A 72,089-nucleotide genomic window follows, 5' to 3' on the forward strand; every position below is an offset into this window, starting at 1 on the left:
ATTTCCCTCAGAGATGTACATTCCTCGTACTAGCTTCATAAAAGGGAACAAGCTTTTGAAAATATATGTTTTCTGGATGCTTCTATCTGATATCAGTACTGGATCGCAGAACTTGGTGCTGATTTTTGGATCTTATATTCAAGTTGACTGTTCCCTTGATATATGTTTAATACCCTGTGCATATCTTGATTTAGTCATTAGTCTATGTGGCTCAGTCACTGGTGGCTGGAAAAAGCAAGATATGGAGGAAAAAACCTCAGCTGGGTAGTTCTGCCTGGATACTCTTCAGTGATCTGTAAAATCCTAGTTACCCTTTATTCTTGAAGGGCTAACAGAGTGGGAAATTAAGGACTCAGTTTTCATTCTGGAGTTCTTCGTCCTGATTGGCCTGAGTTGTTACTTTCTTGAGTTGAGAATGTTGGCCTTGAAGGCTGAAAATGTATTCGTCCTTTTAATTTATGTAAGTTTTTTTTTGTACTCAGTTCTGTAAGAAACAAATAATTTTGGTTTTCTACTGTTCACTGAGAATATTATGCCCACCAAGGCAAGATTGTGCAGAGAAAAATAAAAGAGCTTCAGAAAAAAAAGGAAAGATAAAAGAAAACATCAAAACAAACACACCAAAAGACACAAGTTATTCAGCTAAAACAAAATAAAATAATAAAAATGCAATCAGTTCTGTGTGTTCCAGCTACTTCTATGAGTGGTGCCTGTACCAGAGTGTGGTTTATGAATCCAGTGTCACTCCATTGGAGAACACTGATTTTTGCCCTCTTCGTCAATTATCAAATGCAGATCTCTTCTTGATTACTGCTGGGACTGGGTGCCAATAGTATCTTCTACACAATGGTATTCTGTATAGCTTGAATTTATGCAGTGCTTGTGTATACTGTCACACGGTATGTAAATTTATACATGCATCCTTCCTGTGGCATCTAGAAAGATCTGTTTTCTTGAAGTCTTTCACTACCTCTGCTCTTAGAATCTGTTTGCTTCTGATTGTATACCGGTATCCGGTATGAAGGGTTTCATTTTGGCATCACAAGATTTCCAGGTCTCTCACACTCTTCACATTATCAGTTGTAAATTTCTGTTAATTCTCATCTATTGCCCAAAGTAGCTTCTCTGATGAGAATTGAGCAATGTACTGATATATGGGTATAGCAATATGTGATTTAGAGTCATTTTATTGTTTCATTCCTTTAGAAACATATTATTAGTAGGTTATACCTGAGAGTCCATGACCTGTCTCTCAGGTTCTTGGTCACATTCTCAGTGTCAGGTGTGGGTTCTGCCTCATCAAGTGGGCTTTTAGTTTAATTTTTAAGAGAATTTGGTTATTCACAGATAATATCTGCTACTGTTACACCAGCAGATCTTACGGGAATGGTATTGTAGGTCACAGGATTTACAGGTGGCTGTTGATGATGGCCTTTCTTTTTGAGCAGCTTACATAGTGCATTCTAACACCATGAATGCTAGTCATCGGGGATGAATCTTCTGGTTACCCACAAGCTCAAATGACAGATATTAAAAAAGGAGACCAGGGGCTGGGGATTTAGCTCAGTGGTAGAGCGCTTACCTAGGAAGCGCAAGGCCCTGGGTTCGGTCCCCAGCTCTGAAAAAAAGAACCCCCCCCCCAAAAAAAGGAGACCAAAACTCTATCTCACAACTGACAACTTTCCCAGTTTTATTGGGAGTGGGTGAGATAGCGTCAGCATAGAGCAGTGTTCTCAACCTGTTGGTCACAACCCATTTGAGTCGAATGACCCTTTCACAGGGGTTCACCTAAAACCATGAGACATGGTGGATATTTGCATTCTACTTCATAGCAGTAGCAAAATTAGGTATGCAATAGCAATGAGAATGATTTATGGTTAGGGGTCACTGTCCTATGAGGAACTGAATTGAAGAGTGTATCAGGAAGTGTGAGGAATATTGAACACAGCTGTCATAAAGGAAGCAAAAAGATGGAGAGGCTGGTGCCTGGTAGACACTAGTTCATCCTAAAAAGTGTTCCAAAGAACACAAGGTACAGAAGAGCCACGTGGTTGTCGAGACATGCTGGGGTATTGACGTATGCATTCATTTAGGGAACAAAATGGGTCCTGTGAGCAAATCAACTTCCATAATAATTCATGAGCCTGGCATACGCTTCCTTCGATCTTATCTTCCTTATATAAAACTTTCTAAAATACTGGGATTTTAAATACAGTATCTTCTAGAATAAAAATCTCAAGCATGAGAAATAACAATTATTTGGGAGTGGTTGTATGTATTTCTTCATTAAAAAATGTTTGAAAGGACCAATAAACTATAGGTACATTGCCTTCAGTAATGACTAACACAATTTGATAATAACATTACTTCTCACATCCAACTTAAAAACAAATATAGAGCACCAGGAAATCTTACACTCACATCAGACTCCCTTGAAGCAGAAAAACATAACTGCTTTCTTACATGTTGTCAATATGTTGTTACATCATATGAGATTTGGTCATAGGAAATTTGACTACATGACTTTCATTTCAGTAAATCGTAAGACAGTGTATTTGTGTTGAATATAATGAATAGAGAATTTTGCCAAAAGATGTGACTTTTAAGAAGAAATTCTAACATCACAGTAAATTGTGGAGTATATGGTTGACTACACAACAATTAAAACGTTAATATTTTAAAAATTGCTGGGTAATATGTAAAATAATTAATACAAAATACCAGTTGTCATTACTTAGACTTTGATACTGAATTATCAAGGCTTATTAATTACAAATGTTTGATATTTCTTTAAAGGTAAGACTATTAATATTTCAAAAGTGTTACAATGAATAATATATTGAATGATGTTTCATTAATAATGTTTAATAACCTTTCCAAAACATCTGTGCATCAAATAAAAGCCATCAGGTAGATTTCTCTATATTGTTAGTTAAAATTTCAAAATAAATTAGTGTTAGTCTCATAAGTCCTACATATGCATATTTAAAAGTTAATAAAATAAAATAAAACATGTATACTATTACTAAAAGTAGGAAATTATTAAATGCATGCATAAACACAAGCATTTTCTACAATGAAATTAAATGCTGTGATTTATTTCTCATTATTTAATACAATCTATAAAGTAGCATATTCATATTTGTACATTTATTATAATTTTGAAAGTATAAAATCTATATTTAGCAGCACTTAGAGCTACTGTGTTTAATCAGAACATAATATCATAAAGCACCTAAAGAGTTTGCAATGTAAAAGATTAGAATTTATGAATGAATTTTTATATTATATTAAACTATTGCTTCAACAAATTTACACACACAGTTTATATATGGGCTTAAGTGTATGCAAGTTCATTTTTCAGAAATTGTGTAGTCATTAACTCCTGAATGGATATGCTAGCACTTGATCATGTGACAATCCTTGCTCTACCATGCATGAGTAGTTTCTATCTGTCTGTCTGTCTGTCTGTTTCTTTGTATGTGTGTGTGTGTGTGTGTGTGTTTGTTTGTTTGTTTTCCTTTTGCTTTGAAATAGCCCTTCAATCTATTTTCCACAGTAGCCTGCAAATCACTACTTAGTCAAATCTTGCCTTATCCAAATCTTGCCTTTTAATCTCTATCCTCCTTTTGCCTCCGTATCCTAAACTTCAGAATTAAAAAAATTGTCTTTTACTTTTCCCTCTTGCTAAATGAGAAAACATGTCAACATTGAATTATAAGCTATTTGGACAAAGGGTGACAAAAACAGGCATGATGTTGGGAGAGAATTAATGTGTGCAAATGAAAACCACGGCAAGCCAAAGGCTGCACCACAAGGGAATTATTAAAAGTAAATGTGAGCAGATGCAGAAACCCACAGCCAAACACTAGGCAGAGCCTGGGGAGCCTCCTGGAATAGGGGGAGTGAGGATAGTAGAAGCCAGTGGAATCGAGAACAGCAGAGGATCAAGCACATCAGGAGAACATGATCCACAGAATCAACTAAAAAGGACTCATAAAGGCTCCCAGAGGCAGGAGCAGCAACACAGTTTGTGCCAGTCTGCACATCTGTTATGTTTGTTTAACTTGGGGTTTTCATGAGACCCCTAACAATGAGAGTGGGGTATCTTTGACTCTTGGGAGTCTTTATCTCCTATGTGTTGAACTGACCATTTTTGATTTGAGAGTTTGTGCCCAATCTTATTTCATTGTGTTATGCAATGCTGCATTGACATCTCTAGGAGGCCTGCTCTTTTCTGAAGGAAAATGGAAGAGGAGTAAATCTGTAGGAGGGAGGAAGTGTGGAGGAACTGGAGGACTTGGGGGAGGGAAAACAGCAGTTAGGATGTATTATATGAGAGAAGAATAAAGAATAAGAAAAAATGGAGAAAATGTAAATGAGTTTAACAATATCCTATGTGTAGACTTAAGAAATAAATTTACGAAGCTCTAAATAAAAGAAAAAGCATACTCTCCACAAACAATACATTTCTAATATTTCTAACATAATTGGTGAGAACATGGTATAGGTAACTTACTAAAATAAAGTATAAATACTTAGAGGTAAAATATTTTACAACATTTTTAAGTACAGCAAACATTAAAATACAGGAAATGTCTGGATAAATATAACAAATTTCATTTTTCTCAGGGATAGAAACACTGAAAAGTAGATTTCAGTCATTCTATAGTTTATTTCAATGTCCATAGAAGTTTGATTTATTTTAACCATTTTATTTGTTTACATTTCAAATGATATCCCGCTTCCCAGCTACCCTATCCCATCATCCTTCTTCCCCTTCCCCTTTGCCTCTATGAGGCTGCTCCTCCACCCATCCACCGACTCCCACCTCACCTCTCTATCATCCCCTACGCTGGGGCGTCAAGTTACCCTTCCCTTCCAATGATGTCAGATATGCCGTTCTCTGCCAAATGCATATCTGGAGTCCTGGATCCCTTCATCTATACTCTTTGGTTGGTGGTTTTGTCCCTGGGAGCTCTGGGTGGTCCACTTAGTTGATATTGTTCTTCTTGTCCGATCTAGGAATCCATCCTGCGTGTAGACACCAAACTCCCACACTATTGCTGATGTCAAGAAGTGCATGCTGACAAGAACCTGATATAGCTGTCGCCTGAAAGACTCTGCCAGCACCTGACCAAAACAGATGCAGATACTTACAGTGAACCATCGGACTGAGTCTGGAGACCCCAATGGAAGAGCTATGGGAAGAAGTTGGATTTTTTTATAATGTATTAATTGGGGTGAAAACGTAATAGTTGCAAAAATATTAAACTAACATAAATAAATGAATTATCATAATAAAGGGAAAAAGAAAAGGAAATAAAAGAAATTACTGAAGATGATCTTTATTGTTCACTTGATGTATTTTGGCATCATCCAAGAGACATATTTCAGAGTGTGCTTTTGAATGTGTGACCTGAGATAACTTATGTAAGGAAAAGCCCACTATGATTATGAAACAATCTTCTAGACTGACAAAATTGAACAACACAGATTAAAGGAAAACTGATCTGATCACAGATGTTTATGTATCTTTGCTTCCTGTCATATAAATTTCAAAGCAATTCTTCAAAGATATTGAAAAGAAATCCTAAAATTCATATGTATGGAAATAGATCCAGGGTTACAAAAACAATCTTAACCTACTAACAACTCTGTACACTGTGTTACTATTCTGGACTTAAAGTCATAGAGCAAGTACTTAGTAGTAAAAATTGTATGCTATTGACACAAATACCGATTTGTAAATGAAACAGAATTGAAGCAGCCAATGTAAATCCAGCTTTGCACAAACACCTGCTTTATAATCAAAATGTCAAATATACACACTGGAGAGAAGATATCTTAAAAATTGATGCTGCGAAATCAAAAATGCATTTGGAGAAGAATAAATGTAATCTTTTTTCTCAGTCTTCAATTAAATATATTCTAAGGGTATAAAAAATCTCAATGTTAGACCTTAAACTCTTAATCCTCTAGAAGGTTAGGGAAAATTCTTTGAGATCTGCACTGTGGTACTCTTTGAATAGACCTCCAGTTGCCCAAGAAATAGAGCCAACAGTTAACAAGTTGGTCTTCCTTCCTTCCTTCCTTCCTTCCTTCCTTCCTTCCTTCCTTCCTCCCTTCCTTCCTTCCTCTTTCCTCCCTCCATCTCTTCTTCTCTTACTTTCTTTATTTGAACGGAAACACACAGACAGTTAAATAGTTATACCACCTACCAAAAGTTTTATAACAAGTCTTCAAATGTGCATCTGGAAGAATCTGATTTTATAATTGGAATCAATAACATTTTTTTCTTTTTTTTTTCTTTTTTTCGGAGCTGGGGACCGAACCCAGGGCCTTGCGCTTGCTAGGCAAGCGCTCTACTGCTGAGCTAAATCCTCAACCCCGGAATCAATAACATTTATGTGGTATATTTAGTGTAAAATAAAAACTGTCTTCTTTACCATCAGGACGAGGTACTTAGTTTAACAACTTGCAAGAACTGTCTAATCAATTTTGTGAAAATAAATATAAACACAAATGAAAGAAAATAGGAACAAGAATACTAAATATTTTAGTCACAGCCATTATCTGATAAAATTTATATCATTCAACGAATCTCCTCTATGTTAACAGAGGGAATGATTATTACAAAAAATATATTATGTGAGTGTAGGAAGAGAATCACAATGAAACTCATTCCTCTGCATTTTATTTTAAACTAATAAAAGTTTACAAATTCCTATATGTTAAAAAGTATAAAGATAATTGAAATGGAATCCAGGAAGCAGTGTTAAATTTTTGGTGTAATGGTGCAAGTCATAATATTTAAATACTTTGTCCCTCACTCTTTTGCATGTAGCAAATGACTCATTTCTACACTGATATATGTACACATGCCAGCATGAATGGATGAATGAATGAATGAATGAATGAATGAATGAACTTATCAGTGGAATGGTAGAATACTAGTTTCCACTTTTGATTGGTCTTTTTGTTTTTATTACAAGTGAGATCTTCACAGAAACTGAAATGGATTCTTTTGTTGTTGTTCATAATAAAAGAACTGAAATGTGAGTTACATATGATAATTTGGCAAATGAATAAACCTTATATTTTGCCTAGAAGAGAACAGATAAAATACCTAAGTAGTCATAACAAATAGTAACATTATATTGGATGTCATTCTTTATTTTTTGAGCATTCAGGAAACAGCGATTGAGGCTGTGGTTGTGGGAATGAAAGTTAATTTTCTTTTAAGAGTTCAGGGAAAAGAGAGTGAATTCCTTCCAAAAGCTTATGCGTAATGCCATCAATTGAGACTATGATACAATGTTAGTAAACTTTCAAAACTTAGAGAAGTATTTCTGTGTAACCGTTTAACTTATTGTCATCTGAGCATCTATACAGAATTTCAGGACAGATGCAACAAAAAGTATTACATAAAGAATTGATTAACTTCACTTAGGTGCTCGGAAGATTACAAACTATTCCAGCAGCTGCTCTAATTCCTTAATCCAATGTAAGCAGATTCCAGTGAATCTTTGTTGACCTCCTACTGTCTTCAAATTTACTAGAATTCTTTTATCTCCACATACACAGACAGATATTCACACATACACATCTATACATTCATGCTTCATGTAGAAAAATAAAAGCTAGCTATAGGCAAATAATTATTATAACAAAAATGTCTGTGTCCTGATTGTATGATTTAGTATATGATCTTCCACCTTTATACATTTATCCTATAAATAGCTGCATTATGATTTGTCATTGGAAAAACACATTGCCAATAACCATAGAATAGTTTCCTTTCAAGGATAATATTATATTCACCTGAAACCTCTCTTCAGATTAATTCAAGTTTTTTTTTCCCCGTGTGTGTCAAAGCTTTACAAGGGAAAAATTTCAGAAATTACATATATAGACATAAGCAATTTGAGGGGTATAAAGATACTAAGATTTTTCTTGATCTTTTTCCTTCTTAAAATATTTACATGTTGACCTCCAGTTAAACTAGCACCATTTGCTGAAAATGCTATCCTTTTTCCATTGGATGGTTTTGGCTCCTTTAGAGCCTGCCCAACATGTGGCCCATACATATACAGCCACCCAATTAGACAAGATGGATGAAGCAAAGAAGTGCAGACCGACAGGAGCCGGATGTAGATCGCTCCTGAGAGACACAGCCAGAATACAGCAAATACAGAGGCGAATGCCAGCATCAAACCACTGAACTGAGAATAGGACCCCCGTTGAAGGAATCAGAGAAAGAACTGGAAGAGCTTGAAGGGGCTCGAGACCCCAAAAGTACAACAATGCCAAGCAACCAGAGCTTCCAGGGACTAAGCCACTACCTAAAGACTATTCATGGACTGACCCTGGACTCTGACCTCATAGGTAGCAATGAATATCCTAGTAAGAGCACCAGTGGAAGGGGAAGCCCTGGGTCCTGCTAAGACTGAACCCCCAGTGAACTAGAGTGGTGGGGGGAGGGCGGCAATGGCGGGAGGGTTGGGAGGGGAACACCCATAAGGAAGGGGAGGGGGGAGGGGGATGTTTGCCCGGAAACCGGGAAAGGGAATAACACTCGAAATGTATATAAGAAATACTCAAGTTAATAAAAAAAATATTTACAACCTCAGTATGAGGGCTAATACTTCTTGTACTGTTTCGTGGGTTGCTGCTTCTTTGTGAAGAAGAAATAAGAAATGGGAGGGAAGCATGGGAAGTAGAGGGAGTGAACCTGGGGTTGTCATGTTGTATGTGAGGGAAAAATAGCATTTTCTCAATTCTCTGACGAAAGAAATCTACCATCTCAGAAGATGGAAAGATCTGAATGTTTATGGATTGGCAGGATTAATATAATAAAAATGACCATCTTGCCTAAAGCAATATACAGATTCAATGCAATCTCCGTCAAATTTCCAACTCAATTCGTCAAAGAGTTAGGAGGGGAAATTTGCAAATTCATCTGGAATAACAAAAACAAACAAAAAAAATACCCACCAAAAAACAGGATAGTGAAAACTATCCTCAACAATTAATGTCTGGGGGAATCACCATCTCTGACCTCAAGCAGTACTCCAGACCAATCGTGATAACATAAAAAACAAAAACTGTATGGTATTGGGACAGAGACAAGCAGATGGATCAGTGGAATGGAATTGAAGGCCCAGAAATGAGCCCACACACCTATCACTTGATTATTGACAAAGGAGCTAAAACCATCCAATTGAAAAAAGATAGCATTTTCAACAAATGGTGCTAGTTCAACTGGAGGTCAGCATGTGGAAGAATGCAAATTGATCCATTCTTATTGCCCTGTACAAAGCTTAAGTGCAAGTTTATCAAGCACCTCCATATAAAACCAGATACACTCAAACTAATAGAAGAAAAAGTGTGGAGTAGACTTGAACACATGGGCACAGGGGAAATTTTCCTGAACAGAACATCAATGTCTTATGCTCTAAGATCAAGAATAGACAAATGGGGTTGAGGATTTAGCTCAGTGGTAGAGAGCCTGCCTAGCAACCACATGGCCCTGGGTTCAGTCCCCAGCTCCGAAAAAAAAAAAAGAAAAAGAAAAAGAAAAAAAAGAATAGAATAGACAAAAGGGACCTCATAAAATAGCAAAGTTTCTGTAAGGCAAGGAACACTGTCAATAGGACAAAATGGCAAGTGACAGATTGGGAAAAGATCTTTACCAGCCCTACATCTGCTAGATGACTAACATCCAAAATATTGTTGGTGAGATTGCAAGCTGGTACAACCACTGTGGAAATCAGTCTGGTGGTTCCTTAGAAAATTGGACATTGCACTCAATATCTGAGGACCCATCTCTACCATTCCTGGGCATACCCAAAGATGCTACAACATATAACAAGGACACGTGCTCCACTATGTTCATAGCAGCCTTATTTATAGTAGCCAGAAGCTGAAAAGAACCGGGATGCCCTTCAACAGAGGAATGGATACAAAAAATGTGTTACATTTTACACAATGGAGGACTACTCAGCTACTAAAAACAATGACTTCATGAAATTCATAGGCAAATGGATGGAACTAGAAAATATCATCCTGAGTGAGGTAACCAGTCACAAGAGAACACCCCTGCTTTGCACTCACTGATAAGTTGATATTAGCTTAAAAGTTCGAATTACCCAAGATGCAATCCATAGATCACATGAAACTCCAGAAGGATGATTAAAGTGCAGATGCTTCAATTCTTACAAGGGGGAGCAAACATTTTCATAGGAGGAGATATGGAGTCAAAGTTGGGAGCAGCGACTGCAAGAATGGCCATGACCCACCTGGGGATCCAGCCCATATACTTAGAGCCACCAAACCCAGACAATATTGCTGATGCCAAGAAGTGCATGTTAACAGGAGCCTGATACAGCTGTTTTCTGAGAGTTTCTGCCAGAGCCTGACAAATACAGGTGGATGCTTGCAGCCAAATGTTGTTCCTTCCGATGGAGGAAGTGGAGAAATAACTGAGGTAGCTGAGGGGGTTTGTAACCCACTAGAAAAAAACAGCATCAACTGACCAGATATCCCAGAGCTCTCAGGGACTAAACTGTCAACCAAAGAGTACACATGGAGCCACCCAGGTCTCTAGCTGCATACATATCAGAGGTTGGTTTTGTCAGGCATCAATGAGAGGATAGGCCCTTGGTCCTGTGAAGGCCCAGGATAGGGGAATGCCAGGGCGGGTAGTCAGAAGGGAATATGTGGGTGGGTGGGGGAGCACCCTCATCGAAACAGGGGTTAGGGGGATGGGATAGGGTTTTTCTGGAGGGGAAACTGGGAAGGGGATAATATTTGAAATGTAGATAAAAAATATCCAATTGAAAATGAAAAATATAATTTTCAATAAAATTAAAATTAAATTGCCTTAATATTTTCATACATGATTACGCCATTTGTTATTTCATTATTCTTTTCTATAATCTCCCCCATCCTCTTCTTCACTTTTTCTCAAACGCATCTTTAAACTTGCATACACACACACACACACACACACACACACCCCTTATTGAGTCTTTTTATTGCTGTTATTTTGTACATGTCTTTAAGATTGGCCAGTTGGTATTGATGAACCCAATGTCAGACTGGTCAATATAGAAAAATGAGTGTCAGACTGGTCAATATAGAAAAATGAATGTCCTTTGCCCTACATACTGTAGCTCTTCCACTAGGATTGAGACCTTGAGAAATTCTCATATTCATCGTTTTACTACTGGTAGTGTGATTATCAAGATATTGTTCCAGTAACCATACTGTTAAAAATGTCATTAAAGTTTATATGTCCTGTCTAGAAGATTGTATTAGCATCTGGAATCGTGGTCCACTGGCTCTTAAAGTCTTTGGACCCTTTTCTGTGTTGTACCTTGAGAATCATATATGGTATCGTAGAAGTTTTATTTGTGACTAGGTACACCTCAGACACTTATTCTTTGTATGTTACTCACTAGGGATCTCTGTAATTCTTTACATCTGCAACAAAATCCACTCTTTCGATCAATATTGGAAGCCCATATGTCAGTGTGAATATCAAAAGGCACTGCAAATATATCTATACATTTTATTACTTCAAGAAACAGCTGTAGGTTCTATTTCAGTTTATATAACTTCTGCTGGCAAGCATAAATGGCCTGCTCTATAGTACCAAGCATATGAATTCCTCTGTACTGTATAGGCTTTAAGTTTAAATTAGACATCTATTAATTAACTCTTAGATAAAAATCCTTCTTTTATACCAGTTTAGATATATTGCTGTGGAAAGGCTTTGTTTGTTTATTTGTTTGTTTGTTTGTTTGTTTGTTTGTTTTTGAGACCACGTTTCTCTGTGTAGCCCTGGCTGTCTTGGTTTCCCTCTGTAGATGTGGCTTGCTTAGAGCTCACAGAAAAATACCTGCCTCTGCCTGCAGTGTGCTGGCTTGTGCCACTACTGCTCTGTCTGCTGTTTTATATATTTTTCAAATTATATATTGAAAGAACACCATATGTTTATCAAGAAAATAACAAAATGTTGTATATAGTAAAAAGAGGGATGTTTCTGGGGCTGATATAAGAACTATTAAAAAATTAGTGTTTAAATAACAAAAGCAAAATTTTCTCTCACAGTTCTGGAGACCAAAATTTCAAAATAACTTTTGCTGAGTTACTGCTGGAGGACTATGGGTTAGCCTCATTCTGGAGATGCCAGAGGAAAATCCCTTCCCTGGTTTTCCCACCTTTGTGAGACCTCCCTGCTTTTGCTCATATTTTTAAACTGGGTACCTGTACCAATTGCTCTTATCCCTTGCCAACTTGCATTACACTGTCTTATACTGTGAGGCTTCCAGACACTGATAGATGCAGATGCAGATGCAGATGCAGATACAGATACAGATGCAGATGCAGATACAGATACAGATACATATTGGGCTCCCAGGAAAATCCTACCTCCATCCCTCCAAGTTCTATGTCTGAACTATGTGTACTCAGCAGAATCTTATCTTCAAATTTGGAGAGAAGGTGCTGGCTTGATGGCTCAAAAGTTGAGAGTGCTGGCTGCTCTTCCAGATGTCCTGAGGTCAATTTCTAGCAATCATTGTGGCTCGCAGCCATTGATATTGAAATATGGTGCCCTCTTTGGCACCATATTTGCAGCTATAACACTGTATACCAAATCAATCAATCAATCAATCAATCAATCAATCAATCTGTTTTTAAAATTGAGAAGACCAGAGGTTATAGCAATATCCTTCATACTTTGGGGAGTCTCTTTTACTGACTAATAGTTCTAAACACGGCATTGGGATCTTTGTGGGACTGATATCCTATATGTTATTTCTACTGTATCTATGATCTATCTATTTATCATCATCACCTATTTCTATTGTCTATGACAAAAATAATTCCATGTTTGTCTACTTATGAAAAGTATTAGGTTCATTTTAATTATTTCATTCAAACAAATACCATTTCCTTTAATCTCTGATTCGAAAAGCCTTTTGTGCTAATTGACATTCATTTAGAAGTTATCCTAGCTACTTTTCCCCCTTTGACATGGTTTAAATAGCACTTTGTTTTACAGTCTGCAATACAATACGCTGACAAGGAATCTTTAAAGTATTGAAATATTCATGTTTTGATCCAATGGAACCATTCCCTAGTGCCTTCTCAGTTTTGCAAGAACAAAAAAAGAAGTAGGTTTGTAGGTATCAGCAATATTGGGAGCTTTCAAAATAAACTTTGTAAGTGGACTATTGGAGAACATCCTGAGCTTGCAAACTTACCACTGAAACTAAACCAAGTTGGCAAAGACTCAGACTTGGAGAACACACAGGGAAAAAATTCTATCCACGCTATTTCCTTTCAATGGCCCGTGACATAATTGTGACATTACACATTTATTTTTGTTGGAATAAATATATTTGTCTCTTAGCTATACTTTTTCTTTCATCCAGCATTTAAAAAGAGTGGCAATAAGGCATTCTTCTAAAAACGAAAGCCTGGATATTAAAGTATATTTTTATTATGTATCCTGTATCATTATTGTATATAATAGTAATAATAATGTAAATAGTATTCTGTAGTACCTCAAATTAGTCAATACTTCAAGTAAAATTAATTCTTAATAATTGGTAAAATATCCATTTTGGTTGTCTTTCAATTCTACTACTTTCACTCTCAATTCAAATCCAATTTATTCTAATGGTGAAGCAGATCACAATTCTGTCCTAAGCATCCCTCACCAAGTTACCACCTGATTTCAAACTTGGTAAAGAGTGACCATTGCTTCCGTTTGCCATGTGTATTTTTCTGCCTCACTTCATAAAGCATTTTTTTCTGTGTGATGGTATCCAGTGAAGCTTTTGAAATAGATATTTGATTCACCCTTCATTTACACAAAACTCCTCAACAGCTCACCACTGCAACTGCAGTTAATGGAAAGTGTGTGCTTTTCCTGGCCTATAAGACATCTGGATTTTCTGTTTCCTATAATGCATACATTATTCCTGACTTTTCTCTTTATTCACTAGACTTAATGCCTTCTGCGCCATCATTGGATGTTTCACGATCAGTTCTTTGATTTAGCATATAACACCAGAACATATGTGTAAGGACATGTTATAATCATTATTCATAACAACACAATTTTAGACTCCTTTAATATTATTGATGATAACTGTTACCTAATTCTCCTTATTAGATTTTACTTAATAATTATTTGTCAAAACAAATATTATCTCACGAATGTGAGCTTTAAATTGCCTCAAGGAATCATACCATCACTAGTTGTCTCATAATGGCATCCCAATAACTATGTTAATTCACAGAATGCATATTAGTCATTCAGGTTCTTTTTAAAGTGATTTTAATAACTAGTTGGGTACTGCAATAATATTCATTATATGCTTTATTTTGTTCAGGATGTGAAAATCAGCAATTATTGAAATTGTGTTATAGAATTCTAAAGGTTTCTTCTGAGCTACCTCATGGCCATGTGAAACAAGTCCCTCTTGGAAAAGGAAAAAATAAAATTACTAATTGGTTCTGACCTCTTTTATATAAGTGGCAAAGATGAGGTTCCAATATATATTGAATAAAAATTTGGTTCATTTTACTTAATGAGCATACAATTCTGTATGCCCAATCTAAGTCAGATGACCACAAAAGGAAAGGAAACTCAGAACCTCATACAATTTCCATGGTATTTCTGAAGGAAACCTCTGCCATGTCATAGAGGTTATATATCATAGAAGAGAAGAAAGAGTTCCACAGGGTGGAAAACTATGACCTTTGCATGGGGATGATAAGAATGTAAAATGGTGTAGACATTTCAGAACACAGCGTAGTCCTGTCCACCACATATCATTGTGCCTTTTCCTGAGTCTGTGACAAAATAAATCTAGCAAAAGATAGTTAAGAAAGAAAGGATTCGATTCACAGTTTTAGAGCTCAGACTATCATAACAAGAGAGTCAAACCGGTAAGAGCTTGAAATAACTGCTCACATTGCATTTATTGTCTAGAAAACAATGAGAGGCCTACAATTAAATCCCTACACCTGAGACTCAAGGCGGTGGATAGACATTGTAAGAGCCAGAGGACAAAGGTGTCTGCTCAAGAGAATATAATATATTATATTATATAATAAAATGTTCTATATTGCCATTAGTTTGAACACATTATAAGAAATTTAGTAAGAGACACCTATTATTCAATCTCTGTTCCATTTTTCTCCTTGCATTTCTCTTAGACAGGAAGAATTCTGGGTCAAAGATTTTGAAGGTAGAGGGTGGCCCTATCCCTCTCCCAGAGGTCCTGTCTATCTACTGGAGATGGTCTCTTCAGGTTCCGTCTCCCTACTGTTGGGCATTTCAGCAAGGGTCATTTCTATTGTGGCTTGGGAGACATGCATGGTCTCTGGGAACCTACCGTCCTGTACAGCTGCATATTTCCATTCATTTTCCTGGCCATATGGGCTCTCCTGTCTCCTCCCATACCTGATCCTTCCCTCCCTATTCACCTCCCTCTCTTTTTACCCAAGCACAGCCTTCCCTCCCTGTGCCTCTTTTGATTATTTCCTCCCCCCTCCATCCAAGTGGTATTGAAGCATCCTCACTTGGGCATTACTATTTGTTAAACTTCTTATGGTCTGTGGATTGTACAGTGTACATTCTGGCTAATATTCATGTATAAATGAGTACATACCATGCATGTCCTTTTGGGTCTGGGTTACTTTGCTCAGGATGATATTTTTTAGCTCCAACAATTTGCCTGCAAACTTCACTATAACCTCATTTTAAATTAATAAATAGCATTTCATTGTGTAAATGAACCACATTTTCTATACTCATTCTTCAGTTGCGAGTAGACATCTGGGTTGTTTCCATCTACTGGCTATTACAAATAAGGCTGCTATTATAGTGGAGCACTTGTCCTTATGGTATAGAGAAAATGGGAAATAACCTTGAATGCATAGGCACAGGGGAGATTTTCTTGTACAGAACACCAGTGTTCTAAAATCAGAGTTGACAAATGGAACTTCATGATACTGAAAAGCTTCTGTAAGGCAAATGGCACTGTCAATGAGTCAAACTGGCAACTTACAAATTGTTGAAAGATCTTCACTATCCCTACATCTGATAAAGGGCTAATATGCAAAATGTAGAAAGAACTCAAGAAGCTAGGCTCCAAAAAACAAAGGACCCAACTAAAAATGGGATGCGGAAATAAACAGAATTCTCAACAAAGTATCTTGAATGTCCCAGGAGCACTTAAAAAATGTTTAACATCATCAGAGAAACACAAATCAAAATGACCTTGAGATTCTACCTTAAACCAATTGGATTGGATAAGAACAAAACCAAGGGACAGCACATGCTTGTGAGGATATAGAGAAAGAAGAACCTTTCTCCATTGTTGGTGGGATTGCAAACTTGTACAATCACTCTGGAAATCATTGTGTAGGTTTCTCAGAAAATTAGAAACAGTTCTACCTGAACACCCAGCTATACCATTCCTGGGCATATACCCACAAGATGCTTCACCATACCATTAGTACACGTGCAACTTACTTTATAATACTGTCATCAACAACACTTTATTATTTTCAGTAAAGTTTTATCATAGCTTATATAGAAATAAACATGCATAACATGGAAATGTATACAATATGCACTTGCAACAGTTATAAAAGTTGATTGTAAAGGAAATACAAGCAAGTCAGTTAGATGTTTAGATTGTTCTTTCAAAGACAAATAAAACAAACAGTCTATGTCACAGTAGTATAGCACTATTAATGTCTTATGTGAGCTCAAACTATATTATGAGTCCTGGTTGTGAAGTTCAGGAAAAGTTTTAGTTTTAGTTATTGTTAGATAAATTTTCATCATAGAGCATTGCCACACACTGTATGACAGAAAGATATGCCTATGAATTCTTAAGAAAAAATGACTACTAGTTGGTATCCTGATGTGAGTGAGGGATGCTGAAAAGATTGAACCCCTAAATTAAGAATTATAGGGAACCAGTGGCTTATTAAGCAACACTTAAAAGAATTATGTATGATATCATAAATTGTTAACACTTTCAATGTATACCAACTGAGGCATGTGAATATCTTATTTTATCAGGAGAACATAGACGGTATGTTGTGATAGAGTATTATTTGTAAATAAAAAGAAGTTCTGTACTAATAAACTGATAATGTTGTAGATGTGGACCCTGCAATATGGTAAGAGTAAAATAAATAAACCAATCATAAAATGCTGTATAGCTTAATATTTCCCTTTAAACAAAATTTATAGATGAGGCAAAGTTTTATATACAGAGTAAAATGGTGCTTGTCTATCAGTGAGGATTATGTGAAATAAAAATGTTTTAAATCGATTGTGGGGCTAAGTACAAATTTTCTGAACATGCTAATACCCTTGAATTATGCTCTTTAAATGAGTGAATTATATGGTTTCTGAACAATATCAATCTTTGACAAAATGAAGCATCTGTAAGAGTAGTCTTTTGAAGTTAATAATGTGGTGTACCTTTCATGCAACATACCTTAGAGGAGTAATTTTTGCTGTCGCCTGGATATCATCCACATGAACCTGATCTACTGTACATTCACATTCACAAAACTGTCTGCCTTGTTTTGATACTGTTACTAAGGGATGTGTTCTCTTATATGCATTCGAAATGGATGCATGGTTATAAGTAGATGCTAGGTAAAGTAAAGAATGCATGTAATAATTTAAAAATAGAACAGAAGAAACTATACATAATTTCTAATCTGATATTTTGTTCTCTATTAATAATATTTAAATGATGTGAAAATGTGAATTTTATGTAGGTTTACTCATTTATTGGTGTGTTATAGTAAGTGACCTTGAATATATATGTACATATATGTATATATATAAACATTAAGTCATTGTTGTATGAAAGAATGATTAGATAAGTCTTGCACGTGCATAGTATAATTTTTGACAGTTCCTTTAGTCATTTTATTTATGATTCAAATTGCAAAGATGTACCTCAATTTGGTACTTTATTCAATATCTTTTTGTATATAGAATGAAAATCAATGTATACAATGTTAATTATGTTCCTAAGAACTTTTAATTAACTTTCAAGGGAACATTTCTAAATTTTACATGGAACAAAACTCTATCTATAGAAATTTTGAATAATCAACTAATTATATTTCCAAATATCACTTACATGGTTACAAGCAAACTGTTATTATGTGAAAGTTAGAAATGTCATCCTCTGTATGAGTCAAAACCAGAAAGTAAACTATCCCATACATGGATTACACAAGTAAAACACAGTGCAAGTTTCTCAATTTTCACTTTTATTTGAAATAAGATTCTTTGGATGAATAGAAATAATGGTTAAATGATAAAAATTGGATTTACACACATTAAAATCAGATTTGTTCTCTATCTATCTATCTATCATCTATCTATATCTGTATCTATATCTATATCTATCTATCTATGTAATGTTTGGGGTTGAATTTCTCCATTGGAATGTTCTTTATGTGTTTCTTTCTATAAAATGACAATAAGAACTCATTGCTGAAAACAACACCCATGGAACTCATTGAACTTTGAGATATCAAAGTGGTAAAGAGCTAGAACTTTCACCCTTATGGTCTGTACAGAAAGGTACTCTACAAATTACCCAAAACATAAATATCCAGCAAATCACTAAGTCTTTATCTACAGTGGTTTCTGCCTGCAAAATATGCTAGGGCAATAGTGGTAAAAAGCTCAGAGGAATAACCAATTGTTGGGAGAGTGTTTTGTTCACTGTATAAAGGTTATCTTTCCATTATTCAAATATGTATTTCCATATAAGTTCAGAGCAGAGTACAGTCTGGATCTCGGCATTGTTATTTTTATTAGATCATCACCTGCTGTCTGATTATTTTGTAAGCATTCTTCTCTATCATCTTCTGGTTGGTTTTAAAAAGAGCTCATAGCCTATTGCTGAACAGGAGAGAAAAGACCAGATTTCCTGGCAAAGAAGACATTCTGGGAAAGAATCAGATGTGGGATGACATCAGCTAGACAGTGAGGAAGGTGATCATAATGAGCTACGTAGCAAACATGAACTAGAACAAACAGGTTAAGTTATAGAAGTGAGTTGGGAACAAGCCTTAGCTTCAAGGCCTAAGTGTTCATCAATAATAAAATGTCTCTGTGGAACTGGTGGGTCTAAACAGGCTGAGTACATTTGGATTAGATTGTGGGAGCTAGAAATCCACAGTTAGGCAGAGGAGTGAGTGCATGATGCAGAGAAGGTCAAGTAACTTCCCAAAGCTGCAGACACAGTCTGTGGATAAAAGCCTGCAGCAGAATGGAAGGACAGAAGGTCAGAGAGGCTTGTCATTGGCTGCCAAACATCAGCTAGTCCAGAACTAGCAAGGACAGCCTGCTGAACAGAGGTGAGGGGATGGAGCCAGTAGCAACCCACGTGTGCTAAGATCAGCCACAAAAGGAATACCAGTGACTGCTTGCAACAGGAGTCAAGTGCAGGGTGTTGGATTGTGCTAAATTGCTAAGAGAGAAAGAAACTGGGTGTACATGATAATAGAAAATATCCTTAGTTTGACAACAATAAAATGAAGTCTCAGAAGGAAAAGAGTTAAGAGAGATTAAAGGAAAATATTGTCTATATTTAAAATTGAAACTACTATGGCAAAGGTCACACACACACACACACACACACACACACACACACACACACTCCCTCTGCAAGAAAGATCAGTATCTAAAAGAATTAGATAAGAAAATAGCTGAAGAATTCCAACTTAAGCTACAAAAGTTACAAATAATAGAACAAATCAGATAAAGCATTACATGAATCTAATCTAAAGCATACACTGCGACATGTTGATGAGATTACAGAATGGCAACCCGTAGATATGCAATATGATTATGAATTCATGATTATGAGTATCTTTGACGGTGCCATCTTAGAGCATTGTCATACAACAGCTTTTGTAGTCTTTAGAAAATTACAATATCTTACCATTGATACCTATTCAGAATCCCTATGGGCTTTGGCCTTAAGTTCTGAAAGGGATGAGTCTGTGATTGCTCATTGAATAGAGATGGTGGCCATCTCTGAGATGCCTTTGCAGATCAAAAATGTTGATGTTTTGGCATATATATACATACATATATATATATATATATATATACATATACATACACACACACATATATATATACATATATATATATATAAGAATACAGTTTTTAAACATTATGGCATAAAACATGTTACACGTATATCTTACAGTGGTACAGGTAAATCAATTTTGGAGAGTTGTTACAGGAAATTAAAGGAAATGGTTATTAAACAGAAGGGGGATATGAGATCACACAGAGAAAAAAATAAATCACAACTTATTGACTTTAAAGTTTTTAAATGTCAATGAGCTAGGTAGCACAGCTGCTGAAAAACACTGGATTTTAGAGCAGACTGGTGAATTAAAGCATCCCACATATCATAAGGATGTACTATCTTTAGAGAAAGAAATAAAAAAAATCACAAACGTGATTCTTGGGGTAGATGCTATGCTTTTCTTTCAACATAAAACGAAAAGCTGTGAATTATTTCCAAATTAATAAAGATTAGATTTGCCTGGGCATGACCTTGTAAAAATCTTGGCTGCAGACATGGAGGTAGAAACCAAGAAGTACAACAAAACAGGTGATGTATATACTGATCCCTCTAATTGAAAACAGCTCTGAGACTGGCTGAGACACGAAGGTCTAGTCATTGCCAATAAATCTTATTAGGTACTGGGTCCTCAGGACTTATTATCATATGCTTTCCTTTCTTATGGCATGAGAAGAGATTTATACAAGTTTGTACAGTCCAAATGGGCTTACAAAACTTGATTCCTTTCCAGCTTAAATAAAGAACAGAGAGTCACTTCTACTAAATTGTGCACACTGTACATTACATACATAGGTTAATGCACATCACATGAATCCAATCTAAAGCATACACTGTGACATGTTGGTTATGGATTTTTCAGAGCTAACGGACAAGACACCAATGAAGATAAGACAGGTAGCACAGGTAATCCAGATTGACTCAATTGTTGACTCCAGTTCAACTTCAAAGCAGAGAGCAAAGATGATATAGCCCCAGAAACTGTTCCAGCTAAGACATCACTTTCTCCTCATACAGAGACAGACATCAAATGATATAGCTAGCTTACCCAGGACTTAGTAAATATCCCAATTATTTAGGGTTCAGCAAAAGATGCTGATATCCTCCAATAGCATGAAGCAATATTTTAGAGAATAATAGCCACAATCCCTAAAAGATGATTTGAGTCTTTTGTTTCTTTTGGTCATTCAATGTCTGATGGATGTTTGTTGTCCTTTAGGGGCATTGGCCACAAGTTAATCACATTGGACCGGAAGAAAACAAAGTGAGGGAGGTTTAGTACAAGGATCTCATTTCTTCTTTTTCTTTCTTTCCTATCTAGTGTTTGGGAGAGGGAAACCAGAGAGAGGAGTGATAAGAAAAGCAGGAGGATATAGGAATGATACGATAAAAGTAGGTTACTTAATCGACTTTAAGACTAAAAAGCAATGTCAAGTCTCAGATGTTTTTACATTGATATGGATCTTTAAATATTGATAAATTTAAGTTTATTCTTTTGATACAACATACCATATAATATGTTATGTTCTAATTCTCGTTTAAAATATACCTATGCACCTCATTTCAGTCAAACAAACTTGTGGTCATTTAGGTACTGGTTTAGTTAATTAGAGAAAAAAGCTTTATTTAGTTTCCCATACATTTTTTTTAAAGCAGAGTGGATAGAAAATAGTTAGATACAGGCAATGTTTGCCTAATCAGATATACTTTAGATAGATGGTCTTCAAACACTTCATAAACCCACAGAATATTATATTTAAGATATTTCAATAATAAAACCCTTTTTTTTTCCTTTCTTGCTTAGAAGTCTTTTTTTTTTTTTTTATTAACTTGAGTATTTCTTATATACATTTCGAGTGTTATTCCCTTTCCCGGTTTCCGGGCAAACATCCCCCTCCCCCCTCCCCTTCCTTATGGGTGTTCCCCTCCCAACCCTCCCCCCATTGCCGCCCTCCCCCCATAGACTAGTTCACTGTGGGTTCAGTCTTAGCAGGACCCAGGGCTTCCCCTTCCACTGGTGCTCTTACTAGGATATTCATTGCTACCTATGGGGTCAGAGTCCAGGGTCAGTCCATGTATAGTCTTTAGGTAGTGGCTTAGTCCCTGGAAGCTCTGGTTGCTTGGCATTGTTGTACTTTTGGGGTCTCGAGCCCCTTCAAGCTCTTCCAGTTCTTTCTCTGATTCCTTCAATAGGGGACCTATTCTCAGTTCAGTGGTTTGCTGCTGGCATTCGCCTCTATATTTGCTGTATTCTGGCTGTGTCTCTCAGGAGCGATCTACATCCGGCTCCTGTCGGTCTGCACTTCTTTGCTTCATCCATCTTGTCTAATTGGGTGGCTGTATATGTATGGGCCACATGTGGGGCAGGCTCTGAATGGGTGTTCCTTCAGTCTCTGTTTTAATCTTTGCCTCTCCCTTCCCTGCCAAGGGTATTCTTTTTCCTCATTTAAAGAAGGAGTGAAGCATTCACATTTTGATCATCCGTCTTGAGTTTCGTTTGTTCTAGGGATCTAGGGTAATTCAAGCATTTGGGCTAATAGCCACTTATCAATGAGTGCATACCATGTATGTCTTTCTGTGATTGGGTTAGCTCACTCAGGATGATATTTTCCAGTTCCAACCATTTGCCTACGAATTTCATAAACTCGTTGTTTTTGATAGCTGAGTAATATTCCATTGTGTAGATGTACCACATTTTCTGTATCCATTCCTCTGTTGAAGGGCATCTGGGTTCTTTCCAGCTTCTGGCTATTATAAATAAGGCTGCGATGAACATAGTGGAGCACGTGTCTCTTTTATATGTTGAGGCATCTTTTGGGTATATGCCCAAGAGAGGTATAGCTGGATCATCAGGCAGTTCAATGTCCAATTTTCTGAGGAACCTCCAGACTGATTTCCAGAATGGTTTTACCAGTCTGCAATCCCACCAACAATGGAGGAGTGTTCCTCTTTCTCCACATCCTCGCCAGCATCTGCTGTCACCTGAGTTTTTGATCTTAGCCAATCGCACTGGTGTGAGGTGAAATCTCAGGGTTGTTTTGATTTGCATTTCCCTTATGACTAAAGATGTTGAACATTTCTTTAGGTGTTTCTCAGCCATTCGGCATTCCTCAGCTGTGAATTCTTTGTTTAGCTCTGAACCCCATTTTTTAATAGGGTTATTTGTTTCCCTGCGGTCTAACTTCTTGAGTTCTTTGTATATTTTGGAAATAAGGCCTCTATCTGTTGTAGGATTGGTAAAGATCTTTTCCCAATCTGTTGGTTGCCGTTTTGTCCTAACCACAGTGTCCTTTGCCTTACAGAAGCTTTGCAGTTTTATGAGATCCCATTTGTCGATTCTTGATCTTAGAGCATAAGCCATTGGTGTTTTGTTCAGGAAATTTTTTCCAGTGCCCATGTGTTCCAGATGCTTCCCTAGTTTTTCTTCTATTAGTTTGAGTGTGTCTGGTTTGATGTGGAGGTCCTTGATCCACTTGGACTTAAGCTTTGTACAGGGTGATAAGGATGGATAGATCTGCATTCTTCTACATGTTGCCCTCCAGTTGAACCAGCACCATTTGCTGAAAATACTATCTTTTTTCCATTGGATGGTTTTGGCTCCTTTGTCAAAAATCAAGTGACCATAGGTGTGTGGGTTCATTTCTGGGTCTTCAATTCTATTCCATTGGTCTATCTGTCTGTCTCTGTACCAATACCATGCAGTTTTTATCACTATTGCTCTGTAATACTGCTTGAGTTCAGGGATAGTGATTCCCCCTGAAGTCCTTTTATTGTTGAGGATAGCTTTAGCTATCCTGGGTTTTTTGTTATTCCAGATGAATTTGCAAATTGTTCTGTCTAACTCTTTGAAGAATTGGATTGGTATTTTGATGGGGATTGCATTGAATCTGTAGATTGCTTTTGGTAAAATGGCCATTTTTACCATATTAATCCTGCCAATCCATGAGCATGGGAGATCTTTCCATCTTCTGAGGTCTTCTTCAATTTCTTTCCTCAGTGTCTTGAAGTTCTTATTGTACAGATCTTTTACTTGCTTGGTTAAAGTCACACCGAGGTACTTTATATTATTTGGGTCTATTATGAAGGGTGTCGTTTCCCTAATTTCTTTCTCGGCTTGTTTCTCTTTTGTATAGAGGAAGGCAACTGATTTATTTGAGTTAATTTTATACCCAGCCACTTTGCTGAAGTTGTTTATCAGCTTTAGTAGTTCTCTGGTGGAACTTTTGGGATCACTTAAATATACTATCATGTCATCTGCAAATAGTGATATTTTGACCTCTTCTTTTCCGATCTGTATCCCTTTGATCTCCTTTTGTTGTCTGATTGCTCTGGCTAGAACTTCAAGAACTATATTGAATAAGTAGGGAGAGAGTGGACAGCCTTGTCTAGTCCCTGATTTTAGTGGGATTGCTTCAAGTTTCTCTCCATTTAGTTTAATGTTAGCAACTGGTTTGCTGTATATGGCTTTTACTATGTTTAGGTATGGGCCTTGAATTCCTATTCTTTCCAGGACTTTTATCATGAAGGGGTGTTGAATTTTGTCAAATGCTTTCTCAGCATCTAATGAAATGATCATGTGGTTCTGTTCTTTCAGTTTGTTTATATAATGGATCACGTTGATGGTTTTCCGTATATTAAACCATCCCTGCATGCCTGGGATGAAGCCTACTTGATCATGGTGGATGATTGTTTTGATGTGCTCTTGAATTCGGTTTGCCAGAATTTTATTGAGTATTTTTGCGTCGATATTCATAAGGGAAATTGGTCTGAAGTTCTCTTTCTTTGTTGTGTCTTTGTGTGGTTTAGGTATAAGAGTAATTGTGGCTTCGTAGAAGGAATTCGGTAGGGCTCCATCTGTTTCAATTTTGTGGAATAGTTCGGATAATATTGGTATGAGGTCTTCTATGAAGGTTTGATAAAATTCTGCACTAAACCCGTCTGGACCTGGGCTCTTTTTGGTTGGGAGACCTTTAATGACTGCTTCTATTTCCTTAGGAGTTATGGGGTTGTTTAACTGGTTTATCTGTTCCTGATTTAACTTCGATACCTGGTATCTGTCTAGGAAATTGTCCATTTCCTGAAGATTTTCAAATTTTGTTGAATATAGGTTTTTATAGTAAGATCTGATGATTTTTTGAATTTCCTCCGAATCTGTAGTTATGTCTCCCTTTTCATTTCTGATTTTGTTAATTTGGACACACTCTCTGTGTCCTCTCGTTAGTCTGGCTAAGGGTTTATCTATCTTGTTGATTTTCTCAAAGAACCAACTTTTGGTTCTGTTGATTCTTTCTATGGTCCTTTTTGTTTCTACTTGGTTGATTTCAGCTCTGAGTTTGATTATTTCCTGCCTTCTACTCCTCCTGGGTGTATTTGCTTCTTTTTGTTCTAGAGCTTTTAGGTGTGCTGTCAAGCTGCTGACATATGCTCTTTCCTGTTTCTTTCTGCAGGCACTCAGCGCTATGAGTTTTCCTCTTAGCACAGCTTTCATTGTGTCCCATAAGTTTGAGTATGTTGTATCTTCATTTTCATTAAATTCTAAAAAGTTTTTAATTTCTTTCTTTATTTCTTCCTTGACCAGGTTATCATTGAGTAGAGCATTGTTCAATTTCCACGTATATGTGGGCATTCTTCCCTTATTGTTATTGAAGACCAGTTTTAGGCCGTGGTGGTCCGATAGCACGCATGCGATTATTTCTATCTTTCTGTACCTGTTGAGGCCCGTTTTTTGACCAATTATATGGTCAATTTTGGAGAAAGTACCATGAGGAGCTGAGAAGAAGGTATATCCTTTTGCTTTAGGATAGAATGTTCTATAAATATCCGTTAAGTCCATTTGGCTCATGACTTCTCTTAGTCTGTCTACATCACTGTTTAATTTCTGTTTCCATGATCTGTCCATTGATGAGAGTGGGGTGTTGAAATCTCCCACTATTATTGTGTGAGGTGCAATGTGTGTTTTGAGCTTTAGTAAGGTTTCTTTTACATATGTAGGTGCCCTTGTATTTGGGGCATAGATATTTAGGATTGAGAGTTCATCTTGGTTGATTTTTCCTTTGATGAATATGAAGTGTCCTTCCTTATCTTTTTTGATGACTTTTAGTTGGAAATTGATTTTATTTGATATTAGAATGGCTACTCCAGCTTGCTTCTTCTGACCATTTGCTTGGAAAGTTGTTTTCCAGCCTTTCACTCTGAGGTAGTGTCTGTCTTTGTCTCTGAGGTGTGTTTCCTGTAGGCAGCAGAATGCAGGGTCCTCGTTGCGTATCCAGTTTGTTAATCTATGTCTTTTTATTGGGGAGTTGAGGCCATTGATATTGAGAGATATTAAGGAATAGTGATTATTGCTTCCCGTTATATTCATATTTGATGTGAGGTTATGTTTGTGTGCTTTCATTCTCTTTGTTTTGTTGCCAAGACGATTAGTTTCTTGCTTCTTCTAGGGTATAGCTTGCCTCCTTATGTTGGGCTTTACCATTTATTATCCTTTGTAGTGCTGGATTTGTAGAAAGATATTGTGTAAATTTGGTTTTGTCATGGAATATCTTGGTTTCTCCATCAATGTTAATTGAGAGTTTTGCTGGATACAGTAATCTGGGCTGGCATTTGTGTTCTCTTAGGGTCTGTATAACATCAGTCCAGGATCTTCTGGCCTTCATAGTTTCTGGCGAGAAGTCTGGTGTGATTCTGATAGGTCTCCCTTTATATGTTACTTGACCTTTTTCCCTTACTGCTTTTAATATTCTTTCTTTATTTTGTGCGTTTGGTGTTTTGACAATTATGTGACGGGAGGTGTTTCTTTTCTGGTCCAATCTATTTGGAGTTCTGTAGGCTTCCTGTATGTCTATGGGTATCTCTTTTTTTAGGTTAGGGAAGTTTTCTTCTATGATTTTGTTGAAGATATTTACTGGTCCTTTGAGCTGGGAGTCTTCACTCTCTTCTATACCTATTATCCTTAGGTTTGATCTTCTCATTGAGTCCTGGATTTCCTGTATGTTTTGGACCAGTAGCTTTTTCCGCTTTACATTATCTTTGACAGTTGAGTCAATGATTTCTATGGAATCTTCTGCTCCTGAGATTCTCTCTTCCATCTCTTGTATTCTGTTGGTGAAGCTTGTATCTACAGCTCCTTGTCTCTTCTTTTGGTTTTCTATATCCAGGGTTGTTTCCATGTGTTCTTTCTTGATTGCTTCTATTTCCATTTTTAATTCCTTCAACTGTTTGATTGTGTTTTCCTGGAATTCTTTCAGGGATTTTTGCGATTCCTCTCTGTAGGCTTTTACTTGTTTATTAATGTTTTCCTGTGCTTCCCTAAGTGTGTTCAGGTCTTTCCTGAAGTCCTCCAGCATCATGATCAAATATGATTTTGAAACTAGATCTTGCTTTTCTGGTGTGTTTGGATATTCCATGTTTGTTTTGGTGGGAGAATTGGGCTCCGATGATGGCATGTAGTCTTGGTTTCTGTTGCTTGGGTTCCTGCGCTTGCCTCTCGCCATCAGATTATCTCTAGTGTTACTTTGTTCTGCTATTTCTGACAGTGGCTAGACTGTCCTATAAGCCTGTGTGTCAGGAGTGCTGTATACCTGTTTTCCTCTCTTTCAGTCAGTTATGGGGACAGAGTGTTCTGCTTTCGGGCGTGTAGTTTTTCCTCTCTACAGGTCTTCAGCTGTTCCTGTGGGCCTGTGTCTTGAGTTCACCAGGCAGCTTTCTTGCAGCAGAAAATTTGGTCTTACCTGTGGTCCCGAGGCTCAGGTTTGCTCGTGGGGTGCTGTCCAGGGGCTCTCTGCAGCGGCAGCAACCAGGAAGACCTGTGCCGCCCCTTCCGGGAGCTTCAGTGTACCAGGGTTCCAGATGGTCTTTGGCTTTTTCCTCTGGCGTCCGAGATGTGTGTGCAGGGAGCAGTCTCTTCTGGTTTCCCAGGCCTGTCTGCCTCTCTGAAGGTTTAGCTCTCCCTCCCACGGGATTTGGGTGCAGAGAACTGTTTATCCGGTCTGTTTCCTTCAGGGTCCGGCGGTGTCTGTGGCAGGTGTCCTGCCGCTCCTGGGCCCTCCCCCACGGGAGCCCAGAGGCCTTATACAGTTTCCTCTTGGGCCAGGGATGTGGGCAGGGGTGAGCAGTGTTGGTGGTCTCTTCCGCTCTGCAGCCTCAGGAGTGCCCACCTGACCAGGCGGTTGGGTCTCTCTCTCACCGGGTCTGGGAGCAGATAGCTGCTGCGGGCCGGGATCCGCGGGTCAATAAAACCCTTTTTATGACGGTGAGACACATCTACTCCTAACAGTACCTACTTCAAAGAAAATGGCGGTCATGGGTTGGGGATTTAGCTCAGTGGTAGAGCGCTTGCTTAGCAAGTGCAAGGCCCTGGGTTCGGTCCCCAGCTCTGAAAAATAGAAAAGAAAAAAAAATGGCGGTCATTGAAGATCCTCCATATGGAGTTTGTTTCAAATCCATCAAAGTGAGCCATTGGTCAACAACAACAACAACAGCAACAACAAAAACAACAACAACAACAAAAACATCCCTTGCCTCAACTGCTAAGAGCATTGCCTTCAAATTGTGGATTCGCAGCATACTAGAAAGTGGAGTGCTGAAATTTGCTGCTGAACTTTGTGAAGACAAGGTGGCCCGGGCCATTGTAATTCCTGATTCACAGCAAGGTCTGTCAGATACTTTGGGCTACACACTGAAGATGGATGCTATAACATTGCAGAGGAATCTTGGGTGACTGTCCAGGAGACCATCAGCCTCTGACATTTCTGTAGCTTTGGAAGCTCCTTGCTCTGCTCTTCCTGTTTACTCAGATCTTTGATGGGATTGAAGACCAGACTAGGCTCACATCCAGGCTCAAGTTGATTGCCTTTAAATAAATGTTTTGAGGCCAAAACATATACTTTTAGGTTTGTGATATAAGTTATGGTAGGAAGTGATTTAGATACAGAACTTTGAACTCCCCAAGATAGGATAGATAGTGGAGTTCTTTCTCCAAGGTTGCCAAATACCTATGGACTAGACAATGTAAATGTAATTCTTGTCTGACAGTTCTCATAATTGTTCTTATTGTATATAGTTCATTGATGCTACAGAAAAAAAGCCTTTTTTGGGGACAAATGGGAATATAAAGGTATCATTATATTATTCAAATGTCGGTGTCTGCACAAGCACAGAGTTCACTATGGAAGCCAGACCTTACCATTGTTATTTTTATTGGATCACCTCCCACTTGAGTATTTTGTGAACATTCTTTTCCATGATCTTCTGATTGATTCAATAGAGTGTTGGTAGCCTTTAGAAGGACGGGGAAGAAAGACTTTGGGGCAGAGATAGGAACGCTGGGAAAGAATCATACACAAGAGATCCACACCAGTGTCAGAGAAATTCAGACATATTGAGAGGTCACAGGGCATGTATAAAATGTGACCTAGAACCATTGGGTTAATTAAGTCATGCAAGCTAGTTGGGAACAAGCCTTAGCTACTAAGCTTTCATAAATAATAAAATGCCTCTGTGCCATTATTGGGGTCTGGCATGTTTAAACAGGTTGAGGATAAACAATGAGTAACTGAGTGGACTTCAGGATCATTCCATGAAGTGGATCTCATAACTGCTTCTTAGGTAACCAAGAACCAAAGATTAAATAGCTTAGGGTTCTACTTTAAAACCAATTATTACTAATCAAAAAATGTAGAAGAGATGTAGAGATAAGATCATTCCTAATGATATTGTGCTATACTCAAAGATCCTCCTCCAGCTGACGGCTTGAAATGTTCACACACAGACATTATGCAGAGAGTCAGAAACCTTGAACTCAGAAAACCCTGAGAAAGAAGAGGCAGAAAGAATGTAGGAGGCAGATGTGATGGAGGACAACAAGAAGACAAAGACCTCTAAACTAAGAAGGGCTCATAATAAATCACAGAGACTGAGGCAGCAAACACTGGTCTACATCGGGTCTGGTGCTTGTATAACTATCAGTTTAGTGATTTTATGGGATCCCTGGCTGTGTGAATTAGTGGGTCTATGACTCTTGGTACCTTCTCTTGGGCTCTTTTCCTTCTGTTGGTTTGTCTTGGTCATCTTAAACGTGATAGTTTTTATTCTCTCTATCATACCATTTATATTCTTCCAGCAAAGAAACTATAGCAATTATCTTGTAGTTCTTCCCATTTTGCACCTTTTATACTAAACGGAATATTGGGGAGAATACTTTCAATAAAAATAGTAAAAGTTTTCAAAGGTTAATGATAAAAACAATTATGTGAGTAAAGACCATATCCAAAATTTGAATATAGCAATTTTTTCATATGGTGCCACAATGTTTGAAAACATCTAATTTACATCATATGACTGAGTTCAATCTAGAAATTAGTATATTAACATTTTAATATTTCATTTAATGTCTAGCATATTAGTGTTAAAATTACACAGTGAATGAGGAAAGTTAATTTTTATATTGAAAAAGTTTTACAAGTGAATAGTAATTCTTAGATAATTGTTCATGTATGAGTATCTATAAAAACCTGTTAGAGGACCAGGGAGGCAATCTTTCACACACACACACACACACACACACACACACACACACACACACACACACATATATATATATGAAATAAAAATCAGTTAAAAAAAGAAAAGAGTTTAATGGAAAGTAGAAAGGGTTATATGGGAGGGTTTGGAGGAAAGAAAGAAAAAGAGGAAACATAAGTATTTTTCAATCTCAAAAAAGAACAAAAAAATAAAATTATTATTTTCCCAACAATGGTAAAGTCTGTAAATTACCTGTAAGTTGATTGAGAAAAATTAAAATGGAACTTTTCAGTGACAAATACATAAAGAAAGAAGAACAAACATGTAGCATTACATTATCTGACATTATTTTAAAGATGTCCACCCTAATCACATGCCTTCTTGTAGGAATGGTGGGTAATCTGATTCAGAAAACTATTTCTGATGTTTTTAAAATAACTATGCACATTTTTATCTACTAATCAATCTTTCTATGTATCTATCTATCCCTATGTCCACTGACATATCCATCCATTTATTCATTTTCCCATATAAATGCCCACCTACCCATCTTTCACCAACCTATCCATCCACTAATACATTAATCTATCCATTCATTTATTTCCTATCAATTTACCAACCCATTCAATTTGCTACCTAATAACTGATAATATATTTAAATTTCAGAATGCATATTTAGAAACGAATAGGAGATCTAATAAATGAAGATTAATTTGAATTTTAATAGCATTGTGAGTTTAGGCAAATTCTATTCAATTTCAAAACTATTAAGCCGGAGGAGACAGACACATCCCTTCCATGGTCAAAAACTCTGACACAGAATTGTCCCTGTCTGAAAACTGTGGGAACAAAAATGGAGAAAAGACTGAGGAAAAGAAGGTCCAGTGATAAGCCCAACTTGGGATCCATCTCAAGGAGAGATTTCAGGGCCTGACACTATTACTGATGCTATGGTGTTCTAACAGGAGACTAGCATGGTTGGCCTCCGAGAGCCCCAACAAGAAGCTAACTGAGACAGACAAAGATAATTACACCCAAGCAATAGACCTCTGTAGGGGACCTCTGTGGTAGAACTAGGGAAAGACTGTAAGAAGTCGAGAAGGAGGATGGCCCCGTAGAAAGACCAGCAATCTCAACGAATCTGGACCCCAGAGAGCTTTCAGACACCGAACTACCAACAAGGCTGCATACACTCGCTCATATGAGACCCTTAACACACACACAGCAGAGGACTACCTGGTCTAGCCTTAGTGAGAGAAGATGCACCTAACCCTGGAGAGACTTGAAGCCCAAGGGAGTAGGGAGGGCTGGGTGGAAGGAGTGGATGGGTGTTGGGGATGGAGGCATCCTCTTGAGACAGGAAAAGAGGAATAGGATGAGAAACTGTCAGAGGGCAGACTGAGAAGGGGGTAATGACTGGACTTTAAAAAAAAATGATTAAAGACAATAAAACAAAACAGCTACAACAATGAAAGGTGGAGGAGCATTAAATGTTAAAGACAGCCAGCATTCAGTTAGGAGAGTAAAGAACTTAAATTTCAAAAGATTTTGGAACTTAACCAACCCAACACACTTAAATGGTACTAAACTGCAGTTGAAGGGTAAAAATTTAACCTGATTAGGTTCAAGTAATGTGATCCTAATTATATTATCTAACCAGAAATAAATCAGCTCATTACTCCCAGCACCCCCCACACACACACTCTCTCTCTCTTTCTCTCTCTCTCTCTCTCTCTCTCTCTCTCTCTCTCTCACACACACACACACACACACACACACACACACACACACACACACACACACCAGAGTAATACTTGCTCCAGCTAGGTTATATTTCATAAACTTCCTGAAACAGAGCAACCAACAGGGGACCATGTACTGAAACACCAGAGCCAATGGGGAACGTTTCTCATTCACTTTCCCATGATAAGAAAGAAGATATCACTAAGTGTGATACTGACCTTGTTTCAGCTCCTCGTATAGAGCAGATCCTTTTTCTGTCCCTTGGATCATGCAATTACCCACCTTTCTTCCTGCCTGACAAGTTGCTGGCCATTTCCAGAAGATAAATGGCACACAGACTTTTAGGTTTCCCTCATTGTTGTCTTTTTTGCTCACTGTCACCTTACTTCCGATTCATCTCTTTCAATAAGCCCTTTAGATGATGAGCTTGCTCCTGCTCCAGGTCTGCCTTATTGTAATCACAATGCTTCCTAAGCAAATCGATCTAAGAAAAGCCCAAGTGAAGGCTGGACTTCCCTATGCTGCCATTTGGGATAATTTCAGCCGTACACGGCTTGTTTCCTGTGTCTACTGTTGTCACATTTGAAAGGTCATTTAAGCTTTATTATTTTACCCACAAGACAGCCTATTATCAACTTCTCTCACATGAGTGATTTGAGGAATGTAATCTACGTTTTAAATTGTAAAATGTTTTAGCTGTTTGTCTTAGCTGCGGTTTGACTGCTATGAAGAGACACTATTATCAAGGATGCTCTTATAAAGGAATTTGTCTTACTGAAAGCTCGCTTAGCCTTCCCAAGCTTTAGTTCGTTATCATTATGACATGGTACATTTTGGGAACATGGCGGCACTCTTGGTTCCAGAGCAGTAGCTGTAAGCTACTTTCACAATCTTACCATCTTACGTATACGTAGATGTATGTTGTTTTCTCAATGTTGTAAAATAGTTAATCACAGATTTGGTGTAGTATTTTTATATTTGATAGAATATAGTGATTATTAAAATTCAACATACTACAGTGTCTCAGTGAAACTCACTTATTTTTCCCAGATTCCTGAATCTCCATCACACATTACATTTGAAAAGTGTGCTTTTAATATTCAAAGTCATAAATAGCTTAACTCTCATTTTCACCTTGTCTGTGCATTTATGTCCTTTCTCTTATTAAAAACCACTTGACTTATAAAGTGACTTCATTTTATCACTATCTGACTTATATTTTTAACATATAGATATGTCTCCATACACACCCCATTTTGTTCTACATAACTCATTTCTCAGGAGAGGTTGTGTGTTATCTTTCATTTCAAAAATTCCATTTCCATAGGAATCCCTTATTTAGTTCCACATCTTCCTCACTCCCTTCTTGTTGCTAAACAAGAGAAAGTGTGCAATACTTCTTTGAATGGATGATTTCCCTTAATGATGCCAAGAAAGGTCATTACTTCAAAATATTATGATTTTATTCACCTTCAGGAAAGGGTAAGTCCTCTTGTGTATGTGCAGGGCATTGTGTCTTCATTAACTTGATAGTGAGCGTTTACAACTATTCCTTAATTTTCCTTTTGTGATAAATATGAGTAGACAAATGTAAAATTCATTTCAAATATTCAACTTCATGATACATGTATCCTTTCTGAAACTGAAACTTTTAACATAAGTGAGTTGTAGACTATGTTACGCCTTCAATAAAACTGCTAATTCTTTACTTCAGTCAATTTCCACGAAGTACCAGGAAACTAATAAAACACTTTGTTATTTAATAAATAATTATTTATTGGTATAGCTCTCATTTCTGGATATTGAGTATGAAATGGAATCACCCAATAGGCTTTTGTATATGACTTTCAACATCCTGTGGCGCTTTAAGGATTTATGCGTGGTAACATACATCATGAGCATAATTTTAAATAAAACTTTATTACTCTGTGAACTTCATATGATGAAATATGATCATTTTCACTTATAATTTCTTCCTTTAACTCCACATATTGCATCATCTAGATATACCCTCCTTTGTCTATACTACAGATCTCCAACTGATAGACATTTGAATTTCTCTGTAATTTAGTAGTGTTAACGATGCATAATGCTGTACTCACTGTTGGAATACGTGTTCATACATGTATGGAATATTGCTTGAGTCTTGGGTTAATTATATTACATTTTATCTTTTAACACTTCAAGAAGTTAAATTTTCCATGAGGTGATGTCATTCGGTATCCCACCAGTGAATGAGTGTTCTATTTACTTTATTTTACTCCATATCCATATCAGCTTTTATTTTCCCCTTTCATTTTCATTATATATTCATTGTGGTGTGCTTGATGTAGTATCTTTACTTACATTTGATATTTGCCTTTTTTACAAAATAATATTGATTGACTCTCTGTGTCACTTTTAGTAGCCTGCTCATTTTTATTGGCCAAATGAGCACATATTTCTGCTCACTTTTGATGGTAGTATTTTTCTTGTGATAGAAGTGTAATGGTTCTTTTTTTACACATGGGCTCCACAAACTTTGTTTTAGTCTAGTTTTAGTGGTTAACCTGTTATTTTCCAGTTTTCCTTTCAGTGAGACTGCTGTTCGATCATGAGGTTTGAAAATAACCTCAGACCCTCCTGTTATTACCAACATTTATTTTGCTGAGTATGTATATGTGTGTGTGCATGTTTGTGTGTGCTTGTGTGTGTGTGTATTTGTGCCTGTGTTTGTGTGTGTGTATGCTATATTTTGCAAAAAATTTGCATATTTTGAACTACTGATGTTTGTATGATGAAAATTAACATATATACCCTTTTAAATACCTTTAAAATACAAGGAAGTCATTTTCTTTTCTAAGAACATATATATTATTTCAATGATTTGCTGCTAGCATTTGCCTCTGTATTTGACCTTCTCTGGTTGTGTCTCTCAGGAGAGATCTATATCTGGTCCCTTTCAGCATGCACTTCTTAGCTTCATCAATATTATCTAGTTTTGGTGGCTGTATATTTATGGGCCACGTGTGGGGCAGGCTCTGAATGGCTGTTCCTTCAGTTTCTGCTCCAAACTTTGCCTCTGTATCTCCTCCTATGAATATTTTTGTTCCCCCTTTTAAGAAGGACTGAAGGACCCACACTTTGGTCCAGCTGCATATGTAGCATAACATGGCCTTGTTGAGCATCAATGGAAGGAGAAACCCTTGGTCCTGCCAAGGTTGGATCCCCACCCAGGGTAGGGGTATGTCGGGGCGTGCAGGAAGGGTGGTGGATGGGGAGGGGAACTCCCTCCTTTTAGAGAAGAAGGGGAAGGGGATGGGATAGAGGGCTATGACGAGAAACCAGGAAAGGGAATAACATTGGAAATGTAAGTAAAAATAAATCCAACAAAAGAAAAAATAGAATATAATTTAAAGAACATTAAAAATGATATTTTGCATAATTGAATACTTATTTTTAGACCTCATATTTAACAGTATAAACTAAATTTTTGCGTGAAGTTTTCTCTATGTAGGTACTCTACATTTTAGGAAAGAATATACAACCTGAATTGCCTGAATCGTACATTCCATTATTCTTGTATAGTTCAGATGGATACATATTAACACTAGAGGGATATTCGCCACTCTAGTGACCATATTAGAAAACGTTGAAATTAATATTTTATTTTACTTCACATCTTTAGCTAGACAAGGAATGATTATGAACTCACATTGTTTCATGTTGGCTACTCAGTGCTCTAGCACTAAAGTTTAATACAGGTCATAAAAAGCAGAGCATTGGGGAGGAAAGGGCTTGGTCATTTACATGAAAGATAAGAAAATGATAGGATCCCAGCATCGTACAGTAAATTAACTCGATATATTTGACCTTTCTTTATTAATTTTGTCTTGTATCGTAATAAGCCTTTTGTTCCCAATGTATTCTGTAGTTTCATAAAGAGGTACAGCTCACTAAATTACTTACAATACTAATTTTAAATTTGCCACAATCATTATTTACGTTTGGAGATATATAACTATGATAGAGTTGAGTTAAACTTATCAAGTTAATATTTTGCACTAAATTTTATGTTTATTCTTTGCATTTATTTAGTTTAAAATGTAACCTCTCAGATATAATAGTTATATGAGTTTATATTTTAGAACTGAGCACTACGAAAATTTCTATCTATAATGCAATCCAAATATGTGATTTATATTGTAGTACTATCTATTCCTTAATGTAAACATTTCCCCAAATGCTTAAAACCATACTATTCATGAGTTACAAGTGAAAAACTTCACATATTGTAAAGATCAACTAAATTTAGTGAAATGTTTAGTCCATAAACATTTCAGAAAAGTATCACATATGTTAGTATGTCTGACAACATTTGACATTGTAATTTATTTGTCAATAAACTATCTTTTCAAATATAATTGCTATACTTTGGCAGAAATTAAACATTCTCCCATATTAATCAATTATACAATTTCTGTAGAGAATGCTTTGAATAATAGCTCTCTTATGGGGTGAAAAACTTAATACTTGATCATATTTTACTTACTTCGAAATCAAAGTAGTTTCATTAAATATTAATCCAATAATTATTGCAAATATGTTATCATCCTACTTGAATTATCTATAAGAACTTAAGTTCTTAAGAGTATGATTTATAATACAGTAGAGAATAATATTGCAAAATAAAATTAAATATTATTTTGTAAATATCAATCAGTTCTAAACATAAAATGACAATCTTTCCTTAGAATGATACAATGCCTTTCTGAAAGAAACATATGTTTGAAATCAACTCATGATTGTTACTCAATTTGGCACTTCTGAACTATGTTTTGAAGATTTCTTAAGGCAATAACCACCCAACTGTGTGTACATTTTAGGATACATGTTCATTTTATAATCTAAAGAATATACACAATTCATTCCACTGTGAGTGTTTCTTTGTTTTTAACACAAATGCATAAACATATAAAATAGATAAAATTTGTAAAGTTTGATGGAACATACTGTGATATTTTTATTCAAAATAGAATAAAAATAATTCATATACACATGTGACCTGTCTTAATTTTGAAGTAAAATTTTAGCTATTAATTATGCAAATTACAACTATAGTCACATAATTTTTAATTTTTTTCTTAAGATTTACTCATTTAATATTCCATACTGATTCAAACAATTATATCTGATAATAAAACAATAACTAAACATTAGAAAGAATCATCTATGACTAACCCTTCTTCATAAAAATTATATGAAGGGCACCAATTTTTAAAACGGAGTTTTCTTTAGTTATGAGACTATGTTCAAATTGATCAGTTATTACAGAAAAATAACATTTAAAAAAATGGTTTTGGGTGGAAATGACTTAAAACTGTCTTTAGAGGGCAGCACCTAACTAGGGAAAGAGAGAATTTAGATTTAAGCAGCTGTTTGAACAGATATCACCCACAGTGATTATGTCAGGAAATCAAACTTCATAGCCTATTAAACATCGTGTCACATTTCGAAACTCACAAAAGTCTAAATAACAACTTCTCAGAGAAACCTAGAATTACAATCAGCTGAAATGCATATTTTATTTTACATCACCAGCTGCTAAAAGTTATACATGTTTTGTCAATTAGTATTGAGTTAAAATGAAGCACATTTTCATTATTTCAAGTGAAATAATGTAGAGTAATTGTAATGCAATCAGCTAAAATATTTTACAAAAACGACCATTTCATATTAATTTTAATTTCATTGATTGGGAAAATAATTCAAACAGAATAGTGACATATATGTATGAGTATTTGTCATTATTTTGAAACTAATGACAATAGGCTTTTAATGCATGAGTCTGAAAGGATACTATTCATACCATGTGCCTTCAAGGAAGATGTTTAAAAGTTAAGCCTTTGTGACCTATTTTGAATAATTCCTTCAACGTAATACAGAAGTTAACAAATGCCATTGCTTTGTTACATGACTTTATAGTGGATGACTTGGGTATGTGCATAAGCATAGATTGTTGGAAGAATGTGGTGGAAGAATTGAGTCCTGTGTATCTCTTGCCAATAATAATCGTTTACAGAGTAAGTATTTGAGAACGTCTAAGGAATTTGTATAAATTGGGCTTCAATAAAACTGTCATAAGCCACTATGTCATCCTTAATATTTTTAAGGAATGGATACCACATGGAATAAATAAATAGTGGATTATAATAATTGCTATGGGATATTGACATTATCGCAGAAAGTATGTGTTCGTTCTTCATTTCTGAAAAGGGGGGAAATGTCACACAGTATAAAACTTGGGATTAATGATCAATTTTACCCCATTAAAAGTCTGATGAAGTACAAGGTATAAACCTATACAGATAATAATAGTAATAATAATAATAGTAATAATAATAATAATAATAATAAATAAGGTATTTTCAGTTATCATGGAAAGCACACATGGTTATACTTAACTACATGCTGATGCAAAAGCATTTCCAAGTGAATGTGAGCTCATTTATTCTGGAGCCAATTATGAATGACCATGGAACAGGTTATGCTTTAATTTCCTTCTGAAGTGTTTTGGCTTTCGGTGGACAGATTTTTTACTTTCCCAGCTAACTTTATTCCCAGGCATTTTACTGTTTCTGATGCTATTATAAATGAGATTGCTTTCTTAATTTCCTTTTCAGATAGTCTGCTGATTTTATAGAGGCATGAATGACTTTAATATGTTCTTTCTCTCGTACAACTTTACTAAATGTGTGTTAATTCTAATGAAGGGTATGTCTGCACATAGTCACCTGAGATTTCTTTTTCTTTTTTTCTTTTTCCTCCATCTTTACCTCCATCTTTCTTAACTTGGGTATTTCTTATTTACGTTTCAATTGTTATTCCCTTTCCCAGTTTCCAGGCCAACATCCCCCCTAAGCCCTCCCCCTCCCCTTCTATGGGTGTTCCCCTCCCCATCCTCCCCCCATTACTGCCCTCACCCATATGAATAACAATACCAACCGACCAGAGATTTCTACATTTCAGGTAGTTCTCCAAAAACAGATAGTTTTGCTTCTATTCCTGGGTGCTTTGATTTATCTCTTCCCCATTTGTTCTGGCTTGGACGTCCAGAATGTAAGCTATAAAAGCAGGGAAAAAATATTGTCACTATTTCCTTAAGATACTGTAGTCTATAATAATCATGTATTTTATTTACCTTTAATGTGTTTTTCAAAAATAATGAAGAAAAAGATATTTTACAAGCTTATAACTCATGAATATTGAGCAAACAAGCTAAAATATTTTACTTTTGAATAAAATGGATTTATTTTTAAAACTGTAGGTATATATTTAGGATTCGAAGCACAAACATATTTAAACATCAAAATATAATGTAATGTAATATATGTGTAATATAGATGTTACAAACTAATAAACTGACAAAGTACAGCAATGATTTAAATGGGGGATATATATTGAATTATTTTGTTATTTTTTCTAAATCATTAGATTATTAATTTTCAAACATACTCTTTTAAGGATATTATGCCTTAACACTTAAGAACAATATTCAGATTTAAGAAATCAGACATCAGAAAACTAATTCCAATTTAGTATTTTATTTCTAAATGCCAGGCATGTGTGCAAAATTAAAGTGAGGTATAAAGTTTTATTAAGATATTCATCACCTTGAAAAATATAAAGTCTTTGCTAGGACAAGTTCTCAAACTTATATTAATAGGTTATAAAGTATAGATACGCTTTTAACTTGTCAAAATATCAAAGCTTTACAGGGAATAATATCTAACGGGAAGCTTAAGTTTGAAAGACAAAAATCTATAATCATGTTTTTAAAATATTCAGAGAATTTCTCCAGGCATAGCTTATATTTCTGTAGATTAATATCTCTCTAAGTCATGATGTAGAATTTTTTTGGTGTACACTGTAATTTGAATTATACAAAAAAAGCATGCTATTTTGGTATCCTTACACTTATCTGCAAGAACCAATTTATTTCCTGTCATGTGATTATGGAACTATCCCATTTACCTTGAATAGCGTCTTCTATCATAAGCTTCTAGGTCGCAGTATTTATGTTTGTGGGATTATTTCTACTGAACAGAGTTGTTAAAGGACGTAGTAAAAGAGTATTTATCGACAAGGAGAGGACAGACTATACATGGTTAAAAAGTAGAGATGCTGCATATCGGGTAGAAGGCTGCATTTCCTTTTATTTGAAGAATCTGACTCATTTATTCACCAGTTTTGTCGAAATGCATGCTTTGTTTCAAATTAAGAGAGTAATTCCCGTTCATTGTGGATTTTCACACTTACTGTGGATGGGAAACTCTAATGAAACAGAGGGGATATTTAAAATATGAGAGCTCAGGTGTACTTTCTCTTTTATCCATATATGTCTTAGCAACCATTCTACTACATGGGGACCCGAATGACATAGGGGTTCTACTTATCTTGAAAAATATATATTCCAGTCAAAGTTCAGAGACAAAAGAGAAAGAACAGAAGTCTTTTTCTTTTCTTTGAAAAATAAAGTGTAAAAAAAGTCAGAAAAGGTAGAATCATAAGTTTAGAGAATATTGAGATATCATTTTCTGTGAATAATGTAAGACTCATCTTTATAAGATAAAGTACAGTAGTATGAAAACATCTGATGCCCTGCATATTCTTAATCTTTAGCATCATGTGAAATTGGTACTGAATGTTACAGGTAAGTTCTCTATTATATTCTAGAAGTTGCTCAGTTTCCCATTTCCCCCATTCTGCTTTGTGAAACCCCAATTTGTAAAGGAAAGTATGCTGGTATAGTTATTAAATAACATTTTACATTTTCTGTTAAAGGATTTACTGCTCACTGCCTTCCTTATCAGAGAAGAACAATGAAAGTTTCTGTGAGATAATTTCATTTGTTCAGAAGTTGAAACTGTGGGCACGTACTCCTTGACAAGGAACGTAAATTGTTGAGAGTCCCTTTTTCCTTAAAATTAAGAGTTCTTGTTTACACTAAAATGTTTGGTGGTTCCTTCAGCAATATTTGAGTAGACTTAACTGTAAGGGATATGGTAATTTATTTGATCTGATCTGAAATGATACCTAATTATACTGCTGTTCAGCTGACATGCTAAAGTGTCAAAGTGAATTCTTTTTAAGATAAAAGAAAATCGAGAGAGTCATTACCATTTCGAAATAAGACCAGGGCGTAGATTTATAGTGGAAAAGAAAACCATTAAGTAGATGAGATCAATAGATGTCAAGCACACAAGGGATTCTTGTGGCGTCTTGAAAAAGAAGTGACTTCAACTCTAGACATAAAGATTTAGGAATGTAATCTAAAAGGTTTCTCATCTAATTGCCAAAGAAAATCTAAAAGCCTTGAAGGAGATAAATGGCAAATGACAGGAATTACAAAATGCTAGATTATAAGCATGTGCATGCTGGTATCATTCTTATATTTCTTTTGTAATTACTGTTTAAAGTGTCATGATTTTTTTAAACAATCCAATATTTTTAATCTTAGTAAAATATAAATCTCAACAACCTTGATGTGGTCTATACAAATATAACAGGCAGACAGTTAGGCAGACATATCAATCAGTATACAACTAGAGATACGATATATTGTATGAAAAGGGCTTTTTAAGTCATTATTTTTACTTATTTACATCCCTAATGTTGTCCCACTCCAGACTCCAGGTCCCTTCCCCCAGAGTTCTTCACCCCTTCCACCTTGCCTTTGCCTCAGAGAGAATGCTATTCCCATCCTTCTCTGAGGCATCAAGTCTCTACTGTTGTAGGCTCATACTCACCCACTGAGGGCAGACAAGGCAGTCCTCTGCTACTTCTTTGCTGTGGGGCCTCAGACCAACCATGTGTGCTCTTTGGTTGGCGGCTTAGTCTCTGGGATCACTAAGGGGTTTGTATTAGTTGGCACTGTTGGTCTTCCTATAGTGTTGTCATCCCCCTCAGCTGCTTCAATCATTCCTAACTCTTCCATATGGAGCCCCAACCTCAAGCTAATGGTTGGTTTTAAGTATCTGCACCTGTCTCAGTAGCTGCTGGTAGAGCATCTAAGAGGACAGCCATGCTAGGCTCCTCTCTGAAAGCACAACATGGCATTCGTAATAGTGTCAGGGTTTGGTTGCCCACCATTGGGATGAATGAATCGTAAACTTGGGTCAGTCACTGGATAGCCTTTCCTTCAGTCTCAGCTTTTTTTGTATTCCTTTCAGACAGGAAAAATGCTCACCGATAAGTGAGTATTAGTCAAAGGCACAGAATATCCATGATACAACCCACAGACCACAAATAATTTAACAAGGAGGAGGAGCCAAGTGAGGTTAATGCTTCTATCCCAGTTAGACGGGAGAAGAAAATAATAAAAGGAGACAGAGGGAGGGAGGGACATGGAGGGAGAAAGGAGGGGGAGGAGAAAGAGGAGCAGGATCAGGCATGTGGGAAGACAGGAGAGTAGCTCAAAGAGCCAGTGCATAGAAACGAACGGATATGCACCTGCTGAAGGTGGAGGCGGGAAATGTAGGGAAAGTTCTAGAAAGTCCCAGAGACCTGGGAGGTTTTATATCTTTATTGCTTCCTGACTTTGAATTTTATTTAGAATCTGCCTTATAATACCAAACCTTCAGCACTTCATTAATTTCCAGTCTGACCATTCAGAAATTATCCTAAATTTATATGACCTGCTGACTATTATCTAACATAACTTATGTATTTAAATTATAGCATATAAAGTTCCTCCTAGACTGAAATTTATTTGCCCATATAGATCATAGATTAACTGCAAATAGGTTTTCAGAGTAAATCAGATTATTCTTAGTTAATTTAAAATTTATTAAGAAGTAAAGAAACTTTATGGGTAAAGTTTTTAGTTTATCTTCAAGACAAAATAAGCATCACTGTACACGCTAATATAGAGAGAATTTATACACAAACACAGGCATGCTAAAATGATGAGGCATTTGAAGTTACATTCTGCAATGTGGTTTTCATCCTCCACTGTGCTCAAAGTTTCTAGGTATTTAATATTTTATATTAAATATTTTCTTATTTCTTGACAAGTAAGGAAAATTATCAATATCATGTGTGGTTTTACGGATGTTGATTTTTCAAAAATAATGTGTCTCAGACAGAAGAAAGTAAAGGACTAAAGGACTTAGGACACAAATCTTAAACTAGTGTTTGTGTACATCGCTGAGTTTCATCTGTGGCTCATATTCCAAATCATGGGGGAAAAAAGTTTAATAGGTTCCAGTTAGTTTTAATGGATCCTCTGAATTTTCTGACCCATTTTTATTGTTTGTTTTTTGCATGCTTTATATATATATATACATATATATATATAATATACATATTATATATTTTTATATATACACATAAAATCTGTATGCATTTAAAGTGCACAGACATTACTAAACCCATGCTTACTCTGACAGAATTACTTGTTTCTATTCTTGAGCACATGATAAAGTTAAACCCTCACAGAACTTTACATTTTAAATTTCTAAACCCACTTATTTACTGTAACAATGATATATGTTATCTTCCTAAATATCCCATTAGGTTACTGAAAGATTGAACCTTTACCCAAATATTTGCCGGTTTCTCCTATTCTCAAATAGATGGGGGTTGGGGATTTAGCTCAGTGGTAGAGCGCTTGCCTAGCAAGCGCAAGGCCCTGGGTTCAGTCCCCAGCTCCGAAAAAAAAAAAAAAAAAAGAATTGGATTTCCTCAAATAGATGGCACCAAAATTCTAACTTCTGTGATTCTGTGAGTTGACCTAGGTTACAAATGTACAGAAAATGGGACAGCAGTATCTTCCCATGTCATACTTACCGTGGTGTCATTCATGACCATATTATGTTTCTTTTGATGACTGATTTTGTGTGTGTGTGTGTGTGTGTGTGTGTGTGTGTGTGTGTGTGCGCACGCGCGCTCACACATGCATGAGTGCTATATTACATGTAAAATCCATTTTTGGTGAACCTATGCACTTATTATTTTTAACTTTAATGTTTTTCATTTTTATTGACTATTTTATTTATTGGCATTCCAAATGTTATCCCACTTCCCAGTTTCCCCTCCACAAAACCCCTATCTCGTCTCATTCCTCCCTATTTTTTAAGTATTCTGAGCTCACCAAACACTGAGAAATAATGCACTGATTCCAAATATAGACCTTCTCCATTTTCCCTACCTATAAACTTTGTACAAAAGCAGAATGTTGATGAAGCTAGTGGGCAATAGTAGACCATGTTATTAGCAATTACAACATTTCATGTAAATGGTATTATCTTCAAATATTTGCCAACTGATGTATATTCTAATTTATCATATATGCTGATTTTTACAAAATTTCTCAACTGTGAGTGATAACTGCTTTGGGTCATATTCGCAACAAGAGTTATACATTATTATTCTGAACAGTAGAAAAACTATAGTTGTAAAGTAATAACAAAAGTAACTTTATGGTTTGGACTCCCCATAACATGAGGAACTTCATTAAAGGGTCCCAGACTTGGGCAGGTTGAGAAGCACTATGTTAAATAATACTTTCATTGAAAATTTGGCAATTTACCATGTATATATCATGGGAGTGCCAATATCTGCCTGAAATATTGACTATATTACGTAAATAGCATGTAGCAGATTTCTAGATCACAGAGCTCTTCTAAACTTTAGTTTTAAATTGCTAACATATAATTTCCCATAATTTCTAGTTGATTTTAATGCTAAGTATCCTATTTTTTAAATTTAGCAGTTTTATAGCAGCTACTGTTTGTTCATTTGTTTAGCCTTTTTTGTGTTGTGTTTTGTTTTGTTTTTCTTATTCATTTTACATCCAGCTCTCTGCCCCCTTCCAGGTCACCTCCTTCCATTCCCTTTGAGACCTCCCCTGCCCCACTTCCCTCTACCTCTGTGAGGATAGGTTCATCCTTTCCCACCAAGGCCAGACAAGGCAGTCCAGGTAGAAGACCATATCCCAAGTACAGGCCACAGCTTTTGAATTAGCCTCCACTCTAGTTGTTGTGGTCCCCACATAAAGACCAAGGTGCACAACTGCTAAGTATTGTCAGGGAGGCCTAGGTCCAGCCTGTGTAAGCTCTTTGGTTGACGGTTAGTCTCTAAGAGCCCCAAGGGTCCAGGTTAGTCTGTTGATCTTCCTGTTCAGTTCCTATACCCTCCAGGGCTGCAATCCTCTCTGCTACTCTTCTATATGAGTCCTCAACTTCCATACATTGATTGGCAGTGGGTATCTTCATCTGTCTTATTTGCTGGGTGGAGCCTCACTGAGGATAGCCATGATGGATTTTTATTTGCACGCGTAACACAGTATCATTAATCACGTCTGGGATTGGTGCTTAGCCAAGGGATGGGTCTCAAATAGTGCAGATTATTGGTTGGCCATTCCCTCGGTCTTGGCTTCATCCACTATGTTTGCATTTCTGTTAGACAGGATAAATTTTGTGTTGAAAATTTTGTGGATGTCACTCCACTGGGGTTCCTACCTGGGTGTGGCCTCTTCAGGTTCCATATCTTCAATGCTGTGAGTCACAACTAAGGACACTGCCATTGGTTCTTGGGCCCCTCCTTTATCACAGGTCTCTGTCTAAAACTGGAGATGCCTCAACTTCTCAACACCTGTCAGTTGCAGATTCTCTTTCATTCTCACAGCCATCTCGCCATGTCGGCTGTCCCTCCCCACACCTCCTCGTGAATCTCCATTGCTCCCCACATCTGCTCTCCCACCCAGTTCTCGCCCTCCTTTTGCCTCTTATGACTGTTTTATTCCCCCTTCTGAGTGATTCAACCCTTCCCTCTTCATTAACTACTTTGCATCTGTGAAGTGTAGCATGGGTATCCTACATTCTATGGCTAATATCCACTTATAAGTGAATCCATACCATACATGTCCTTTGGGGACTGGATTATCTCACGCAGGATGATATCCTTAAGTTCCATCCATTTGCCTGCAAAATTCATGACGTCATCATTTTTGATCGCCTCATATTATTCCACTCTATAAATGTGCAACATTTTGTTTATTTGTTCTTGAGCTGAGGGGCATCTAGGTTGTTTCTGGCTGTTGAGAATAAAGCTGCTGTGAACATAGATGGACACATGTCTCTGTGGGGTAGAAGTACCTATTTCTTATAAACTCTACCCATAGTCAAAGCAGCCAAGGCTACTATTTCAGTAGTTAAATGGAGAAAACTTAACTAGTTTGAATAAAAAAAGAAGGGTAGATTATTTTATTGTGTGCTTTTAGGCAAAGTTGAATAGCAAATAACATTCTGAATGGCTATCTAATATTCTGTGATGCTATATAAAACATCAGTTTAACAATGTGTTTTGATGGCATGTTCTTAGGAACTAATCACACTTACTTTTTTTTTTCATTATTACCTGGCAATTTTGCTCAAAGTCAAATGTAATTGGTTGCCATAGTTCTGCACATAATTGACCTTTACAATTGCAAACCCAGTTAAGGAATTCATTTAGGAAATAAAATGTAACAGAAACTCCAATTTACAACATGAGGGACACTTGATAATCGTCCTTAGTGATGTGGAGAGCGTGTTCTTAATATGACAAATGGTAATTTTTTCTTCTGTGATGTAATTTTGTGCTGTTTGTTTGTTCACTTGCTTATCTGTGTTTGCTTATTATATTATTTTCTGTTTTGGGGTTCTCTTTGCTATCTACTTCCCACCACAGTGACATTCAGCAGCAGTGCGGAATGTTTCCTAAGTGTTCTAAGGATGAGGCATCTGTGAGATGTTTTATTTGAGAAGACGAGTGAGACAAATTGTATTCAATTGCACTGTACAGCACTGTGGGTTGTTAGTGTAGTGTGAGGAGTGAACCACGCATAACATCCACAGAAAAGACAAGTCATCAATCACTACATGATCTTCAAAACGCTAAGGCAGTAGTTACAGTGTGGGATAATATTGTGGAATAAATAGGTCATGTTTAAATTTATGGATTTAGAATATTTTAAAATAAAAAGCATGACGAGTTTCAAAATTGGAATAATTTACCCTTTATGTATTACACCGTGACAAAACATTACTTTTCTTGACTCATGTTTGTGACTTAACTAGTTCAAAAGACAATAGAGTGTGATCAATATAAAAGAGAAAAGCATATCCTCTGTAAAATTTTTAAAGTAGCTGTTGTTGTTGAAAAAAGTATTATAAACAACCTGGTTTTACACACTGACAAGTATAGATAATTAAAAAATGTATTAATGGTCAAATTTATTTAATGCTCATCACACTTTAATTGGAAAACTATGAATGGACTCTATAAGGGTACAGTTTATAGTTATTTTTTCCTAAGTGATAAATACTACCTACAAAAAGGTATATAAACATATGATTTATTTTTCGTTAATGTATGAACTTCATTGCAACATTATTTTTTAATTTTTTATTAGATATATTTCTTTACTTGTATTTCAAAGCTTATTCCCCTTCCAGGTTTCCTGTCCATAAGATCCCATTCCCTCCCTTCACCCTCCCTCATATGGGTATTACCCCTACATATCACCCTTATTGCCCCCCATATTCCCCTGCCCTGGGGGTCCAACGTTGGCAGGACCAAGGGTTTCCCCTTCCCTGGTGCCCCAACAAGCCTATTCTCTGCTACATATGCAGTTGGAGCCCTGGGTCAGACCATGTATAGTCTTTCAATAGTGGTTGAGTCCCTGGAAACTCTGGTTGGTTGGCATTGTTGTTTTTGTGGAGTTGCAAGCTGCTTCAACTTTTTCAATAATTCCTCTAATTCTCCCCAAGGGGGTCCTATTCTCAGTTCAGTGGTTTGCTGCTAGCTTGACCTCTGAATTGGATATGCTCTGGATGTGTCTCTCAGGATAGATCTATATATGGTCCCTTTCAGCATGAATTTTCTAGCTTCATCAACTAGTTTTGGTGGCTGTATATATGTATGGGCCACATGTGGGTCAGGCTCTGAATGGCCATTCCTTGAGTCACTGCTCTAAACTTTGCTTCTAAATCCCCTCCTCTGGATACCTTTCCCCTTTTTAAGAGGGAATGGGAGCATCCGCATTTTGGTCATCCTTCTTCTTGAGTTTCCTGTGGTCTATGGATTGCATCTTAGGTAACTTGTGCTTTTTGGCTAATATCCACTTATTAATGTGTGTATACCAAGTGTGTTTTTTCTGTGATTGAGTAACCACACTCAGAATGATATTTTCTAGTTCATTCCATTTGCCTATGAATTTCATGAAGTCATTGTTTTTGATAGCTGAGTAGTATTCCATTGTGCAGATGTACCACATTTTTCTGAATATATTCCTCTGTTGAAGGGCATCTGGGTTCTTTCCAGCTTCTGGCTATTATAAATAAGGCTACTATGGACATAATAGAGCATGTGTCTTTGTTATATGTTGGGGCATCTTTTGGGTATATGCCCAGGAGAGGTATAGCTGGGTCCTCAGGTAGATCAATGTCCAATTTTCTGAGTAACCTCCAGACTGATTTACAGAATGGTTGTACCAGTTTGCAATCCCACCAACAATGGAGGAGTGTTCCTCTTTCTCCACATCCTCGCCAACATATGCTGTCACTTCAGTTTTTATCTTAGCCATTCTGACTGGTGTGAGGTGGAATCTCAGGGTTGTTTTGATTTGCGTTTCCCTGATGACTAAGGATGTTGGACATTTCTTTAGGTGCTTTTGCTCCCTCAGCTGAGAATGTTTTGTTTAGCTCTGTAGGATTATTTGGCTCTCTGGAATCTACCTTCTTAAGTTCTTTGTATATTTTGGATATCAGCCCCCTATCAGATGTAGGATTGGTAAGGATCTTTTCCCAATCTGTTGGTTGCTGTTTTATCGTAATGACAGTGTCTTTTGCTTAACAAAAACTTTGCAGTTTTATGAGGTTCCATTTGTCTATTCTTGATCCTAGAACATAAGCCATTGGTGTTTTGTTCAGGAAATTTTCCCCAGTGCCCATGTGTTTGAGACTCTTCCCCACATTTTCTTCTATTATATTGAGTGTATCTGGTTTGATGTGGAGGTCCTTGATCCACTTCGACTTAAGCTTTATACATGTTGATAAGAATGGATCAATTTGCATTCTTCCACATGCTGACCACTAGTTGAACCAGCACCATTGGTTGAAAATGCTATCTTTCTTCTGTTGGATGGTTTTAGATCCCTTGTTAAAGATCAAGTGACTATAGGTGTGTGGGTTCATTTCTGGGTCTTCAATTCTATTCCACCGGTCTATCTGTCTCTATACCTATAACATACAGATTTTATTACTATTGCTCTGTAATACTGTTTGAAGTCAGGGGTGCTGATTCCCCTGAAGTTCTTTTATTGTTGAGTATAGTTTTGCTATCCTGGGTTTTTTGTTATTCCAAATGAATTTGCAAATTTCTCTTTCTCTTTTGAGGATGATTTTGTGTACAGCTCCAACTGTTAGAATGTATGAATCATTGAACAGTCACCATAGTTTGCCTGTTTCTGAGTGCTACATCATAGATATAAGCCTTTTAAATTTTAAGTTTCAGGTGTTAATATGTGTATCAATTTTGTCTCTTGCAATAGTTATTTCATTGCTAATTTCGATGTAGTTCCCACTGATGCCCCAACTACAGGTTCCCTGAGTTTATCCATTCATCTACTGAAGGTTTAATTGGTCATCAACAATTAGCCCAAATGCTCGAATTACCCTAAATGCACAGAACACATGAAACTCAAGAAGGATGACCAAAATGTAAATGCTTCATTCCTTCTTTAAAAGGGGAACAAGAATACAATTGGGAGGGAATAGGGAGGCAAAGTTTAGAACAGAGGCTGAAGAAATGCCCATTCAGAGTCTGCCCCACCTGTGGCCCATATATATACAGCCACCAAACTAGATAAGATGGATGAAGCAAAGAAGTGCAGGTTGACTGGAACCGGATGAAGATCTCTTCTGAGAGACACAGCCAGAATACAGCAAATACATAGGCAAATGCCAGCAGCAAACAACTGAACTGAGAATGGGACGCCCGTTGAAGGAATCAGAGAAAGGACTGGAAGAGCTTGAAGGGGCTCGAGACCCCATATGAACAACAATGCGAAGCAACCAGAGCTTCCAGGGACTAAGCCACTACCTAAAGACTATACATGGACTGACCCTGGGCTCCAACTACATAGGTAGCAATGAATAGCCTAGTAAGAGCACCAGTGAAAGGGGAACCCTTGGTCCTGCTAAGACTGAATCCCCAGTGAATGTGATTGTTGGGGGGAGGACGGTAATGGGGGGAGGATGGGGAGGGGAACACTCATATAGAAGGGAAGGGGAAGGGTTAGAGGGATGTTGGCCAGGAAACCAGGAAAGGGAATAACAATTGAAATGTAAATAAGAAATACCCAATTTAATAAAGATGGAGGAAAAAATTAAATTGCAGTGTACACCTCCATAAAGTGTAAATGTAGATGAAAGTTTTAAATTCTCTTGAGTAAGTAGCAAAATTTCACTTGCTGGATTCTACGTTGGAACTGTGTTTAATATTGTCATAAATTGCCCAACTGCTTTCCAACATGCCTGAATCATTTGTTTAATCCATCAAATGTGAAAGTTCATTTGATCCAGTGCTGCTTTCAACTGGAAATTTATTTCTGACCTATAACCAATTCAATCCAGACAAAATCCTAGCCCTGAGGAGGGGAAATAAGGAGAGTGGCTCATTACTACCTGTGCTGAGACTATCTCGGTAAGCATAGACATAGGCATTAGTGACATGTATTTCAAACTGATGAGCAATATGTTTATAATGAGTGCACCTCATTTATTTTGATCCTACCTGAATACTAAATATAACACCGCGAGACCATGAGTGTTTATATTTTCCCCTAAAGTCACAGTTTCTGACAAAATGGCTTTGATTATGAGAATGCAGCATATGGTTGCTACTCCACCATGTCAGTGTGTTATATAATTCTGAAACAATTAGGAGACGATATTCTATCCGAATTACTCGTCCAATCTACATTTTTTATTTATGATAATGGTATTTCATGATTTTAACGTTCTAATGGTAATGCAATACCTTTCCCATAAAAGTATAATGATACTAATTTAATGTGTTTAATCCATAATATTAACTTTACATTTTTTTAAAAAAACGTAAAAAAGGACACAAACTTGGGTACTTTTGTGTTTTTGTACTTGGTTGGCATACTACAACCATGATGATTTCAAAGGACTCAGTTACTTATGTAAAAGTCATTCTCTTACAATAATTGTACTAAAGCAACCCCCACACATATCTCTTTGCAGATTAAAATTGTTTGAAATGCCAATATTTTTACTAATATATATTAAAATTAAAATTACAGATAGAACTGCAGTGCACAAACTATGGCACAAAAATATGTACAAAATTGGTTTTTGTGATTTTTCTACTTTATTGGAACTCTCTAATGTGAACAATATTTAACTTTATTAATAATTGTGAAGTAATTCTACTTTTAGCTTCCTGTAAGCTCCTATAACACAGAAACAAGTAGGATACATATAATGAATTACTTCTGTAAGTTTCCCTTACTTGATTATTGTAAGAACAGCACAAAGGGTAAGAGTGTGTGGATAAATGTCTTCCCAGGCAGTATATGGTGGGATAACTTTTGTCATGTGTGAGCGAGGGTAGAAAGAGCTAAGCTTTCATTTATTCTCTTTTTTCTGAAAAGGACTTGTGAAACAGGTTTCTAGGTTAGTAAAAGAGGGCCTACATTACAATGTGCAACCAGACTTCTATGGAATAGGAGAGCTTTTATTATCCTGTGTAATGTAGTTTAGCCAATGTTTGTCATTTCTCAAGTTCAAAACCCTTTGGTTCCCAGTCTTCTGGTAACTGTTCTGTTGTAATATTTGATAAAAAAAAAAAAAGTAGAGGATTTTTCTTCCTTTAGCATCACGTCATTATGTATTGTCTTCCTCTTTCTGGAAATAGTCACTAGGGAGATATTATATTTCATTTCCCTCTGATTTGCATTTTCAGATGTTTATTAATGCATGCAATTTACTCTACTGTTCTTTTGGCGGGATGTTTAGGAAGGGGAGCTGAGAAGGTAGTAGAGGAAGAGAAAGAGAGGAGACAGAAAGAGAAAAGGCCAGCAGCAACACGTGGAGAGAGAGGGGGAGGGGAGAGGGAGAACGGGGTCACAGAGAGCGAACTCTACTGTTTTTTAAAATTAATTTATTTTTACGCTCCAGATTTTATTCCCCTCCCAGCTCACACCCCTCACCCCCCGGAGTTCCACATCCCTTACTTCCTCCTCACTCTCCCACCACGCACTTCCCCGCCCTGTCTCCTCAAGGATGTCCGAACCCACCCCACCAGATCTCTAAACTTCCTGGGGTCACCAGTCTCCTGAGGGTTAGAAGCATCTTCTCTGAATGAACCCAGAGCTGGACGGCAGTCCTCTGCTGTATACATGTTGGGGCTCTCATCCCAGCTGATGTATGCTGCCTGGTCGGTGATGCAGTGTCTAAGAGATCTCAGGGGTCCAGGTTAATTGAGAATGCTGATTCTCCTACAGGGTTGCCCTCATCCTTAGGTTCCTCCAGCTTTTCCCCAATTCAACCAGAGAAATCAGGAGGTTCTGTTCCTTGGTTGGGTGTACATATCTGCATCTGACTCTTTCAACTGCTTGATGGGCTTTTTAGAAAGAAGTCATGATAGGTCCTTTTTATGTATATAGAAATTCATAAACACACACACATATATATGTATGTATGTATATATATATATGCATATACATTATTAGTTAATGAAAAAAGAAGCCATGAATTTAAAAGAAAGCACAGCAGAGATGAGGGTTAAATAGGAGTGTATGTTAGGAAGAAATGGGAAAGAGAAACAATGAATTGATATTCTAATCTCGAAAAATACATAAATAGCAATCTTTATGGAGATGTTGTTTGTATACTATGGAGCAAGAAGCTTGTCCATACCGCAGCAGATATTTGAGGCATTGGCAAAAATTCTAATGAAGCTGAGTGTTGTTCAAGGCTTCAGTGGTTTCATGATTTGCAAAATGTGTTGCGTCCTCTAAGTTACTGAATCCCCAGGTACTTAGTTCCTGGGGATAAATAAAATGGATAATTTTAAAATGAGATATTTTTGTCTCCCAGACACACAAAAATAGTTGACTAGGTAGTGGTCGGAAATAAGTTACCAGAGCTTCAGAATCCGTACACCTGTTTCTAATCATCATGTGTCAGAGACTGTCTGGGGCCTCCCTTCTAAATTTAGCCATAATTCACAACTTCTTACCATGTCTGAAAATAAATTAATGGCAGTGGTGAATTTTGCTACAGAACTAAAGTAAGATTATTCTAGTAATTTCAAAATTGTTTATAAAGTGTTTAGAAAGTGATTCAGGACCTCAGATGAGTTAATTAATGGGTAAAGATTTTGCTTTGCAAACAAGAGAACATGAAGCTGGATTCCCCAGAGGCCAAGCTGGATCCACAGTGCTGGTGTACAGATATTACTCCAGGCACAGTGCTGGTGTACAGATATTACTCCAGGCACAGTGCTGGTGTACAGATATTACTCCAGGGCTGTGGATACTAAGACAGCCATTGCAGGGGCTGTGTGGCTAGACAATCTAAGCAGAAGGTGAGTTTCAAGTCCAGCAAGAGATTTTTAAGAACTAATTAGAGAAAAATAGATGAACAGACCTACATGGCTGGGTTCCTCATGATGCATGAGTGTACACACATAGTCATAAATAGGAACATGGGCACAGATGCACACAGATACACATAAACGCCAGGCAAAAACAAAGAAAACAAACCATTCCTATGTTTAGGAAACATCTTAAGACTTTTGTGTTTCGCTTCATGTTTCTTTGCTTTCACATAATCAAAAAAAATAAAATAAAACAATTGTGGAATCATTAAATGCTAAGACGCATGTACACTTTGTATAGCACATCAGAGAATTTCTAAGATATAAACATGTAGTTCAGGAACTATAAGGAGCAGCTATGCTCCAGCTACTTTTAATTTCTGTGTTTGTGTTTGAATGCATTCAATCCATTTTCACTTTTGAAAATAAGATATGATAAGCAGATCCCTGAGAAGTCATAATCACCATATCTATAAATGAGCTGACAATAGCATCTCACTGTCATTTGTTTAAAAAATTACGTCTGAAATCAAATATATGTATATTTTATGTCTATAAATAAATATATATGAAATTAGTTTACACTTTTTTTACTAAAAGCAATAGAATTATAAGTCATACAGGAACATTTTTTTAGTTTCCTAGAAATCTTTCAGTTGCTTCAAATGAAAATAGGTTAATTATGTGAGACAAAATAGGTAATTCTTATAGCGTACTAAAAACCACGTAGTGTATTAATGAATGCAAATTTGTGCAATATTAAATGTGTTTTTTATTTTAAATATGGTGAATTTTCATTATTCTTTGCATATTTATTCGTAATTTTAAAAAAAATTACTAGTTCTTTTAATACACCAGAAATAGTTATAACAAAGAACAAAGCACGAGTGTAGATATTACTCAGCATTATTTAAGGTTATTTTATTTTTTAAAATACTAGGATTTAGATAGTAAATGTTCTTATCACATTCATGATGTTTATTCGAAATTCACTACAGAGAGGAAAAGGCACTTGCTCAAGGGCGTAGCAGTAATAAAAATGCTTATGTGAAAGCTCTGACATCTAAACCTGTATTAAACATGAAAGGGGTAATGAAATCATGCATAATAAATGTGGATATGATGAATAAGAGTCAGACTTTGCTTTAGTGACTATTAGTAAATAAACACTGTCAAATATGGACCACCAAAATACTTAGTACATCTGGGCGGACCACACGGGTGTCAAGCGCAATGATCTGCCCTTTAAGGTTAACTGCTTTATTTTCCTTCTTTTGTCACAATATGTGCCTTGGGATCCATTGATTGGCTTTCTTACTTTATTAGCTAATTGTGACAGTTAAACAAAAACTTTATTATATAATTTTGAAAAATAAAGCATGAAAGTTATTTTTAAAAAATAAAAACCTTTATAGCAAAACTTTTAAATTGATTTATTTTTTTCACTACAATGATTTCTTGCCCATTCACTGGACTTTGAACAGTTCTTGGCGTACTTATGTAATGAATGATATGTTTGATGTTGTGTATCTGTGGCTACAGTGTATACTAAAGTAACTTATTTGGAAAAAGGGCAATTTTCCTGTTAGTACATTATACCATTTAAGTACAATTTAAAAGAGGGTAAAATGATAGACTCTGGTTCATAAAATATAAAACGTGCTTCATTAAAGTGACAAAGACATCCCTGGCATCCCTCAATGTCTTTGAAAGCTTCACACGTGTCTGTAAATGACAGCCTGTTAGCAACTGGGCCACATAATTCCTATAAATAAAGATATGACTAAATTTCCTTCATAGAATATACATCAAATATACTCGATTACAAAACATCTGCCATTGTCACTTAGAATAAATGGTCTAATAGAATTTTAGGGAAAGAAATCCATATTTCTGTAGGGAATACAAGAATTTGAAAACTAATTTAAAAGATAAACAGTCCAGCCAAGTAACTGTCAAGATAGAAATCATGAGTGATGCTTTTCACAGAGAAACAAAATGACGCTTCATTACAAACTCTGTTTCCACTCGGGTGACCTTTAGCAGACTCTTCCATAGCCTCAAACTTTGTAAAGAGAATGCAGTTTGCAAGCAGAGTCTGGACCAAACTCTCCCTTTTGAAAAAATTAGGGAATCTAATGAGATTTTCCATGATGCTGATTATTACAGTTATCAAATATTGAAATCTAATTACTTCTCTATATCTTCTTGAGACCTGAGAAGCTGAGAACCACATAGGATACACACATATTCATATACATATGTGTGTGTTTGTGTGTGTGTGTGTGTGTGTGTGTGTGTGTGTGTGTATGTTGTGGGTTGGTCAGAGGAAGCAATGTATTCAACTGCTGAATTCTATATCCCAAGATTTGGTTGGCCTATGTTGAGCGAATTCTCAAGTACACCAGCTTTTGTGTGTGTGTGTGTGTGTGTGTGTGTGTGTGTGTGTGTGTGTGTGTAAAAACGTTGCTCCCCAAGGTAAAGCTATTGGTTAAATAAAAATGGCTACAGCCAATCCCTGGGGACAATAGAGAGAGGTGGTATTTAAGTTACCAGTCTTTGAGGGGAACATGTGGGGAACACGAAGAGGGGGAAAAGGGAAGGAGTCAGAGGGAACAGAAGGTCTCTATTATACATGGACTGGGCCCATGTGCCTAAGCAAAGTGGACCCTGAGGACAGGCTGGTGAAGTAGAAATAATTGAGGAAGACACAAACAGCAAGTATTTGGGTGAGGGGGAGGATACATGGAAAAATAGTCCATCTAGCCCTTAGAAAATTATATTAGGGTTAACTCCTCAAAAATTTTGTAAAATCTAAATCAATATATCGTAGTCTGAGTCTCATTCATTTGGAAAGTAGATGAGGATAGAAATTCACACACAGAATAGTTTCAGCAGTAGTGTATGCTAGATTGTAGTAGGAAGATTGATATTTTAATAAAATATTAGAAGTGATCTAAAATCGTGCCTTTAAGGTAGCGCACCCTCAAATACCTTTCCCAGAGTAAGAACGTGGCGTGTCTCATCTTTGTTGAGATGTGGTTTATAATTCAGGAGAAGTCACGGGCACTTCTTCCTTTGTGTTTGTTTATATTTCCAATCCTTCAGCTCTAACTTTTCTTTTTGCTGTCATGGAGCTAAATAATAAGCTAGAGATCGCTGTTGTGGGACACATAATGTGTGCTGTGCCATTCAGCGTGGAAAGGAAATCACCTGTGGCTGGTTTGAAGTTTGCTCCTGAAGTAGATGGGGATCTGCCCTCACCTGCCTGATGCCATAGAGGCTAAACAATCCCTTTCATCTCTGCCAGGCTTGTAGGGGAGCTTTTGTTTAATCGTGATGGAAAAAGATCCCAGGGTAAAAGCAAAATGGGTTCCCTGCAGAACCGAAGCCTCCAAATGGTCATAAAAAATGTATGCAGGTAAACATCATTTATACAGTATTGCTTCAGAGCAGATTACATGGCTCATAGTGTGTGCTATAGACTCCATGGGGGAATTAGGTGGAAAACAGTTTCTACTTCCTTGGAAGTTGTGTCTGGAAAACATGCCTAAAACACTTGCTAGAGGTAATCTCTGAGCAGAATTTGAAATCACGCTGCTTTAAAGTACAGCGCACAGAAAAGAATAAAAAGTCAACAGTTTTCCAGAGTATATTCATTCTAGATAATAAAATCTACTGGGTTTTACAAGCAAAAAATATAGGTTTATTACAGCATTTTGTTTATTTAAGAGCTTGGTAAACCATTTTGGTTTTAAAAAGTACATTAAGCCATTATATTAAAAATAAAAAATAACAAGATGTTAGGTATTAGAAATGTATTTTATCCACCTTAGGAATTCATTTCTGCATAAAACATTGAAGAAAACAGAACACAGTTCTACATCTGTAGGAGATCAATTTCACTCTTGTCACAATACAATCTTTTAAGTAGTGTGTATGTGTGTGTGTGTGTGTGTGTGTGTGTAATTAAACAGGTAAAACTACTCATTGCAGTTCATTTAAAAAAATTAAACACATTCATGAATGTTAGTCCATGCTTCTAAGTCTAGTAATTTTGAGGTAGAGAAAGATTGCTATAATTTTGTGTAGTGAATATATACCTGTCTGTGTCTATAGTGAGATGCTATGTTTACAAATAATCAGAATAATTATGTCGAAGACTGTCAGTGTTATCTCTGACATCATTGGATCAACATAACTATGATCATAAGTAACAATTTTTGTTTTTTTACAAAATGCTTTTAAAGACTTACGGTTTTCCCATACTGATCATTATTATATAAATAAATAATTATCTGCTTATGACACAATTACACATTGACTTGATAATGAACCTAATCAAGTCTCTAAAGAAAAGAACACAATATTTATTCTTGAAATTGAAATATTGGGGGAAGTTGATAGGAAAAGGATGTGAGTGAGTGCACAGCTCACAATCGCTGTATAGATTCTGTGTAATAATTCACAGAACTTTGCGCTTCTATAGATTCTGCGTAATAATTCATTCTATAGATTCTGTGTAATAATTCACAGAACTTTAAGCTTTGGATAGTTGGCAACTTTGCCTGTTCTCTAGAACAGAAAAATTTTGCTAAGTAGTAATATTTGATCTAATTGGGTATTCTAAGTGTTCTCTTTGATAGTCCTATAATGGATACATCACCAAAGCTTCTCAATATGTATGCACCCTCATGTTTGTTAGCTAAAATAATTATCAAAAGAAAAAAAATCGTTATCTTTCCTATCTCTTCTAGCAGTCATGCTAGAAGAAGCCACTGTCACATTAGCTTCTGTTACTAATCATCAATATGTTTAATTACTTACAGTTTATATAATTTTATATATAAATGCCGTATGGTTTTATATTAAAATATTGACAGGATTTTGTAATGGGAAATCGAAGTATTATATTTTGGTTATATTAGTAACTAAAAAGACTGTAAAACATGTTAGATGAAATTTTATTTGTGTATATACACATATACAAGACAAAATAATTAGACATCTATGAATTTTGATTATAATAATGAATTATAATCATCATATTCAGAATTATTCAAAGTTAAATATCAATACCTCTGGGAAACACTAACAATGACACTTTTCTAAGGTTTAGCCTTCAATTTTTACAACACATTCACAGGAATTTCTTTCCTGTTCACTCCAGATAGATTTCTCAAACCATCTGACTCTGAGCTTTTTTGGGGGGTGGGGGAGATTAGGAGATTTTTAATGACCACGTATATTTCTTTAGAGGTCATGGTGCTGTTTAAATAGTTTACCTAATCTTGATTTAACTGTGGTAAATGATATCTGTGGAGAAATTTCATTAAGATTTTTCAATTTTGTGAAGTACAGACTTTTGATGTAAGACCAAAAGATCCTTAGACTTTCTTCAGTGTCTGCTGTTGTGTTTCTCTTTAGATTTCTGATTTTGTATATTTGGATCCTGTCTCTTTCACTGGGCTACTTTGACCTAGGGTTTGTCTATCTTGTTGATTTTCTCAAAGAATCAACTCTTGGTTTCATTGAGTCTTTGTAGTATTTTTTTTTTTGTTTCTAACTAATTGATTTTAGCCCTGATTTTGATTATTCCCTGCCTTCTCCTCTGTAGTGTGGGGGCTACTTTTTGTTTTGTTTTTCTAGAGATTTCAGGTGTACTTTTAAATTTTTGGTATGAGTTTTTTCTAACTTTCCAATGGAGGCAGTTAGTGCTATGAATTTTACTACAAGCACTGCTTTCAAAACATGAAATCTCCAGAATAAAGAAAAATATTAAAAGTGGCAAGGGGAAATGTCAGATAACATATTAAGGCAAACCCATGAGAATTGCACTGGACTTCTTAACAGACGCACTAAAAGCTCGAAGTGCCTGGATAGATATCTTGCAACCTCTAGAAAACAACAAATGCCAACCTAGATGACTATACCCTGCAAAACTCTCAATCAGCATAGATGGAGAAAATGAGATATTTCAAGGAAAAACCCAAATTGAAACAATATCTACCCACAATCTAGCCAAACAGAAAATACTAGAAGGAAAATTCCAAACCATAGAAGATAACTACATTTAGGCAAACACAAAAAATAAGTATTTGCATATCATCCAAAACAGGGGAAACACACACACTCACATACACACACTGTTGCTGCCACCACCATGGCCGCCACCGCTGCCGCTGCCACCACCACCACCATCAAAATAACAGGAATTAACAATCACTGCTCATTACTATCTCTCCCCATCAATGAACTGAATTACCCAATTAAAATACATGGGCTAAGGGAATGGATGCCTAAAGAGGATCTATCATTCTGTTGTATACAAGAAACACACCTCTGCAAAAGATAGCCATTACCTCATAGTTTTAGGCTGGAAAAAAATGTATTATAAGGAAATGGACACAGGAAGCCATCTGGAGTAACAATTCTAGAATCTAACAAAATAGATTTTCAAGCAAAATTAACAAAGCAGACACAGAAAGACACTTCATACTCATCAAAGGCACATCTTCCAAGATGATATCTCAACTCTGCACATCTATGGCCGAAACACAAGGGAACCCACATTTGTTAAAGTCACATTGCTAAAGATTAAGACACACATCAGAACCCACACATTAATAGTGGGAGACATCATCACCCCTTTCTCACCAATTTACGCGTCATGCAAACAAAAAGTAAGCAGAAATATAAAAAAAAAATAACAAACATTATCAATCAAATAGATATAACATCGATAGAATATTTCTCTCAAACACAAAAGAATATACCTCCTTCTTGGCACTTCGTGAATTTTTCTCCAAAATTGACCATATGGTCAGTTACAAAGCAAGCCTCAACAGGTACAAGAAGAATGACATAATGCCTAGTATCTTATCAGACTGCCACTGGGTGAACCTGTAATTCAACAATGGAAACACCAGAACTCCATACTCATGGGAATTAAATAACCCGCTACTCCTCAATGATCTCGGGATCAGGGAACAAATAAAGAAAGATATTAAAAACTTTATAGCAGTCAGTGAAAAAGAAGGCTCAATGTATCCAAACTTAGGAATATATTATAAATTAAAACAGTGCTAAGAGCAAAATTCATAGCACTAAATGTCTCCATAAGGAAATTAGAAAGTTCTCATAGCAGCAATTTAAATTTACATCTGAAAGCAAAAGAAGGAGGAGAAGGAGGAGGAGGAGGAAGGGAAGGAGAAGGGAAAGCAGAAACAGAAGGAGGAAAGGGGAAGGAGAACCATGCAAACTACATACAGAGGAGTGGAAGGAAGGCAGGAAACAATCAAAACCAAGAGTGAAATCAATCGGTTATAAACAAATAAAATAAAAACAACAATAATCATAAAATTAAAAGCAATATAGAGAATCAACAAAACCAAGAGCTGTTTCTTTCAGAAAAATTAAAAAGACAGACAAACCCTTATCAAAACTAACCAAAAGAGACAAAATACAAAATGAAAATGGAAACATAACAACAGACCTGAGGAAATACAGAAAAAATTTTTGATCTTACTTCAAAATGCAGTACTTCACAAAATTGAAAAATCTTAACAAAACAGAAGGTTTTTCAGACAGATACAATTTAGCAAAGATAAAACAAGGTCAGGTAAACTATTTAAACAGGCCTACAAGTCCCAAAGGATAGAAACAGCTATTAAAAGGCTTCCAACTAATAGAAGGAGAGTCAGATGGTTTTAGTGTAGAAATGTACCAATACTCTTCAAACTACTCACAAAATAGTAACAGGAGGAATAAACTCATTCTATGAGGCCACACTTATCTGGATACCTAAACCACACAAAGATTCTATAAAGAAAGAGAATTTCAGACTGATTTCTCTTAGGAATATTGATGCAAAAATACTTAATAAAATACTTTCTAAGTGAATCCAGGAACATATCAAAAATGCAATCATTAATGATCAAGTAGACATCATCTCAGGGATGCAGGAATGGTTCAATATATGAATATCCATCGATGTAGTCCACATATAAACAAACTGGCAGAAAAAAAATCATCATCTCACATTAGAAGCTTAAAAAAGCCTTTGGAAAAAAAATCCAACACCCTTTCACATTAAGAATATTAGAGAGATCTGGGATACAAAACACATACCTGAATATAATTGAAGCAATATACATCAAGCCAATAGCCAACATCAAATTAAATGGAGAGAAACTTGCAGGATTCCCACTGAAATTATGGATAAGATAAGGTTGCCCATTCTCCCTTTATTCAATAAATAGGATTTGAATTTTTATCCATAGCAATAAGATAGCTAAAGAAGATCACGGGGATACAAATTGGAAAGGAGGAAGTCAAGGTATCATTATTCACAGATGATATGATAGTATAAATAAACTACCCGAAAAATTATACCAGAGTTCTCATACAGGTGATAAACATTTTCATCAAAGTGATTGGATACAAAATTAACTCAAAGAAATCATTAACCCTCCTTCATACAATTGATAAGAGGGCTGAGAGAGATATTAGAAAAACAAGACACTTTAAAACAACAAAAAATAATATAAAATATCTTGGTGTATCTCTAATAAGCAAATGAAGTTTCTGCATGACAAGAACTTCTAATCCCTGAAGAAAGAAGTTGAAGAAGAACTCAAAAAGATGGAAAGATGCTTATGGATAGGTTGTATTAACACAGTGGAAATTTCCATCAAAATTTCACCACAGTTCTTCATAGACATGAAAATAGAAATTCTCATATTTGTTTGGAAAAAAAACCCAGGATTGCCAAAACTATTCAGAACAATAAAATTACTACAGGAGGATCATCATCTCTGACCTCAAGCTGTACTACAGAGCAGTAGTAATAAATACTGCATGGTATTGGTACAGAAACAGTCACATTGGTCAATGGAATGGAGATTAAGATCCAGAAATAACCCCACACATCTATGAAAACCTGATTTTTGATAAAGAAGACAAAACCATACAATGGGAATAAAAGCTTCTTCAATAAATGTTCTAGTCTAACTGAATGTCTACATGCACTACACAAATAGATGCATATTTGTCACCCGGCATCAAACTGAAGTCCAAGTAGACCAAGAACTTCAACATTAATCTGGATACACTCTATCTCATAGAAGAAAAAGTGTGAAATAACCTTAAACACATTAGTACTGGAGACAAGCACCAACGGATCAGCCTCTAAGATCAACAATTGAAAAATGAGACCACATGAGCCTGCAAATGTTCTGTGAGGAAAAGAACACTGTCAATAGGACAAAATGTAATCTACAGATTGGGAAAGGATCTTCACCAACCCAAAGTCTGACAGAGTGATAATATCCAAAATTTATAGAGAACTCAACTAATTAGACATTAACAACCCAAATAACCAAATTAAAATGGGTACAGAGCTAAACAGAGAATTCTTAAAAGATAAATTCTGAATGGCCAAAAAGCACTTAAAGAAATGTTCAACAACCTTAGTCCTCAGGGAAATGAAGCCAAAACAAGCAAATCTGATGCTATCTTAATTCAGAATGGTTAAGATTAAAAACTCAAAATATAGTACATGCTGGATAGGATATGGAGGAAGGGGAACACTCCCCCATTGCTGGTGGGAGTACAAACTTGAACAACCACTTTGGAAAAAAATTGGTTGGGTTCTCAGAAAACTGGAATCAGGTCTACCTCAAGATCCAGTTATAACACTTCTGAGCATATACCCAAAGACACATGCTCAACTTGTTCATAGCAGCTTTATTCTTAACAGTCAGAAACTGGAAGAAGAGTAGATGTCCCTCAACTGAAGAATTAATAAAGTAAATGTGGTATGTCTACACATTTAAAACCAAGACATCACGAATTTTGCAGGTAAATGTGTGGAACTTAAAAATGTCTTCCTTAATGAGGGAACCAGGTCTCAAAATGACATGTATGGTACATACACACTTAAACAGGATAAAAAAGTGATATCCAGGCTAAACTCCATAGACTCAAAGAAGCTAAACAAGACGGAAGGCACTAGGGAGGATGCATGGATCTCATTTGGAAGGGGGAACAAAATAGTCATAAGGAGCAGCTGGAGGGAAGGTAGGAGCTGGGAAAGGGACTTGGATGGTGGTTGAGGTTGGTCAGGATTAGGTGTAGGGAAGAACAGGAGAGAGTCAGATGGCCGTGAGAATGAATGAAAATCTTCAGCTGATAGAGGTGAGGGGTGTTGGGGACATCTCCAGGACTAAACAGAGACAAGGGATAAGGAAGGAACCCATGAGTCAATGAGGTTAACTTAGCTGTGACACATAGCACTGGGGATATGGAACCAATAGACCCCACTCCTGTAACCATGCAGAATCCTCAGTAGAATACAGGGGAACCAATATACCCACAATGAAACTTTTGATCCAAAATTTATCCTGTTTATAAGGAAGGCAAAACCAGAGAATAGAGCTGAGACCAAGGAATAGAGCTGGGACCAAGGAAATGACCAAGCAATAAGTGGCCCCTGACACATAAGAGATGCATCCCATGGACAAGCACCAATGTCGGACACTATTAATAATACTCTGTTATGTTTGCAGACAGGAATTTAGCATGACTTTCCTTTGAGGGGGCCCCACACATCTGATTAAGACAGATAGAAGACACCCCCAGACAAACAGTGGATGGAGCTGGGACCCTTACGGGAGAAGAGGAAGGATGATTGAGTGACAGGTAATAGGAACTTCATACGAACAACAGAGCCAAATAACCAGGACCTGTGGCTCTCTCAGAGATGGACAAACCAACCAAAGCGCACACAGAGGCTGGATGTAGGTCTCCTCGCACATATGTAGCAGCTTAGTCTTCATGTGGGTCCAGCCGACTTTGGCAGGGGCTCTCCAAGAATTTTTTTTTCCTGTAGGTAGGATATGTTTTAGCTAGGCTGACATGTTTGGTTTCAATGGTAGAGGAAGCACCTTGTCTTACAGAGACTTGATGTGCTTAGGTGGGCAATTCACAGGAGTACCCCATCTGCTCAGAGGAAACAGGGAGGAGGACAGGGGAAGGATTGTGGGTGGAGATGACTGGGAGGGGTTTGTGAGTGGGATATAAAGTGAATAAGTAAAAATAATAGAAAGGTTTAAAAAACTAATTCTTAAAATGTATATCATTGAATGCATAACACCAAAAGTCATGTTTATTAGTAAGTGTGTTTCATCATCCTTTTTTTGAAATGTTTGTCTTACACGTATTTGTAGATATGCGTTGAAATTAGATTCTTTTTTACACATAATATATGCTGATTACTTTCCCCCCTTGCTCTACTCCTTCCTAGGTCCTTCTACGGCCCCTCCCATCTGAAATCACTTCCTTCCCAACCATGTTTCACTAGGAAACAAATTGCCGTTTAAGGGATAAAATACAGTGTGATATGTGCTATGATATATGATATAATATATGATACCATGCACTATGATATCATATGCTATGATAAAATAAAAGCTCTCACATGGAAGCTGGCTGGAACAAACCAAGAGAAGGGCAAGAACCCAGAGAGGGAGCACAAGACTCAAAGACCCTTTTATTAGCACTCTCAGGAATCCCATAAATCAAACAAAACAGAAAAAATTTGATACACACAGAGCACCTGTTGAAGACCTGGGCGTGCCCTGTGCTTATAGTCTCAGTCCCCGAGTTTACATGAATGCCCCTGATCATGATTTAGATGGATGCCTTCTCTCCTTAGTGTCCTTCATTTCTTCTTCTGCTGTGGTCCCTGGGCCCATGGGGGAAGGATTTGGTTGAAGCATTCTATTGAGGACAAAGGGTTCCTAGGTCTCCAATTTTGTTCATAATATTTGGATGTTTATCTCCCTATTTTTTTAATTCTTATCCGAGGTAAAAGAAATCACCAGTATTAACTAATTATAAATTTAAATAAAATTATAATTTCTAATAATATTTTTGGAGTGGAAATTTGTTTCTTCAAATAGTCACTTAACAGCCTTGAAATGTTAAATTACATTTTATAAATCATTGGGGGTGTTTTTGTATTATATTTATTATTTGGAATAACAAAATTAATAGGTTTCTTAAACTTTATGAAGGTATCCTACAATTCTAGAATATGTAACATTATTGAATTGGCACATAATTATAGCATGCTTTCCCTATTACATCATAAGGATTGTGTAAATGCTTGTTAGAAAATACTAGCTTAATATCTTCTGTTTTCTACAAAGCTTCTTTACTAGTGTAAAGTAATACTATGGAGTAACTCTATGTAATAACATTCCTCCACTTTGTGTGCTTTTGAATGATATAAAAATATCATGTACCATGATCAAGTAGGCTTCATCCCAGGCATGCAGGGATGGTTTAATATACAGAAAACCATCAACGTGATCCATTATATAAACAAACTGAAAGAACAGAACCACATGATCATTTCATTAGATGCTGAGAAAGCATTTGACAAAATTCAACACCCCTTCATGATAAAAGTCCTGGAAAGAATAGGAATTCAAGGCCCATACCTAAACATAGTAAAAGCCATATACAGCAAACCAGTTGCTAACATTAAACTAAATGGAGAGAAACTTGAAGCAATCCCACTAAAATCAGGGACTAGACAAGGCTGCCCACTCTCTCCCTACTTATTCAGTATAGTTCTTGAAGTTGTAGCCAGAGCAATCAGACAACAAAATGAGGTCAAGGGGATACAGATCGGAAAAGAAGAAGTCAAAATATCACTATTTGCAGATGATATGATAGTATATTTAAGTGATCCCAAAAGTTCCACCAGAGAACTACTAAAGCTGATAAACAACTTCAGCAAAGTGGCTGGGTATAAAATTAACTCAAATAAATCAGTTGCCTTCCTCTATACAAAAGAGAAACAAGCCGAGAAAGAAATTAGGGAAACGACACCCTTCATAATAGACCCAAATAATATAAAGTACCTCGGTGTGACTTTAACCAAGCAAGTAAAAGATCTATACAATAAGAACTTCAAGACACTGAGGAAAGAAATTGAAGAAGACCTCAGAAGATGGAAAGATCTCCCATGCTCATGGATTGGCAGGATTAATATAGTAAAAATGGCCATTTTACCAAATGCGATCTACAGATTCAACGCAATCCCCATCAAAATACCAATCCAATTCTTCAAAGATTTAGACAGAACAATTTGCAAATTCATCTGGAATAACAAAAAACCCAGGATAGCTAAAGCTATCCTCAACAATAAAAGGACTTCAGGGGGAATCACTATCCCTGAACTCAAGCAGTATTACAGAGCAATAGTGATAAAAACTGCATGGTATTGGTACAGAGACAGACAGATAGACCAATGGAATAGAATTGAAGACCCAGAAATGAACCCACACACCTATGGTCACTTGATTTTTGACAAAGGAGCCAAAACCATCCAATGGAAAAAAGATAGCATTTTCAGCAAATGGTGCTGGTTCAACTGGAGGTCAACATGTAGAAGAATGCAGATCGATCCATGCTTATCACCCTGTACAAAGCTTAAGTCCAAGTGGATCAAGGACCTCTACATCAAACCAGACACACTCAAACTAATAGAAGAAAAACTAGGGAAGCATCTGGAACACATGGGCACTGGAAAAAATTTCCTGAACAAAACACCAATGGCTTATGCTCTAAGATCAAGAATCGACAAATGGGATCTCATAAAACTGCAAAGCTTCTGTAAAGCTTCTGTAAGGCAAAGGACACTGTGGTTAGGACAAAACGGCAACCAACAGATTGGGAAAAGATCTTTACCAATCCTACAACAGATAGAGGCCTTATATCCAAAATATACAAAGAACTCAAGAAGTTAGACCGCAGGGAAACAAATAACCCTATTAAAAAATGGGGTTCAGAGCTAAACAAAGAATTCACAGCTGAGGAATGCCGAATGGCTGAGAAACACCTAAAGAAATGTTCAACATCTTTAGTCATAAGGGAAATACAAATCAAAACAACCCTGAGATTTCACCTCACACCAGTGCGATTGGCTAAGATCAAAAACTCAGGTGACAGCAGATGCTGGCGAGGATGTGGAGAAAGAGGAACACTCCTCCATTGTTGGTGGGATTGCAGACTGGTAAAACCATTCTGGAAATCTGTCTGGAGGTTCCTCAGAAAATTGGACATTGAACTGCCTGAGGATCCAGCTATACCTCTCTTGGGCATATACCCAAAAGATGCCTCAACATATAAAAGAGACACGTGCTCCACTATGTTCAGCCTTATTTATAATAGCCAGCAAATGGAAAGAACCCAGATGCCCTTCAACAGAGGAATGGATACAGAAAATGTGGTACATCTACACAATGGAATATTACTCAGCTATCAAAAACAACGAGTTTATGAAATTCGTAGGCAAATAGTTGGAACTGGAAAATATCATCCTGAGTGAGCTAACCCAATCACAGAAAGACATACATGGTATGCACTCATTGATAAGTGGCTATTAGCCCAAATGCTTGAATTACCCTAGATCCCTAGAACAAACGAAACTCAAGACGGATGATAAAAATGTGAATGCTTCACTCCTTCTTTAAATGAGGAAAAAGAATACCCTTGGCAGGGAAGGGAGAGGCAAAGATTAAAACAGAGACTGAAGGAACACCCATTCAGAGCCTGCCCCACATGTGGCCCATACATATACAGCCACCCAATTAGACAAGATGGATGAAGCAAAGAAGTGCAGACCGACAGGAGCCGGATGTAGATCGCTCCTGAGAGACACAGCCAGAATACAGCAAATACAGAGGCGAATGCCAGCAGCAAACCACTGAACTGAGAATAGGTCCCCTATTGAAGGAATCAGAGAAAGAACTGGAAGAGCTTGAAGGGGCTCGAGACCCCAAAAGTACAACAATGCCAAGCAACCAGAGCTTCCAGGGACTAAGCCACTACCTAAAGACTGTACATGGACTGACCCTGGACTCTGACCCCATAGGTAGCAATGAATATCCTAGTAAGAGCACCAGTGGAAGGGGAAGCCCTGGGTCCTGCTAAGACTGAACCCCCAGTGAACTAGTCTATGGGGGGAGGGCGGCAATGGGGGGAGGGTTGGGAGGGGGACACCCATAAAGAAGGGGAGGGGGGAGGGGGATGTTTGCCCGGAAACCGGGAAAGGGAATAACACTCGAAATGTATATAAGAAATACACAAGTTAATAAAAAAAATATCATGTAATATTTTCGAACCATAAGCTCCATATTTGTCTTGTTACAGTGTTGAGTGATTTAATATTAATCTTTAAAGTGTGACAGTTGATTTTGCAAGACAGAGCAGGTGCAAGTACAGCATGCTTACCTCATTTTTTCCCATTTTCCTCTATTTATTTGTCATATTCACTACTTTCCAACAAATACAGTTTCTTTGTACCAGTTATTGGTATCAGAAAGAACTATAAAAATGGCACGGTTTCTCTACTTGTCATATATTCTCATAATCACATTATTATCCTGCTGAGGTAACTATTTAAGGGACTGGCTATTTGATTGCCTTTTACCAAGTCCTCTGATATTCCAAGACAAGTCATGTCCTGTAGGAAACACAGAAGACAATGTAGGTGCAATAGTACTCTCCCTGGATGTCATTACTCTATGTTTCAGGGTGGTGGTGGGGGAGAGTGTCTTACTTTTACAATGTAGGAAGTAGTCCACTTCTACAGGAGCATAAGGATCGTCTGTGCTCAAGAAAGCAAGCTAATACATTTTCTGCATTAAATTCCTGGTTGAATCACATGCTAATATATTCAGATTATAAATAACTCAATCACAAAGCAGCTAGTAAATATACCTTTTTTTTATGTTGGGAACATCTGGGGGAAATTTTAGTAGTGGGTTTACTACAGAGAACAGTGCAGTGATACATTGTCCACAGGAATACAATTTTAAAATGAGCAAAACAAACAATAACATGTCTAAAATTTTTCTTTTTTCATAATTTTTATTGGTCATTTTGTTTACTTATATTTTAAACATCATCCCCCTTTCCGGTTTCCCCTCTAAGAACTCCCCATTCCACCCTCCTCCCTCGCCTCCACAAGGGTGCTCTCCACCACCCTAGCTTTCACCTATGCTAGAGCGTCAAGCCTTCACAGGACCATAGGCTTACCGTCCAATTGCTGCCAGACAAGGCCATCCTCTGCTACATATGCGGCTGATGCCATGAGTTCCTCCATGTATAGTCTTTGGTTGGTGGATGATGAAATCTTTTAGTACCTGGGAGCTCTGGGGGTGTCTGGTTGGTTGATATTATTCTTCCTATGGGGTTGCAAACACCATCAGCTCCTTTGGTCCTTTCTCTAGCGCCTCCATTAGAATATTTGTGCTTAGTCTGATGGTTGCCTACAAGTATCCACATCTGTATTGGTAAGATCTGACAGTCTCTCAGGAGACCTCCATACCAGGGTTCTGTCAGCAAATACTTCTTGGCATCAGCAATATTATCTGGGTTTGGTGGCTGTGTATGGGATGGATCCCCAGGTGGGGCAGACTCTGGATGGCCTTTTTATATGAACTTAGACAACATATAACTAATTCTGTTGAGTAAAGTTAATATGAACAATATTTGCGGTACTATTAAAACAAGTTAAACAACTATTTCATATTATATACTGCTGTAATGCTATTGCCAATTTAAAAATTATTAAATATATTGAAACAATATTTTCCTTTTAAAAACTTTTTATTGGTTCTTTGTGACTTTCACACCATGCGCCTCCAATTCTACTCATTTCTCCTTCCCCTCATACTCATTCTCCACTTAGGTAAACTTCTTCCCCAAGGGAGAAAAAGCTCATTGTGGAAGCTGTAGTGTTTCACAGCATTCCGTAAAACATAGCCATTTGTCTACACTTCTTTGCTTGCAAATGTTTAGTACAATGACTCAATAATCTTGTATGAGGACTTTGACTTCCTTTAGTCTCTCAGTACTGGAATCTCACTGGGCATCCTTTTAGATATTCTGTTTTTGCCCTATATCATAGATTTGGATCTGTAGAACCAGCCCCTTCATGCATTAAATCATTGATAGAATAGATGTTGGGGTGATTCGATTCAAAGCCTTGGATCTGACTTGAGAGGCATCTGAGATGATCAGTCCACTGGCTCTTCTGTTCTCAGACCATTGCACACCAACATTACCATCAATCCAGGGAGAGTTCTACCCTTCTGCCCAGGTGAGGTGCAGGACCCACTCTCTTGAGTGTTATAAAGGTAAGGTATATGGCAAGTTTCCCTGCCTGCCATAGATGGTTAAAAGACAAGAGAATAGAAGAGGGCATCTCTCCTTCTGGTTCACTGCCCAGCAGAAAAGACAGAGGGTTGTCTCTTGGGCTCATCTGCCCATGCCATCTGGGTGCTGTGCTGCCCCAGTGACAAACAGGGCCTGCTTTCCCAAGTGCTGCAGCCAGTGATGGTCAGTGACAACTAACTTTCCTGCTTTTATGAACCTCTCAGAATCATCTCTCTTGTCTGGCTCTGGTGGCAACAGAAGGAAAAAAAAGACTGGGGAAGGACTCTCTTCTTCACTGTAGCCATCACAGTAGACATGAAGCAGGCCCAGCTCTCTCACACTCATGCCTTTGGACATGGATCACCTTCAGCCTTCAAATCCAGGACCAACTGTGTTGCCCAGATGAGGACCAGGCCGGTTCTCCTGAGTGCTGCAGCAGGTGGTGGGGGCAACGCGAGGGGAGAAATGCTGCTTTCTTAAAAACTATTTTTGATAATTTTCAAATTTGAACAGTAAACTTGAGCTTAAGATTCATATACTTGTTTTCTTAACTAACAGAAAGCAGTAGCAACCATTCACGTAATTTCTATAATTCTTTAGGGTAAGAGATAGTATTCTGCAACCAAAATGTCTTCCTAGAGCCATAGAAAATTGACTACTGTCCATATTTCTTCAGTAGATCCTATGGCTACTATTTTATTATTCTGAGAACTTAAAGTTATGACATTAAGTCCTCCATCCTATATGCTTTGTGCAAAT

Source organism: Rattus norvegicus, chromosome 15, assembly GCF_036323735.1.
Source record: "Rattus norvegicus strain BN/NHsdMcwi chromosome 15, GRCr8, whole genome shotgun sequence".
NCBI lineage: Eukaryota > Metazoa > Chordata > Mammalia > Rodentia > Muridae > Rattus > Rattus norvegicus.